General features: G+C 37.4%; 3 protein-coding genes across 5 annotated transcripts in view; 1 reads left to right on the top strand and 2 right to left on the bottom strand.

Moving 5' to 3' along the window:
• SMUG1 (single-strand-selective monofunctional uracil-DNA glycosylase 1) overlaps window positions 1-3609 on the bottom strand; it is a 5504-nt gene extending 1895 nt beyond the window's left edge. The window contains 3 exon segments of the mRNA XM_027838676.1: window positions 1134-1435; window positions 3424-3439; window positions 3442-3609. Coding sequence (XP_027694477.1) covers window positions 1134-1435; window positions 3424-3439; window positions 3442-3609 — 486 coding nt within the window.
• Window positions 3610-36935: 33326 nt separating this feature from the next.
• Window positions 36936-46838, bottom strand: THAP5 (THAP domain containing 5). Its single transcript, XM_027838636.1, has 3 exons — window positions 46665-46838; window positions 39421-39613; window positions 36936-38615 (listed from the first exon to the last, which is right to left on the bottom strand). Exons 1-3 carry the CDS (start codon window positions 46742-46744, stop codon window positions 37683-37685), a joined length of 1206 nt encoding a protein of 401 aa, XP_027694437.1. The 5' UTR covers window positions 46745-46838; the 3' UTR covers window positions 36936-37682.
• Window positions 46839-46967: 129 nt separating this feature from the next.
• DNAJB9 (DnaJ heat shock protein family (Hsp40) member B9) lies at window positions 46968-58029 on the top strand. Of its 3 annotated transcripts, none has more exons than XM_027838638.1 (3): window positions 46968-47453; window positions 49774-50000; window positions 55311-58029. In XM_027838638.1, the coding sequence occupies exons 1-3, from the start codon at window positions 47437-47439 to the stop codon at window positions 55745-55747; spliced, it is 681 nt and encodes a 226-aa protein (XP_027694439.1). In that variant the 5' UTR covers window positions 46968-47436; the 3' UTR covers window positions 55748-58029. The 3 variants fall into 3 exon arrangements, with proteins under 3 accessions (XP_027694439.1, XP_027694440.1, XP_027694438.1); XM_027838639.1 differs by having other exon boundaries at window positions 46972-47387; XM_027838637.1 differs by lacking the exon at window positions 46968-47453 and adding an exon at window positions 47818-47838.
• Window positions 58030-72089: the final 14060 nt, after the last annotated feature.

Here is a 72089-nt window from a genome sequence, read left to right as displayed (position 1 = left end):
GTATAACAACAAGGATCAAGGAGAAGGAGGGAGAGGAATCTGTTATGGCACAGATTAGGGCTTTGTTATGGCACAAAGCCCACATGGTCTGAAGTTTTACTTTTTTGGAAGCAATCTTTTTTTCAAATTGGGATAAGGGAGTAGGGACAAGGAGAAAAAGCAAGACCTTATTTATAAGATTTTTGCAATAAAATGTATTTTGTAATAAAATGTATTTTTTCCAGTAGGGGAAAATGAAGGAAGTTGGGGGTGGCGGGAACCAGGCAGTTCCTGGGACCCTGGCAACCTGTTCCCTAACTCTCCAGGTGGATGGACAATCATTCATCATTAGCTGGGGTCAGGAAAAATGATTAAAACTCTTGCTGTAGAGATCACACCCTCACATGCCTGTAATCCCTTCTAAGGGGGCATTTACTTATCCTAGAAAATGCACAGTCATTTTGACCTCCCAGCATTGACTTCTGTGCTTCTCTTTAGTCCAGAAGAGAGATCCAGAAATGTGAGCCCACCTCAATATCCTCTTCTGCTTCTTACCTCCATCCTTCCCCATTTGGGTACCTTTTTTTCTCTTTGAAAAGAACTGAGCTCTTTCTCAGAGTTCCCCCTCAGAAAGGAGAAGGGATGAAAGGTCTTTCTTCTTTTTCTTTTCTTGACATTAGAGGGGGCAGAAATCAAAGTGTAGGGGTGGAGTTGGAGGGTGATGGACAAAAAGGGTGAAATGGAACCATAGTTAATAGGCTTGGCTATCAACTATCAGTGAAGTAGAGACAGTATCACATGGGTGGGGAACCTGTGGCCGTGAGGCCACATGTGGCCTTTCTAGGTTCTTGGGTGTGGCTTTTCAACTGAGCCCAAGTTTTACAGAACAAATCCTTTTATTAAAGGGATTTGTTTGTGAAGTTTGGATTCAGTCAAAGGGCCACACTTGAGGATCTAAAGGGTCACATGTGGTCTTGAGGCCGCAGGTTCCCTATCCTTAATTTAAGGTGACAAATTTGCAAAGGGAGTGGGGGACCCCATATGTTCACAAATTCTCCATATGGTTCCTACATGGACGTGTTTCCCCCATATAACCCAGGCATCTGGATCACCCATACTTCCCCCCTCCACCCCTACTTCTCAGACCCCCTCACCCCAGTCTGGGCCATGCCGAAGGGCCCTGGGTTCATGCCCAAAAACAGCACTTCCTTGGGACCTTGGCAGTATCTGGTGACATAGCTTCGGTGAAGCTCCAAGGCATATTTCAAGGGATTATAAATAAAGCCCACAGGCTCTGAGAACTGTAGCTTGTCCAGCTCAGCATTCAGTCTTAATTCTTCCTCCAGGAAACCCTGGGCTATTTTGGAAGGAGAGCAGGGACGCTTCTGCAAGGCGGGTAAAGATTCTTCTAGGGGTCCCACCGGGGAGACTAGTAACTTGGCCATGCTGATATCACCTGGGAGAGACAGAAAGAGAGAACTCCAACTCACTTGTGACACTGGACAAAACCCATACAGCAGAGTTTCATGGCCTCCATGTAGAACCGTACCTACTCCATTCCATCTGACTTATTTTCCCCACTAGACCACAATCTGATTTGCCCACTATATCCCATAAAAAGATGACTATAAATTTGCTGCAACAGAAAAGTTCCCCCTCTTGAAGCTTTTATGGAAGCCTCAGTTATGGTATCTTCCTTCCTACTCTATCCCTGGTCAAACCCTTACCTATCAGGCAGGTCCCTCCTAGTTTTAAATTTTAGAAAACTAAGAGTATGTATGTCCTAGAAACAATGATGGGTGCAAGAGTTAAAGGCCAGGACAGTTTGAGTAGTCAATTGAAAAAGGAATAGATATATTGGCCTAAAGATCTGGGAGGATAGATCTTAGGACTGTCTTACCAGTTCCACCATCAATGCCACAACCTCCCTCTTCCCTGAATGACCTTTCTCCCAAAAGCTTCCTTCCTATACTCAAGAACCAGCTTAGCCCTTCAGTTGCAAAGGCCTGTGCCCTGTCTTCTGTGCTCCCTTAACCAACTTTCCCTCCTCACAATTTGGAAAAATTCTTGCACCCACACAATGGTGAAGTACCAGTGTATCCAGGCAGGCCTGTTAGGCACACCCAGCCCCTCTTGCCTCTAAGTCTTCACACAGGCAGATGCCAAAGTGATTTTGTTAAAGCACAGGTCTAACTATATTACCCCCTTCTCAATAAACTCCAGTGGCTCCTAACTGCTTCTAGGATCAACATTTAAAATGCTTCCCAACTTGGCCTCTTCCTACCTTTCCAGTCTTCTTAAAAAAATTATTTTTTAAATTTCTTCTTTTTATTATGAATTTAAATATCAACAAACATTTCAACTACAAAGAACAGAAAAACAGAACTATATGTTAAACTGTAAAATTCTACTATGCAGTTTGGTTTGTTTTTTAAAGTGTACATTAATTTATACTCTTGGCTCTGCTGGTCTATGTCCCCTTCTTTCTGTTCTCTGTGTAGTTGGTTAATGTTTCATTGAAACTTTTTACTTTCTTCTATTTTTTCCCCATTATTATCAGCACCAACCCTCATTCCAAACACAATCCTCTACATCCCTCCCCCCAGTAAAAGACCTCTCTATAACAAACATAGTCAAGCAAAACAATGGATATGTTTGAAAATGTATGCTCATTCTACACCTGTAGTCCCATCACCTCTGCTAAGAGGTAAGAAACATGCTTCATCATCAAGTCTTCTGAGTCATGACTGTCCATCGCACTGATCAGAATTCTCAAGTGGGTCAACAAAGCTTTTTTCTTCATATTATTTATATTAATACAGCCCTTATATGATGTATAATTTCCAGTCTTCTTGCTCTTCTCTCCATGCACCTACAGACCAGCCACACTGGCCTGCTTGCTGTTCCTCATAATCCATCTTTCATTTCCACTTCCACGCTTTTGCGCTGGCTCTCCCTGATGCCTGGAATACTCTCTCCTCACTTTAACCTCCTTGAGGTCTTTTGTATCCTTCCAAACTCAGTTCAAGGGCCACATCCTATATGAAATGTGAGCCCAACGTTAAGTCTTCCCGCGACAGTAGTTTACATTTCTACACTTTAAGGTTTGCAAAGTGCTATTTCCATTTTACAAATGAGGAAACTGAGGCTCAGAAAGGTGAAGCGACCTGCTAGGATTAAAACCGAACTCTCCTAACCTCGGGTCCAGTTCTCTTTCTGGGGAGAACGCCCCTTTTCTTCTCCCTCCCTCCCCCCCCCGCCCCGATCTAAGCTCCATCCCCCCTACTTTAGCTTCCACCCATCCACTTCATCTGCCCAGGGCAAACTCCTAGCTCCTCTCCTTCCCAACAGAGTTCCTCAGTTTTCCCTCGGTTCCTCCTCGGCGTTGCACCAGGGAAGCCCTGTCCTCCCCAACCCCTGAAAAAACAAAGCTTCAGCTCTCACCTGGGACTCCAGCCCTTACTCTCTATGAAAATTCCGGATCCGCGCGAAGGACCCTGGGTGATGTAGTCCGTGCTGCTGCCAGCAAAGGCAGGGCTGGGAAGGAGGAGACTTACAGCTCAACTCAGCACTTCCGCTGGAAACACTGCTTCGAACTTCTGGAAAGCCGGCTCCCCCGCCCCAAGGCATGCTGGGGGTTGTAGTTTACCTGTTTCTTTATGTGTGTTCCTCACCTGTTGCTTCTTTTTCTCTCTTAATCTCCTTTTCCCCCTCTCTTTCTTTTTCTCATCTCCTCTCTTTCTTTTCTCTGTTTCTCTTTTTTCTCCTCTCTTTTCTCTCCTGTTTTCTTTCTCCATTTCCCTTTATTATTTCCTCTCACTTCTTTTTCCTCCTTTTCCCCTTCTCATCCTCATCCTACTCTCCTACCCATCGCCACCTTTTGGGGGGGGGGGGCAATTGGGGTTAAGTGATTTGCCCAGGGTCACACAGCTAGTAAGTGTCAAGTGTTTGGTCTGAGGTCACATTTGAACTCAGGTCCTCCTGACTTCAGGGCCGGTGCTCTAACCACTGCGCCACCTAGCTGCCCCATTCATCGCCACCTCTTAGAATCGCTGGGTTCCGCCAATATTTTGCTCCAACGACACCTTATACATTGGACTTTCTTGATCCTCCCCCTTCCTGCCCATCCTTAAGCTGCCAGGCCCTCCCTCCTGAAACTACCTTGTACAGTAATAAATTTTGTGTAAGTTCTGTATACTTGTACATGTACACGTTGTCTTCCCCTCCCTTTAGGTAGAGTATAAGCTCCATGAGATTAGAGACTTTTATTTTTGTCTTCATATCCTCAGAGACTAACAAAATGCCTGGAGCATAGCAGATGATAAATAAATGTTTGTTAATTGATTGATTGCTCTATTACATTCAAAGCCAGGAGCCCTTTGCTAGGCCCAGGCTCTGGTCTTTCAGACTACAAAACAATCTTCCTCTTCTCTTTTTCTTTATCTGTTTTTGGCTCTCTCTTTTTCTCTGTCTTTCTGTCTCTGTCTCTGTCTCTGTCTTGTTCTGTTTTTCTCTGTCCCTTTGTCTCTCTCCTCCTTTTCTTTTCTTTTATCTCCTCCCTCAACTTCTCTCTTGGGATCCATGAGAATTCTGTTTCACATGTCATGTTGGTGTGTCTCCCTGCCCCAGAGTGGAAGACTGAGGCACAGGTCCAGTAAAAGCCTAGTCCCATAACATATATTTTGAAACCTATAAAGGTCAAGGATCACTCCCTCCTCTGATCAACACTCTTTAAAGGTCATCCTGCCAATATCCCTGCCTCCATATTGTGGTAGGCCCTCCCCTGGAGGTCTTTTATAGTCCCTTCCTCTTTCCTGGATCTCCCTTCTGAGTTTCTTCCTCATTGTCTGTGATCAGACATAACCATGATGGAAAACAAGACACACTTTCTAGGAGGTGGTTGAGACAAAAGACAGCTCTGAGTAACATGAGCTCTAGTAGTCAAGACCTCAGTCCACACCTGTTTTTTCAGTCTGTTTTAGAATTATATAGGCTATACCACAATAGTAATGGAATGAGCAACTGACTCCAGACTGGCCTCCCCCTTCCTTAAAAACAGAAAATTTTATGAGTCATTCCTATTCCTCATTTTTTCCCCTTGTGCATCCTTGGGATGGACACTGAAGTTTGGAGAGGATCTTGAACTCAGTTGACTTTCTCTGTTAGTCACTTTCTCCCTGTGTTTCTGTCTCTGTTTTTCTTGCTTTCTGACCTAAGTTCTATATCCAATGGTTTTGGTTGTGGTTTTTGTTTTTGTTCAAGGAAACTTGACCTTTCTTCTGCTTTTGAAACTGCAAACCAGAGATGTCAGACATGCTGCTGGCAACACTCCTTTGGTGTGGTTGAAACATATTAATATGTTATTGGGAAGGAAATATATAGCAAATAAATTAAAATGGAATAGAACATTGATAATGTCAATATGTAGTTTTCTAAGTCAATATGCAGCCTGCAAGGATCCTTATGTATGGTTTAGTGGTTCCATTTCTATTTGAGAGTGAAGAAGGGGGAAGGAAACTGTGTGTTTCCCCCCAGTCTCTGAACAGTTTGAAAGTATACCTTACTTGTTCCCATCTTCCCCCAAGGACAGAGTAAGAGACAATGAGCATCATCTGGCAATGGTAGGGATTGATAATAGACATACAAAAAGACTTCTTGATACAATGGTAGGAGAACATGAGGTTAGGGGATCTGGTGTAGTGGAAAGAGATTTGAATTTAAATTCTACCTGTGTGACTATAGGTACCTCCTCCCCATAGCCTCTCTGGCAGCAGGAGTAGACTGCACATAAGGAAGACTTTTAAACATAGGGTAAGAAACATGAGATACAGAACACAATTGAAATCTGCCTCCCTGGGTGTTCCACTGTTGTAATCCCTATATATTTATTAATTTCTTCACTGACTAGCTCAATTCTTTCTGGAGGCAGAGAGATAATCTTAAAGGGTGTTTCATCCTGAAGAAAAAAATAATACTTATATTTCAGAACTTACAGGGAGAAAATGCTTTGCCATATTAAAATTAGTTATTATTAGCTGTCTTGAGCATGGGCTAGTTACTTAAGTTTTCTTAGCTTCAGTTTCTTCATCTTTACATTGGGATGATAACACCTGAGAGGCATATATATCATCACACATTTACAGAAGCAGGCTTAGCACATTATGCATGCTCTAAGGATGGACCCTGAGTCTCCTCATTACATTAGGATTTAGAGCTGGAAGGGACCTTGGAGACAGTCTTCTCAGCTCCCTCATTTTGCAAATGAGAAAACAGAGATATAGGTAGGTTAGTGAATTGTTCAAGGTCACACAGGTAGTAAGTGGGAGAGGAAATATTTGAACCCAGGTCCTCTGTTGCTAGAGTTAATACTCTTTCCACTGCTCGGTATTGGACTTGGACTTCATTTTTCCAAACTGTGAAATAAGAGGATCAGACTAGTTGATCTCTGAAGTCTATTTCAGTTCTAGATCCTTTGGTTATATGATCCTGGAAGAAGATTCTTTCAATCAGGACTCACTGAGTTCTCTGTCTCCACTGAAGGAAGGAGCAGCTGTTGGAAGAGAAAGTAACAAAATTAGACTTCCAGGCCCCTGATGGGGTATAAAGGAAAATCAGCTCCATGGCCCCCATTAGAGGAAAAAAATAGTTTTAAAGTTAAAGTGCAGGCAATTATCAAGCACCTCCCTTTGGAAGAAACAGTTCAAGAAAAGCAATGACATTTTTACTTGCAGTCATATCCCTGCAGGGAATACACATTAAATGGTACTCATACTCAGCAATAGGAAAAATCACTAGCAATGTTGAAGGAACAAATGACAACTGCTAGAAAGTGAGAGAAATCTTCAGCAAATTCTGACTTGAAATGCAACAGCAATTCTATTTCTTTTTTCCTTTTTTTAATTTTCTTTATTTTTTAAGGTGAGAACTATCTTTCTCCTTCCTTCCCCAACCCACACTAAAAAAGGCCACCATTTGACGTACACATTTATGTGTGTATTTATATATGTGTGTATGTACGTATGTATGTAAAACCATATTATGTATACTTCTATTTATCAGTTCTTTCTCTGGAGGTGGATGGCATCTTCCTTCATAGATCTTTTGTAGTTGATCTGAATATTTATAATACTCAGAATAGCTTAGTCATTCACAGTTACTCTTCCAGCACTGTTGCTGTTACTGTAGACAGCATTCTCTTGGTTCTGCTCATTTCACTCTCCATTATTTCATGCAAGTCTTCCCATGTTTTTTCTAAAATCAACCTGCTCATCATTTCTTATAGTACAGTGGTATTCCATTACAATCATAGACCATGACCTATTTAGCCATTCTACAATTAATAGGCATCCCTCCATTTTCTGTATGATGTGAGTGAAGGGCTGTTGTATGGAAAATGGATTAGACCTGGTCCCAGAGGAAGAAGCATGGATGGAAGGTGCAAAGAGGCATATTTAGACTTCATGTTAAGAAAAAACTTCCTAGTGATAGGAGCTGTCCAAAATTAGAATGGGCTGCTTTGGACTGTACTGGGTTTTCCAAATCTGGAGGTCTTCAAGGCTAGGGTGAGGTGCAGATGATTCTTGTTCTAGTGTCATTTTGTTCCAGAAGCAGCTGGTGGCACAGTAGATAGAATGTTGAGTTAGGAAAACCTGAATTCAAATCTGGTCTCAGATGCTTACTAGTGGTGTGACCCTGGGTAAGTCATGTAACCTCTGTTTTCCTCAGTTTCCTTAACTATAAAATTGGAATAAGAATAGCACCTAATTTTGAGGATTGTTGTGAGGATTGCATGAAATAATATTTGGAAAAAGCACTTAGTATAGTGGTGGCTAGGTGGGGCAGTGGATAGAATGCCAGGCCTGGAGTCAGGAAGGCCTGAGTTCATATCTGACTTTAGACACTTACTAGCTGGGTGACCCTGGGCAAGTTACTTAACCTTGTTTGCCTCAGTTTCCTTATCTGTACAATGAACTGGAGAAGGAAATGGCAAACCATTCCAGTATCTTTGCCAAAATAACTCCAAATGGGAGTCATAAAGAGATGAACATGACTAAAACAATGAATGAAACTGAGAATAGTGCCTGGCCTATAGTAAGTACTACACAAATGCTTATTCCTTTTTTATCCTCCCTTGTTAGTGACTGGGTGGAAACCTTTCCAACATTCTACACTTCTGTGAATAAATTTTAACTCATTAAACTGCTTTTGAATGTATTGGTGTGTCCTGAATAGATAGGCATAGGTAGACAGGGTATGTGAGCACTTAAGCCAAATTTTCATATGCTGTAGTTTGATGATTCATTCCTGAAAATAGCCAGAAAATTAGGATATTTTAAACCAAATACTGGTAGATGTCACTTTGTCTCACTAAATTTAGGAAAAAATTAAGATGTTTTGAGAGAGAGAGAGAAAGGAGGGGGGGGAACAGTCTGTGTTATAAAATTATAAAAGACAATTGTCCTTGGGTGTGTTTGTTGCTATTGAATAGTGTTCCCTATAGGGGTGGTGGTACTTAGAACATGGAAGAATATCTTTTTAGAAAGCTTTGGAGTAAAGAAAATAAAGTGCTGAATACTGCCTCAGTCAATGTACTAACTGTGTGACACTGCACAATCACTTAATCTCTTTGTGCCTCAGTCTCCTCATCTGTAAAACGAGGACATTGGACTTGATGACCTTAAAGGTCCTGTCCAGCTCTAAATTTATGGTCCTACATTAATGATTTTGTGAATTACAAGGATTCTATAGCAGCAAAAAAAGATGCTATCCTTCTTTAGAACTGTTAGTCCTAAGTATAATGATTTTGCTTTCATTTTGTACAGAGAAGACGAGACAGAAGAATAGAGAATTCTCCTCTAAAAATTGCCCCTTTGCAACTTCTATCCATTGACTTTGTCTACTGGAGTTAAGTGATCCATTACTTTCAAGGATCTTGTATATCCTTATTATGTTAAGGCTAAGAAAAGCTTCTTTTTTTAAAAAAAGTTGTTCAGTGACCTACAAGTGCCTCATTTCATCCTAACACCATGCCCGAATTAAATGAGTATCTACCCTTAACAACAGGCAAGGTGAGAAATATGTGATATGAATGAAAGACTGTTAGCTGATTAAGCTTGTTCTGCTTGGCCTCAGTTTCGTCATTTGCTAATGAAAGGGTTGGGCTAGATAGTCCCTGAAGCCCTGTCAAGCTCTAAGGTTATGATCCTAAAGGACAATAATAGGATGTCTTAGAAAGCAGAAACTTCTTTTTGAGGGTAAGCGGGAAATGAGATTATACAAGTAATTTAGGGTCAGATTGTAGAGTTATTTTAACACCAAGTCACCTTGATTCCCACTTTAATGAGAAAGTCATGAGGTCATAGCTTCATAGCTAAAAGGGACCTCAGAGATCATCTAGAATAATTCTGTCACATTTGAAGATGAAGAAACTGAGCCCAAGGCAATTAAGTGATTTTTCTCAAGGTCATATGGGTCATAAATGACGATGGTTGTATTAGAACTCAGGTTCTCCAATTCCATAACTGACACTCATTCCACTCTCCATTTCCCTTCCTCTATACCTCTAAATATGTTAGTCTGTGAGTGTGATTTGTCATATTTCCTTCAGGACATGACCATTCAGGTCTACATCCAAGAAGAAATACCTCGATTGTGTGATTCTCAGGAAAGCAGGAATCCCTAATAGGAAACATGGCTGTCATTACCTGTCTTTGGAGAATAAAAGGGAACCAGGGAACTGGTAACAATCCATCAGATTATGAGAGAAATCTACTCCACTGAGACCTGGCTTTAGCCTTGACTAACTTAGTGTTCATCTGAATATATAGCTCTGAGGTTTCTCTTATCTGTCTTCCATTACTACTGCACTCGAAGAGAAATTCTTCCCACCTTTCATTCATTTCTTCTGTCTTAAAGAAGAAAATATTCTTCCCCCCCACCCAGAGCTAATCCCTCCACGTATAACTTCCATTTCACCCCCTCTTGAATCTTCAGAGACCCTTCCCCTTTGGCTAACAACATCTTTAATGTCTCCCTCTAATTAAACTATTCTCTTTTGTCATCAAATACTTGTGCAATCCCCCCTCCCCTTTTGGGGACACACTTTCATTCGCCTCTGCTGTCAACTCTAGTTACTGTCCTATTTCTTCTTTTCACAGCAATTTTTTTTCAAATGAGTGATCTATACTAGGGCATATATTTCCTTACTTAAAGGCAGTTAGGTGGCACAACTGGCAGAGCACTGGACATAGAGTCAGGAAGGCCTAAATTTGCCAAATGCCTCAGACACTTGGCAAAAACTACTGACTTTTTCTCTCTCTCCATTCTCCTCTGGCAATGAGTCCTTTATGTTTATAACAGTAATTAATTTTATTTATAGATGCTAATTCTAAATCTATAGAAAAGTGACACAGTATCATGAAAATAACTCTGGATAACAGTCAGGAGGACTCTGAACTCAAGTTCAAATCCTGGCTTCACTAATTTCTAGGTGTGTAAACTCTGTCGAGTCACTCAATATCTCTGAATCTCAGGAAAATTGGGATGATTAAACCTGCCCAACATACCTCACAAAGTGGTTATGAGGATCAAATGAGATGTTATATATAGAGTGAGTGGTTTTTTGAAGAGAAGATCTAGTAGAGGTTTATCTCTCCAAGAAATTAGAGTTCATAAGGAAAATTTACGAGTTGGTTTCAACTTCCTCAGAATTGGTTCAAATTTCATGTAAGTGATTTGAACTCAGAGAATGAACAATTTCAATTCAACTCACTGGATATAAAGCCTAACTTACATTGAAGCTAATGGAAGTTGGTCTACATATATTCCCAACATATTGGTTTCTAGATTTATTTCCAAGTGATTTAGCATCAAATGTCACTTAAATTAATAGCAAAAATGAATCTGAAAGAGGTAACAAAAAGGAAAGGCATGAGGAAACAAATTTGTTGATGCAGCAAAATGACAGCCTCATCCCCTATCCTTCTATGATGGAACAGCAATAGTTTTAAAGAGAAGTTGAATCTATTAAAGCTGACATGAAGATAGGAAGTCTAAATAAATGAATTAGTAAATCAATGAGTTGAAAATATAGGCATTTATAACATAAAATGTTACATATATGTATAAATGTTTTATATATATATATATATGTACACACACACACATACAAACAGAGTTTGAAAAAAAAATACCACACAAATCATCTTGTGCAGGAATAAAATGAGGAGCTGCCTGAAAAGGGAAACATGGTTTGAAAAAGATATGGTTAGAAAATGGGATAGGATCAGCACCACAATAAGCAGGTGTATCTTGAGACTCAAAGAAGTACTGACACATAGAAGATGAAATCAAGGTCATGTAATTGAAGATGAATATGAAGTAGAGGTACAGATGGACAAAGCATTGAGTCTATAATTGACTAAGAGGAGGGGAACCCCCACTCACCCCCTAGATTACATTTGAGAAGCTACACAGCATTTGCTACCACCCCAAACTTCTCTATTTAATAAAATCTCCTCGATTTTAATGTCAATATTCTTCTTGTGGTGCTATATTGCAGCACATTATAGAATATTACATTCTCAAAGAACTGAAAATTACAGGTCACCCGGAGACAATACCAAGAGATGCATGTTAGCTATAAATAGCATATTACAAATGTGAAAATATTGACTTGATTGGAAAAGGAGTTGGGTTAATCATGTAGTGTGAGTGAGGAATGATATAGGAATAGGTTGAATCTTTCATTAATACCCATACGTTATCAAGAGATCTTCCCCCAGCACTTGGAGTCTACCTCCTGAAGAGGATTTATTGGAGGAGAGAGAAAGGGATCAAACAGTATGAGAAGGTTGCAGTATCATCTGTACTATTGAGGAAGTAACCACATCAATCATTCAAGCAACAAACATTTCTTAAGCACCTAGTATGTGCCAAGCACTGTGCTAAGTGCTAATGAGATATCATGGGTTCATTGAAGTACTGCAGAAAGGATTTCTGCATGAGGCAGATAGAAAGTCTTGAAAACCTCAAATATCCTTTCTAACTCTGCTGTGGATATGCACAAAAAAGAGCACACTTTTATGTAAGCCTGAATTTCAAGGATGTAGCATGAAAGTGTCCATTACTAGATGCCAGTTTAAGATTTGGCAAGTGATTCAGTATTATTTTTCCAGAAATAATGCTCATTGTTGAAGAATAACACAATACTTTGATAGGCATATTTTTTTTCCTACTTGCCAAGGTACAATTATATACTAATTTATAGGATTTGCTTAATCCAATTCAACAAAAATTATGGAGCATCTACAGTGCTATAGGGAATGCAAAGATAAACAAGATATATTAGTAGTCAGACCTCAAGGAGCCTGAAATCTAGCAAGGCAAGTTCATTGCTTAGAAAGCTTAATGGAAAATGAACACTACTTGTTAATTTCTGGATGGCTATAAGGTGGGTTGATGTGACTTTCCCATGAGCCTCATTTAACACAAACGACCTAATATGCATTTCTAAAGTTCAGAAACATGAATTAATTTTTAAAGGGAAAATTTAAATTGTCACTATGAGAAACTGACATTCTGAGGAAGGTCAGTGGTTTTGATTTAATCATGCTGTAAAAAAATAACCAACTACTGACCATTCTTTATTAAAATAGAGGATTTGTTACATGGATTATGATTAATGAGATAGGCAGAAAGGTAGCAAAATCTGATGGATTCTGAATGCTAGTCAAAGACCAAATTAAGTAACTAAGAATAGAAAATGTAGATTTGAAAATGGAACTGAAGCATACATTAATTAGTAACCCATTCTTAAGATCCTTTGATTCAAATAAAAGGAACAAGATTTCTATTGATCCTTCCCAGGAAAGCCTAGAGGGAGGTACTGCTTTTTTAGTAGATGAGAGGGACTTGAATTCTTCTGACACATTCCAAGAGATCAATGAAAAAGTGCAAGTTGTTTCCTCTAGGTCTTTTTGGTGTGAGATCACAAAGCTTAATTTGTGTGTGTGTGTGTGTGTGTGTGTGTGTGTGTGTGTGTGTGTGTGTTTCAATAGCAGCAGAGCATGAACCTTTCAGGGATCTATCACAGAAAAGAAGATAGTAGGAACAAAAAAAAATTATTCCTTTACTTTAATTTCATTATGTTCATGACATATTTCACAGAAGAAAGGAGAGACACTCTCCCCCCCCCCCCATTTCCCATTACGCATTCCAGGATGAAGGTTAGACTTTACCTTTCATCTTTGTTTCCAAGAATACGTCATGAAACTTGTAAAATGAAAAAGCTCAAAGTTATGGTTCCAATGGGGCTTTTAGCAACCTCATGACTATGATCCATAGTGGAACAGGATATCTAATGACAGGGTAGAGAGAGGACCTAACCACTGCACAAAAGGATGCAAATACCAGAGTGCCATTTTCTAGTCACTGAGCACTAGACTAGGTTGTCCTGGTTCCTTAGGTTCATGGAGAGCATGGACCTCAACCCCTAAACCATGGAGATGATAATGATAGAAAAAATTTATATAATACTTTGAGATTTACCAAGTACCTTACACGTATATTTCTCATTTGATTCTCAGTAGCCCTGTGAAAGAAGCAGGTGCTATAATTATCTCTGTTTTGTAGATGAGGAAACTGAGGCAGACAGAGGTTAAATGACTTCTCTATGCTCATATAGCTATCAATTGTCTGAGGCAGAATTCAAATTTGGGTCATCTTGCCTCTACAGCTAACACTTCATATACTATCGTATGTATCTGTTTCATAATCGAAAGCTTAGGAAGACTTTTGAAACTTTTCCTGTGACCAACATTGGGATCGTAAGCAGGTGCAGATTGTGAACATATAGCTACTTTTTTGTGTGTCACAGAAGATCTAACTGACACTTATTACACACTTACCTTCTATAATATTCAAACATTTGTCATATGGACTACTAGATGATAAGTTCCACGAGGGAAAGATCATGTCTTTTGTGTTTGTGTATCTCCCATAAAGCCTAGTATAGAGCCTTATATTGAATAGACCTCAGCTGAATAAGTTTTGTTGAATGAATAATTGAATAAAGTTTAACATTACAGAGTTCTTTAATTACCAGTTCCATTTTACTCCTAGCTACTCTCTCTCAAAAATCTTTTCCTTATCCTAACACTATGATTTTTATTTTGTTTTGGGTTTCTCACACAGTAGGAATGATTCACCAATATCAATTTTTAAAAAATCAAATATTTGAACAAATGGGGTATTATGCTCAAAAAAGAACCTGAGCAATAGCCAATGAAACCCATTATTTATGTTACTGTAATTTAACAGAGTATTTCCTGTCACTTTTATCTTGAATCCTCAAATGTATATTCAATTTCCTAAAACTCTTGATACTTTTTTTTTTAAAAGAAATAATCCTTAGTAGCAGGTAGAGACAGTTCCGTATGGTAGTTGATAGTGTTTTCTCTCCCCTAAAATTATATTGTATTTATTTATCTGTTTAAATTGTGTATCCTCTCACCTTCCTCCCTCCCCCATCTCTGTGTCCCAGCCAATCTACACTGCTTGCTGTTCTCTGAATTTTTTTCCCATTGCTGGCCTATGTGCTTTTCTGGTCAATTCAATGACCAACCACCATGCCAGAGAAATAATGATGAAGTATAGAGCCTACCTCCTGGCCGAGAGAAGATCAGAGAGGTGATGAACTTAGGATGCAGAATAAGGCATACATTTTCAGACACAGACAATGTGGGTATTTATTTTGCTTGACTATATATGTGTGTGTGTGTGTGCGTGTGTGTGTGTGTGTGTGTGTGTGTCTGTATATGCATACATATATATTTGTTACAAGGGTTTGATTTTCCTTTTTTTGTTGTTGTTTTTAAATTCAAAGGAAACACAGTGAGGTTAGGGTAGTGGAAGAAAGAAGAAAAGAAGGAAGGAAGGAAGGAAGGAAGGAAGAAAGAAGGAAAGGAAAAGTAGAAGAGAACAGGCCAGAAAGAACCACAGATAAGTGGGACAGATTTGAAAGTTACATATTGAATTTATCAAATATTTTAAAGAAAAAAACTGTACATAACAGAAACGTGCATTTTCTAGTCACAAAATTCTTTTCCTGTTTACTATTTACACATGAAAATGCTTATTTTATTTGATATTTACTAAATTCAAAAGAAAAAAAGAAAAAAAATCTACTGTAATCTCTGTTTTAAAAGCCTCTCCTACCAAGGACAGCTTCCCATATTACAAATATAGACCTCAAAGTACCCTTGAGTATTTAACAAACAGACTGTACGTGAATTGAACTTTTATTATAGACAAAACATTTGCAGGTAATCACTTAGATATGACATTGATATTACAAAATATTGGACCTGTGTGAGATAGTGGAGCTACTATAGAGCTTGATTAGTTTCCTACTTAAAAACACTGCTTTTCCTTCATATCATCTAGTTAGCTCAATTTGAACTAGTAAGAGATATTATGATGAAAGTTCACCAGCATTAGAGGCTTTCATACATTGGTCATATTCTAAAGAACGCTGGTTGGTTTTTCCCCTCTCCAACAAGAGGAATCCCTGGGGTGAGAACTTCCCCCATCAACACACACCTCAGTCATCTATAACTTACTACATAAGTTCCAGTGAGTTGTCTGAGATGCACCAATATCAACTGACTTGATCAGGGATATATGGCTAATAAGGGTGTCAGCCAAGATTTGAACCTTGTTCTTCCTGCTTCCAATTTAAGCCTTCTATCCACTTACCATGACACCTCTATTTATTATAAACACTTTAGCACAGTACCTGGCACCCAGCAGGCACTTAATAAATGTTTATTGATTGATCGATAAACTAATTATAATCACAGGATCATAGAACTTTTTAGTTGGAAGGATCCTTAGAGATTTTCTTTACCAACCCTCTCATTTAACAGGTGAGAAAACTGAGGCTAAGTAGGCTATCTGACTTGCCCAAAGTCACACAGGTAAGTAAGTATCAGAGGTGCAATTTGAACCCAGGTTCTTTGACTCCAAAGCCAACATTCTTTCCATTGTACCATGATAAAGCTGAAATAAATTTTGCTCCTAGTCTTCTATATTTACCATCATTTAACAAAATGAAATGGGAGGGATAACCAATATATCCGGGACAGCCAGAACTTATTACACAGGATCCTGTCTACTTCCTGATTTTTACAAATTGAATTTTCAGTATTCTTTTATAGAGTCATTGAGCAAGCAGTTGCTGAGGACAGAACACTTTATTGGGTGGCATTAAAAAAAAGACTTCTGGCACATATTAGAATTTAGTTGGGAGGACCAAAACTGAGAAATATGAAAGGACAGAATAAGTACAAAGAAGTATCGGGCACACAGAAAATAATATAGGAATACTATAGAAATATAAGAGGAAAGGTGCTAGATATAAAGATCAGAAGGGATCAGAGTTCAATGGGGGTAAATAAGGCAGAGATTTTGGAAGCAGATAATTATATTCTACAATAAGTTAGAAATCAGTTTCTGAAACCTCATTTTATTTAACCATAATAATGTGAATTTAGTTGAAATGTTTTATTTATTTATTTATTTTTTGGTGAGGCAATTGGGGTTAAGTGACTTGTCCAGAGTCACACAGCTAGTAAGTGTTATGTGTCTGAGGCCAAATTTGAATTCAGGTCCTCCTGACTCCAGGGCCGGTGCTCTATCCACTTTGCCACCCAGCTGTCCCCAGTTGAAATGTCTTAGCAGGATTTCACTGAAAATGCTAAAGAATAGAATAAGAATGTATACATCAAAAAAAAAATCTTAAAAGTAGAATGTATATATTTTGGGGGCAGCTAGAGGCACAGTGGATATAGTGCTGGGCCTGGAGCCAGGAAGATTCATCTTTCTGAGTTCAAATCTGACCTCAGATACTTACTAGCTGAGTGACCCTGGGAAAGTCGCTTAACCCTATTTATTTCAATTTCCTCATCTGTAACCAGGAGATAATAATAACATCTAATAATAATAATGGACAACTACATAGTACAGTGGATAGAGTTCCAGGCCTGGAGTTAGGAAGACTCATCTTCTTGAGTTCAAATCTGGACTCAGATCCTTCCTAGTTATTTGACCCTAGGCAAGTCGCTTAACCCTATTTGCCTCAGTTTCCTCATCTGTAAAATGAGCTAGAGAAGGAAATGGCAAACCACTCTAATATCTTTGCCAAGAAAACCCCAAATGGAATCACAAAGAGTCAGACACAATTGAAAAATGACTGATTAACAACAAAACATTCTCATTTTTCTCCAAAGTGAAAGAAATACTTTTGCCTTCATTTTTAGGAAACATATGTGTGTATGTGTAATTAATATATATATATACACACACACACACACATATATATACATGCATACATATACACACACATATATGTGTATTTTTTCTATGTATATTATATATCATATATTTTGCTTCTAGATAATGGACATTGGTCTCATAATCACTGAAGATAATGCTAACACCTGGTGATTATGATATTAAGGTTCTGTTTCCTGTGGTGTTTGTGGTTATTTCTGCAGCAAAAGTGGTTGAGTCAAAACATTTCTATGCAAACCAGTTTAAAGCACTCAGCAGGAACTTTAACCATGAAAAGGTTCATTTTTTGGGGGGGAGGAAGAAATGCTATTAGGACAATAAAGCAGATTAAACAAATGTAAGGGAAGCTCACTTGATTCTATTATATTAACATATAAGACAGTGCTACCTTCCTGTAAAATCTAGTAATAAACGAAAACTAAATTGGTTATAATGACCCATGCTCTAGTCCCACATCTGCTGTGGACTAATTGTGTAATCAAGCAAGTCAAAACCTATTTTTCTGATGTGCAAAAGGAGGCTGGACTAAATGCTCTCAAAGATTCCCTCAGAGTCTTAACATTTGGGATTCTAATACTAATTCAATTCAACTCAACACAAACATTTAGACCTTAAACGCTCAATAACATGCAAAGTTGAAATAGGATGTGTTCACCCACACAAGAGTTTAGGGTTTATTTTTATAATTATAAATATTGAGGGAACACAAATAAGATATTGTTGGTACATCCTCTAAACTGGAGGAGGGGAGGGAAAGAGAATGAAACTAGATTTGCATGTCACCTAGCCTGGCTGATATAATCATAGAAAGTAAAGGGAAGATAACAGAAGTAATTAGGTGTTAATACGTAAACAGAGTACAAAGGTACAAAGATGTGTCTTAACTCTGTTAACCCTTCACTAAATGTGAAGTTTTCTTGATGGAACTAGGAAGGGCAGTTGGCCAATGGCCTGACCGTTCTGGAAGAGGCTGAGGCACACTTAGTTCAAGGAAGGGAGGAGGGCCCACTTTGCCATGGCATTCAGCAAGGTTGAGTGGCAAGACAGACACAGACAGGGGCAAGAAGTGGTTTCAAGGAACATAACCTCTGGAAGCAAAGAAGAGAGCCAACCATAGGTTTAAGAGTGAACTAGCTGTTGAGGAATGTTAAGGGGCCCCTTGAACTTGTCTTTTTTAGTAGCCATATTTTCTACAAACATTGGACCCAGAGTATGCAGGAGGTCCTGAATGTTTCGAGGATAAATCACCACCACCACCTGTCCCCCCTCCCCACTGCCAGCCTGAGCTGATATAATGTGTTGTTTGCATTCCAACCTGGGCTCCCAATGTGTCCTTGGGAATCGAGACAAGCGCCAGTCAGTCGGGTACTAGGGTGAGAAATTGCTTGTGCTGCTGGGACCTTTGTAGATAAGCAGACCATATTATCTTCATAGTCTAGCACAGAGACAGGGAACGTGTGGCCTCCAGGTCACATGTGGCCTTGAGGCTATAGGATCCCCACCCCTGGAGCAGTTCCCAATGGAAAAGAATGTGGCTTTTGCCATCGCCTTGCTATAGAATATATCTATGTGTGTATGTACACATTTATATATAGCTATACTCATAATTAAAGCCTTCTCCGTGTTAGGAATTTCATGGAATTTATTTCTCCTCCTCTATAGAATTTGATTATGCATTCATAGACAGATTCCTATGGGAACAAGCTAGAAAAACCACCCTTGAGGGCCTTTGATCCTTACTTGGGAAGATAATCCAAGGTCATCCTCCAGGAAATGGTAATTTAGAAGCAGAATGTACTGGGAAAACTCAGGCCTATTTTAACTGGCTACTTTGTAATTGTGGGTGTACCTTAGACCTCATATAAAATATTTTATTATTGGAAAGACCATAGTATAATACTGTTCAACTATACTACCACCATCATATTTCTTGGGCCCTAAGGACAGCTTTACAATAAGGATCCAGAGGTGTTAAATGATAGGAGGATAAACTATGGAAGGAGGAGAGAAAGTATGTATCATGGATATAGTCTAGAAGGATGTGGAGCCGAAGTGGGGGCCAGAGATGGAGCCATTACTGCCCAATTCCTTAGCTACCTTTGTTCTCTTGGACCTAGACACCTTTTCTACATGGGGAAGAAGGATTTCTTTTGAGATTTGGTACATTTCCATTCCTGATCCACCATTGTGATAGGACCAGGGTTTCTCTCATTTTCCTATAATAGGGATTAATTTTTCCTAAAAGACACAAAACTGCCTACAAGACCAGACTGCCCCCTGCCTACCTTGATGCAGCTTCTCGGTCACCTAAGGGCATAAAAAGTCCCACCCAAATGGAAACAGGGCATCTCTGATTTGGTAAATGTCTGAGGGCTACTCAAGAGTCACCATACTCTGCTCTGCCGGGCAGACGTGGTTTCACATGGAGAGGGGGTGCGCTGCATTTATGGAACCCAGGATCCCTCTTTGTAGGAGTTTGGGGGAAAGTAAACTCACTTTTGTTCTCTGTGCAATGACTCATGAGCTTCTTATTTTGTCCCAGGACTGAACTTGAACTAACTGGTGGCTGGTGTTGATACTGTCTGCCTAGATAGACCATTAAGTAAGCCCCTCATCATATCTCTTTCCCATTCTCTTCCCCACCCTCTTCCATCCCACTTCCCCACAACATGCCTCTCTCCATAAAGAAAGTTGGTGGCTTACAGATAGAAGTCAGTGATATTATGCTTTCCCATTCTCAAAAGAGAACAAATATTGTTTATAATATTTTTCTCAGATGAAAAGAAAAATACATGCATTTTAATAATGCATTTTTTAAAATTGCATTTCCAACAGCAAAACAGATTTTTGGTAGTAGGAAAAGACATTGTTTTAAGAAAATACGATAACCTGAATGACATCCTTTCTTAGTAGTAGAGATGGGATAGAGTACTTGCATGTCCAAAGTAAGGTCTTGGACAAAATTCTATACTCTGTCTTTGAAAATTATGTCTTTCCTCATTGGCCAGCACTGACGTTGTTATGTATTAGAGGCTTGGAGTCTTCATTGTAACATGAGCCTTGACTTTTCACAAAAAATTTATTTGCCTACCACTATTACCAGCCTATGTGTTTTTTAAGAAGCTTGCCTGGTTTGACACGATGTTATCGGCATGATGATGAGTATCATCAACTCACCCCCAGTGGGGACTGTTACAAGGCTGCCTATTCAGTCATCCTTGGCAATATCACAGTTAATAACTGACATCAAATTACCTTTTAGCTGATTGAATTTGGAGAAATGGGGCATAAAATAACATGCCCATCCCTCACTTGGCTCTCACCAGGACAACATAGCTAACATTTTATATTAGTGCTTCACAGACTGCAAAGCTCTCATTTGATGCTCATGATAATCCCGTGAGGCAAGAGTTGTTATTATTTCTCCTATTTTAAAGATTAGGAAAATGAAACAGAGAGAGGTTCTATGATTTACTCGGGGTCATACAACCAATACGTGCTTAAGCCAGGATTTGAACTCACATCTTCCTGACTCCAAGGACAGCTCTAACTACTGTGCCACTTAGATGCCTGAAAAAGCTGCATCAAACAATGGTCTCTGACAGGTTGTGGACTGAGGTGGCAGCTTCTATTTTGAAAAGGCTTAAAACTATGGAATCCAATAAATTATATAGAATAGATGGAGGAGGTAGTTTTCTGTTTATTAATATGGGAGGACCCCTTTGAATCCAAAATGTCTTTTTCTTTGGACAAAGGAAACCACCTCCACTGACCTACAGAACATGGAGTATAGAAGCTAAAGGATTTCGCAGCTCCTGTTGTAATTAGAACCGAGCAATAAGCTTGGATCCTAGTAAGAAGAGAGCAGCACTAGAACAGGTGACCTGACTTGACCAGTAGTAGGTGGGGCTTCCAAACAGGTCTTCTGAGGTGTCTTTCTTGATATCATTCTTCTTCTTTCTTGTTGACCAAGAAAGGCCTTGCTTTTGGCCTTATTCCCACTGTCCTGACATATTCTCCTACTTGTTTCTGTTCCCCTCATTACCTCCCCAACTGACATGACTTTATATTTATCTTATATATTTTAATATTAATGTGTTCTTTGTTTCCCCTAAAGTGTGTAAGTTCCTCAAGGGCAAGGGTTATTTATGTGGTTTTTTTTTTTTTTTACCTTTTATATCCCAAGAACTTAGTACAGTGTCTGGCACATGAGTAAATCACTTAATCCTATTTGCTTCAGTTTTCTCATCTGTAAAATAAACCAGAGAAGGAAATGGCAAACCACTCTAGTATCTCTGCCAGGAAAATCCTAAAATGAGACACAAAGAGTTGGACACAACTGAACAACAAATCTTTCACCTGCATTACAGAAGAACAGGCTATTTTAAGTTTTAACCAGACTAGGATAGGGGATATGTAAAGAAGGTAGCTACCTAGGAACAATGTGCAGTGAGGCGCAACAAACACCTTAGTATTTTCATATATGCACATATTTTAGTGATAGAAAGTATTGTCCTTCATTGTTTTATCAAGCCTGACATACTCCAAATCTTTTGAAACAAAAAGGCAGAGGTGATGAGGGAGAGTATTTGGTGCATGGGATACAACCATTGAAAATGAACAGAGCTGGGTCATATTTGAGGAACACCAAGTAGACCAGTGTAGCTGAATTTTAGAGTACTTGGAGGAAAGTAAAGTTTAAGAAGGCTGGACAAGTAGGAAGGCGCCAAGTTATGAAGACATTTAAATGTCAAATAGGAATTTATATTCAATCCTGATAGTAATAGAAATTGTTTTCATTTGATGACATAGGGGAGAGAATGAAATGATAGCAAATAGTTTTCTCATACTAATTTTTTTTTTGACTAGGCAATGGGGTTAAGTGACTTGCCCAGGATCATACAGTTAGTAAGTGTTATGTGTCTGAGGCCGGATTTGAACTCAGGTCCTCCTGAATCCAGGGCCAGTGCTCTATCCACTATGCCACCTAGCTGCCCCTTCATACTAATTTTTTGAAGACAAATCTCCCCAAATATCATTGCAATAACGTATAGATCAGGTATACAAAAGTGGTACGAATGTATGCATTTTGGCCCAGAAGAAGTATCCAAAATGGGTGATATTGCCCCCGGGGGGATGCTGGAATAATGAGGGGTAGTAGTCTGGGGTGCAATTGGGGGCATTGAATAAAAATAAGGGGACAGTGAAAGCATAAGGAAAGAAGAGAAGATAAGAAAATTTTGAAAAACCGTTTGTACATGTTTCATCTATTGTGTAACAGAGTTAAAGTCAAAGTAATTACATTATTTTCCAAATACACACAAAATGCAAATAATAACCCATCAGTGGTCAAGTCTGCTGACAGGTCTTAACAAGCAAGTATTAGCCGGAAAGCACTGCACATTGTTGGGAAGTTCAGCACATATCGGCAGGAATATATGCTTATAATGACTTGTTTACGATATGATACTATATAGTTACATGATGCAATATTGTGTCATCAAAATTTCAATGTAGGAAAAAACCCCACAAATTTAGAATAAACTGTTAAATTTAAGATGCATCATTAAAAAATATTTTTAAATGATGCAAATTTCAAAAAAAACCATTAAAGGATTAAAGAAAGTAGATTTCCAGGTGAGGCGCTAAGTAATTTTTCTTTTGAAAAGGGGGTTGTAGGCTAAATAAGTTTGGGAACCTCTGGCCCAAAGAACCACTGTAAAGACAGAGCCAGAGCCAGGAAAAAAAAAATCTTGGTAGAAAAAGCAAAAATTATAACTCATATTAAAGTCTTTATAAAATAAATTTTCTCAAGGTAGCTTTAGGTACCTCAGAATAAATACTTGTGGGATTGAATTATTAGTAAATTATTTCTTTGGGATATATATGTGTATATACATCTATACATACACAACACATATATGTATCTCTATATATCTGTGGCAGCTTAGAATGAAATTCCTTTTGTAGTTCAATAGAAAGAACACTTGGGGTCAGGGGTCTTGGATTCAAATCCCACCTCTGACACTACCTGTCTAACTTTGGGTGGTCACTTAAGCTCCCTGGGCCTCAGTTGCCACATCTAAAAAATGAGGGGTTCGGACTACATGACCTCTGCAGTCCTTTCCAGCTCTTGAGCTATGCTCCCCCAAAACCACAGCATAACAAAATTGAAGCTAATTCCATTCGAAGGAGTAACTCCATTTAAAAGAACCAACAATGACATTGAGCTTTTCATTAGAGGGGAAGCTTACCCATTAAACAATCAAAAGTAGAGTCAAAAGCTGGCAGACTAAGATGACTCAACTTTTTATTTGGATCAACTGCTTCCTGCATGGAAGGGGTTTAATTTAGAAAACTGTCTGGAAGTGGACGTTTGTCCCTTGAGAAAACCTGAGATCCCTGAGGGCAGGGATTCTTTAATTTTTGTCTATTTCTTGTAGCCAGGATAGTGCCTGGTACAAAGCAGAGACTTAATAATGTTTGTTTACACAGGTTCCCCATCCCTGGATTAGTTAATATGCAGAGGCTGAAATATTAGAAAATAGAAAATCTAAAACTAATTCCACATATGGTAATAGGCTGTTAGGCTCCACATTGCAAACTAGATGATTTCTTAAGTTCCTTCTAGTTCTTAAATTCTATGGAAAAAATAGAAACAATTATTCCCAAGATCTATCTACAAAACTAATTTCAGCCCTAATTTATAGGCTTGAAAAATGCTCTGATGAGCACAGGTAGCAGCAGTAATTATTCCTGGTAATGTAGTACCAAGCTTCAAAAAAGTACTGTGAGTGTCCCCAGACACTGGGACACCTGTGATATGAAAAACTAAGGCAATTAGGCCAGGGGCATGGATTTTAGAATCTCTAAGGGGTACAAAAGAGCCTTTAAGCACGTGTATTTTGTAGGTTTGCTGAAAAAAAAAAACGATAGGCAAGGAGTATAGACGATCAGTTTCTTCTTCATTCCTGTTCTTCAGCGCCACCTGCTGTTTTAATTTGGCACTAATTCACTTTAGGAAGGGGAAAATTATGTGCAATGATCATTTGGGAGCTCTCGTTCTGTTTACCCAAGTGAGAGATTAAATCTGGGTATGTCCAGTGTTGCCAATTAATATAATTTTAGTGTTCTGCCTTGTACTTCGCTTGGTGTTCTCATCAGCTGCAATGGGTTTAATTGCCGTCTCTAGACTGATGATTCTCAAATCTCCCTTTCATGCCCCAATCTATTAACTTTTAATCTCATTTTTCTAACTGCCTTTCAGGAATCTCTAACTGGAGGTCTAGTATACATCTTAAACTCAATCTGTCCAAAACAGAACGCATTATGTTTTCCCCTAAACCCTCCCCTACTTTTCCCTTCCTTATTACTACAGAGGGTAGCCTGTCCATTTTGCCTTTGCAATATCTGTTGAATATTCCTTCTTTTCTTCTCTGACATTGCTACCACTCTAGTGTAGGCCTTCATCACCTCATGCCTCCATTACTGCAACAGCCTGCTGGCTGGTCTGTCTGCCTCAAGTCTCTCTCCACTTCAATCTATTCTTCATTCAGCTATTAAAGTGATTTTCCATTTTGCACCTGCTGCTTTGACTGTTTAGCTGGGGACTCCACGGACTTTCCCTGGCCCCACCCCCACCCCACTTCCTCCTTTTGTGTGTTGTCTTCCCCCATTAGATTGTGTGCTTGAGAGCACTGTCGTTTTAAAAATTCATTGTAAGCTCAGCACTTAGCATGGTGCCTAACACATAATAAGTCCTTAATAAATGTTTATTGGGTTAGATTGGATTTTGTTGGATCATGTCACCTTCCCGCTCAATAAACTCCAGTGGTTTCCTGTTGCCTCAAGAAGCAAACACAAAATGCTCTATTTGGCATTCAAAGCCCTTTATGACCTAACCCACTGCTACCTTATTCCCAACCATATATTCTTTGACCCAGTGACACTGGATTACTTGCTGCTCCATGAACAAGACATTCCTTCTCTCTAGCTGGCCCCCATTCCTGGAATTCTCTCCCTCCTTGGCTCTGACTACTGATCTCCTTGGCTTCTTTTAAGTCTCAACTAAAATCTCACTTACAGGAAGCCTTCTGTAACCCTTCTTAATTCCAGTGCTTCACCTCTTTTAATTATTTCCTATTTTTCCTGTATATAGCTCACTTTGTATATGCTGTATTTGTTTGCATCTTGTCTCCTCCATTACATTGTGAGCTCCTTGAGGGTATGGACTATCTTTTGCCTCTTTTTGTGTCCTCAGTGCTTAGCCTGGCACATAGTAGGCTTTTAATTACTGTTTATTGATTGGTTGATTTTTATAAGGGAATGCAAAGAGCTAAAATCAACTGCTACTGATGCACTGAGAAAGTAGAGTGGCTTATCTATCACTGTACAATTTACAGAGATCTTTCTTCTTGGCAATCTTGGACAGTAAAGAGTCTATATATTATCTCCTTTTCAGAGATAAGGAATGGGTTTAGAAAGGTGCACTTAATGACTCCCCCAGGGCCACATGAGATAGTGTGGTTTATCGGAAAGAAGAGTCAGCTACAAGACTTAGGTTCAAGTCTTGGTTCCAATAATGCCTGTATGACTTCAGGCAGACTCCTGTCTAGACCTGGGTTTTTGGAGGTCGTTTCTAGCTTTACATCTATGCCCATCTCTCAAAACCCAGTTGGCAATGCTATTTCCTTCAACCCTTTATTTCACACCAGCTGCACTCTGTCGATTCAATTTCACCATCATTCCCCCCTCCCAAAAAAAAAAGTTCACCTTTGGTACTTATCATTTGACACTTCATCAGGTACCTGCAGAGTTGTTGCAGAGCTGCTGCAAAGGCCTGGAACCAGGCATGATCAGGATCAGACTTTCGGACTTCTAAAGATAACCTATCAAAAGCCAAGGTATTACCAGGGACAGAGTCCAAGGTTCCTTTGGGGAGGACGTGGATATATCCACTTGAGTGGAAAGGCTGGGAAGTGTGAATACTCTAGGAAAGAATGAGAGGCAGCTGAGTGGTGCAGTGGGTAGAGCTCTGGACAAGAATCAGGAAGAATGGAGTTCAAATATAACCCTATACACAATTAGCTATGTGACTCAGGGCAAGTCACTTAATCTCTGTCTCAATTTCCTTATCTGTAAGAGCACATACCCTCTGGGGTCATTGTGAGGATAAAATAGATATTATCTGTAAAGTGCTTTGCAAAGCAGGATGTAAATGTAAACTATTATTACTCTCAGGTCTCCTCCTAGTCAAAATCTACGGTCTTATGATTATGGCAAAACCAGTACTCAAACTCAGGTCATCTGACTAAATGTTTTCCCCAATTTTACTGAGTTGCCTCTTTTCCAGGCAGCTTACCTTATCCAGTTAAAAAAAAAAAATCATCCTAGCCCTTGACTTAAGACTTTATATACAGGCATATCTCGCTTTATTGTACTTCACTTCATTGCACTTTGCAGATATTGCATTTTTTTTACAATTTGAAGGTTTGTGGGAACCCTGCATCAGGCAAGTCTATCAGTTCCGTTTTGCCAACAGCATGTGCTCACATCATGTTTCTGTGTCACATTTTGGTAATTCTCACAATACTTCAAACTTTTTCATTATTATTATATCTGTTATGGTAATCTGCTGAGATCAGTGCTTTTTGATGTTACTAATGTAATTGTTTTGGGGCACCACAAACCGTGCCTATATAATAAGATGGTAAACTTCATAAATGTTGTGTGTGTTCTGACTGCTCCACTGACTGGTCATTCATTCCCCATCCCTCTCCCTCTTCCTCAGTCTCCCTGTTTCCTGAGACAGGACAATAATGAAATTAGGTCAGTTAATAACCCTACAATGGCCTTTAAATGTTTAAGTGAAAGGGAGAATCAATCTATGTGGCAAACATCTTATTTTAAGAAATTGTCACAACCCACTTCAGTAACCACCACCCTGATCAGTCAGCAGCCATCAATACTGAGGCAAGACCCTCCACCAGTAAAAAGATTATGACTTGCTAAAGGCTCAGAAGATGGCTGGCATTTTTAAGCAATAAAGCATTTTTAATTAAGATATATATTGCTTTTTTTTAGATATAATACTATTGTACACTTAATAGACTATAGTATAGTGTAAATATAACTTTTATATACACTGGGAAACAAAAAAGTTCATGCGACTTGCTTTATTGCAATATTTGCTTTATTGTGGTGTTCTGGAACTAGACCTGCAATATCTCTGAAGTGTGTATGTATGTATGTATGTACATATACACATGCCATATATCTATATACATACATGTATATATGTACATATATGTGACACGATATCTACATTGACAAAATAGTTCCTCTTACAGCTTCCTTGAAATTATCTACAGAAGCTTTGAAAACATGACCCCAAATTTAGATCCTCTTCCCAGATTAAAGCATTATGATTGCTTTCATGATGATCCACTATAATCTGATAAGATCATTTGCATGGATAAAAGGATATTTCATTATCTGTGGCTGATTACTTCAGATCAGCAAACATTTAAAACATGGTTTTAAAAAATTATTTGTACCTTTCTCTTCTTTCCTACCCAGTGAGCCATCCCTTATTACAGAATAAAAAGTGGGGGCAAAACCAGTCCGGCTTAACTAACCAACACAGTGACCAAGTCTGACAGTATATACGATGTTCTATTCCCATAGTTCCCCACCTCTGCAAAAAAGGGAGGGAGTTCAACAAACACGTATGAAGTCCTTCTATGTGCAAGGCACTGGGGAAATAAAGACCAAAAAAAAAAAAACCAAAACCAACCCACAAAAAAACTCCCCCAAAACCCAACTCCCTGTTCTAATAGAACTTAGATTCTACTTCCTTTTTCGGTCTGTCCTTTAGGGGCAGAGATTTGATGAACAGTTGATTTCATGGAGAATTCAAACTACTTTGTTCTTCAGTAACCAACTAATTCAGAGTTGAGTCAAGGACAGCAAGCCATCTCAGCTTTGCTGCTTACTCTCTGTGTGACCCTGGGTCTCAGTTTCCTACTCTGTAAAATGAAAGGGTTGAATTAGATGACTCCTAACTATATAACCTATGACAACCTGTGTTAAAGTCCACCACATCTATGTGCTAATAAGTTCAGCCCCACAGTCAATAAAGTTGTTTGACCATTCACACAAAACATAGTTAAGGTCTTTTAAAATAAGTAGTGACCAATTAATGTTCTTCAATATCTAATTTAATAAGCGTATACACATACATGGGTATGGTGAGACAGGCCTGTAATCCCTGTACCTGGGGAGGCTCAGACTGGCAGATCTTCTGAGCTTTGAAAGTTCTGAACTTCAGTGGGCTAAGCTGACTGGGTTTAAGCACTAAATCTGGCATTAAAAGGGTAAGCTCCCAGGATCAAAGGCCATTAGATTGTCTAAGGAGGGGTGAACCAGCACAAGTTGGAAACAAAGCAGGTCAAAGCTCCCAAGCCAAATAGAGGGCCTGTGAATAGCCCCTATATGTCCAGCCTGGGAAAGAAAGGGAGACCCAGCTTTTTAAAAAAAAAAAAAAAAAAAAAAAAGAAGAAGAAAATTTTAAAGCAGAGTTTTGAGCCATTTTTTCATCAGGGACCCCATAGCAGTCTGGTGAAGTCTATGGACTCCTTGTTAGAATAATGGTTTTAAATTCATAAAATCTATAGGATTACAAAGGAAACCAAAGGTTAGTGAAAATAAATATGTAATTTTTTCTCTATGCAAATTCATAGACCCCCAGAAATCCATCTATGGATCGCATGTTAAGAATCCATTTTGAAACACTTAACTAGAGTCAGGAAAACTTTTATGTTCTAATCTGTCAGTTTCCATTTCTGAAAGTTTTTTCCCCCTTACTACTTTTAATCCTCTCATCTGTTCAAGTTCTCAAATGGAACTATAATTTCAATGATTCAGTAGTTCCCTCCTATAATGCAGATGACAACCCATCCATGCCTGGTGGCCTTGTCCATGTTCACCCAAAAGTTCAGGACATGAGGTACATCCAATATGCTAGAGGGCTTTCTAATTTTCTCTCACATCTAAATTGTGAGAGTACGTCTGGCTATCTATATGTCATTCCTTGCTCTTTCCAGGTAACCATCTCTATCTTCTTTTCTTTTCTTTTTTTTTTTTTTTTGCTTAGGCAGTTGGGGTTAAGTGACTTGCCCAAGGTCACACAGCTAGTAAGTGTCAAGTGTTTGGTCTGAGGCCGGATTTGAACTCAGTTCTTCCTGACTTCAGGGCCGGTGCTCTATTCACTGTGCCACCTAGCTGCCCCCCCCATCTTCTTTTCCTTGATGACATCCTTTACTCTTGTTTAAGTACTATTTAAATTTCAATTTACAAAGTACTTTTCCTTATAACAACCCTGTGCAATAAACAATACAAATATTTTAAACCCCATTTACTGAAGACTCAGGAAGTGAACTGACTGGCCGCAGGTCATAGTGTGTCTTGGTGGGGATTTAAACTCAGGTCTTTCCTAATTCCATGTCTAATGCTCTTTTCGCTCGCTTACATTATCCTTCCAACTGGGGTGGGAAATAAGGAATAAGGAGCTGAGAAGGGTAAAACAGGTAGTCCAGGATAGTGAAAATTAGTACGATATGCCACTAGTTATCCAAAATCTTAAGTATTATTTTAGAAACTCCTGGAGGGCAGAGCCAAGATGGCAGAGGAAATGTGGGGACTCATTTGCCTTCTCCCTAAAAACCCTACAACTTTAAATAATGCAAATAATGCTTCAAAACTAATTATGGAGCAGCAGAACCCACAAAAGAATGGGGTGAAACAATTCTCCAGCACAAAGCAACTTATGAGGTCGGCAGAAGTCTGTTGCACCAGGTAAGAGTGGAACACAGTCCAGTGCAGGACCTGAACCAGCAAGTAGGCCTTGGGGGCAACTGAATCAGTGGCATGTTTCTGGACCTCTCAGCCCAAAGATAGTAAGGGGGTCAGACAGCTTAAGAGAAAACAGGGGTGCCTTTGATGGCATTGGTGGGCAGAACTTTGGTGCATTGCCCATACCTGCATCTGGATCACAGTCCCAGGATCTTAGTCTGGATCTTACTCCCAGGGAGAGGAAGAGCACTACTACATCAGAGCTTGCGGTCACAGGGAGCTGAGACTCTGGTCACAGTTGCAAGGTGGAAAAATGATTGTGGTCACTCACTGACTAGAGCACAGGCCAGGAGAGTAGTAAATACACCTTTCACCAGATCATACCATATTCAAAAAACCAAAAACTTACAGATTCCCAGAATTACCTCTGAAAATGGCTGCACAAAAAATCTGAAGTCTGGGGCAGTGCCCCCTCCCCTCTGGAAGCACAGCCTCATTTTAGCATAGAGTTAAAAGTCAAGAAATAGGATGGAAAAATGAGCAAACAGCAGAAAAAGATCCTGACTATAGAAAGTTACTGTGGTGACAGGGAAAATCAAAACACAAATTCAGAAAACAAAGTCAAAACTCCTACATCCAAAGTCTCAAAGAAAAATATGAAGTGGTCTTAGGCCATGGAAAGACTCAAAAAGGATTTTAAAAATAAAGAGAGGCAGATGAAAAATTGGGAAGATAAATGATAGTGATACAATAAAATCATGAAAAAAGAGTCAACATCTTGATAAGGGAGGCACAAAATATACTGAAGAAAATAATACCTTAAAAACAGAATAGGCCAAATGGTAAAAGAGGCATAAAAATCTAATGAAGAGAAGAATGTTTTGAAAAGCAGGATTGGCCAAATGGAAAAAGATATACAAAAATTCGCCGAAGAGAACTCCTTAAAAAATAGAATTGGCCAAATGGAAAATGAGGTATAGAAGCTTACTGAAGAAAATAATTCCTTAAAAATTAGAATTCGGCAAGTGGAAGCTAATGACTATGTGACATCAAGAAACAGTAAAACAAAATCAAAAGAATGAAAAAAAAAGAAGAAAATGTGAACTATCTCACTGCAAAAAGAACTGATCTAGAAAATAGATTCAGGAGAGATCACTTAAGAATTACTGGAATACATGACAACCATGATCAAAAAAAGAGCCTAGACACTATTTTTCAAGAAATTATCAAGAAAACTGTGCTTATATTCTAGAACCAGAGGGTAAAAAAGAAATTGAAAGAATCTACCAATCACCTCCTGAAAGAGATCCCAAAATTAAAACTCCCAGGAATATTATAGCCAAATGCCAGAGGTCAAGGAGGAAATATTGCAAGCAGCCAAAAAGGAACAATTCAAATACTGTGGAGCCACAGTAAGGATAACACAAAATCTAGCAGTTTCTATGTTAAAAGGAACAGAAAATTTAGAATATGATGTTCTAGAGGGCAAAAGAGCTATTGTTGTATGTCCTTCACTCTCGAAGAGGACCATGTATCAGGGAGGTGATGCCAAAACATGCAAGTGAATTGGATTTAAGTGAGGGAGGGCTGTACAAAATCACTAGCCTCACTTTCTCCTCCAGAATCATTTGCATCCAGTGGCAAGATAAAGATCAGAACAACTGGAGATGGCCCTGGATGCAGTGGGAGACCTTGGCCTTTTTTGGTTAAGTTCTTTAACAGGTCTCAGTTTGACTGAGGCAACACCCATTCAGTGATTCAGGCTGAAGAACCAGGATTACAACCAAGAATCACCTACCCAGCAAAACTGAATATAATCCTTCAGGGGGAAAAATGAATAGTCAATGAAATAGAGAACTTTCAAGCATTCCTGATAAAAAGACCAGAGCTGAACAGAAAAGTTGACTTTCAAATATGACTCAAGAGGAGCATAAAAACATAAACAGGAAAGAGAAATCATAAGGGATTCAATAAGGTTATACTGCTTACATTCCCACATATAAAAATGATACTTGTAACTCCTAAAAACTTTCTCATCAGGGCAGTTAAAAGGTGTACACGTAGACAGAGGGCACAGGTATGAGCTGAATGTCTAAAAAATAAAATTAAGGGGTGAGAAAGAGGAATGCACTGGGAGAAGGGGAAAGGGAGAAGTAGAATGGGGTAAATTATCTGACATAAAAGAAGACCCAATGAGATTTTACAGTGGAGGGAAAGATGGAGGAGTTGGGAGGGAGTGTGAACCTTACCATTACTGGAATTGATTCAAAGAGTGAATAACTTACACACTCAGTTGGGTACAGAAATCTATCTTATCATACAGGAAAGAAGGAGGGAAAAGAAATAAGAAAAGGGGAGGGGTGGCACTGATAGAAGGGAGAGTGAATTGGGGGAGTAAAAGTCAGAAGCAAAACACTTTTGAGAATGAACAGGGTGAGAGTAGGATAAACATGGGGAGGAAAACACATAGTATTTGTAACCGGAAAAATTTTTTTACAGCAAGTTTCTCTGATAAAGACCTCATTTCTCAAATAAATAGAGAACTGAGCCAAATTTATAGAAATAAGAGCCATTCCTCAATTGAAAAATGGTCAAATGATATTAACAAGCAGTTTTCAGATGAAGTAATCAAAGCTATAGTAATATAAAAATGCTAAGTTACTACTGATTAAGAAATGCAAATTAAAACAACTCTGAGCTCCTATCCTACACCCGTCAGATTAGCTAACATTACAGAAAAGGAAAATGACAAATTTTGGAGAGGAGGTGGGAAAATTGAAACACTAACGCACTGTTGGTAAAGTTGTATACTGATTCACCCATTCTGTAGAGCAACTTGGAACTATGCCCAAAGGGCTATAAAACCATGCATACCTTTGACCCAGCAATACTACTACTAGGTCTATATCCTTGAGATTAAAAAAAAAAAAAGGGAAAAGGACTTATATGTACAAGAATATTTATAACGGCTCTTTTTGTGGTGGCAAAGAATTGGAAATTGAGGGAATGTCCATCAATCAGGGAATGGCTGAACAAGCTGCTATATATGATTGTGGTGGAATACTATTGTGCTATAAGAAATGATGAGCAAGATGCTCTCAGAAAAATCTGGACTTAAATGAATGGATGCAAAGTGGAATGAGCAGAACCAGAACATTTTATACAGTAACAGCAATATTGTATGATGATCGACTGTGAATGACTTGGCTATTCTTGGCAATACAATGATTCAAGATAATTCTGAAGGACTTATGATGAAAAATGCTATCCATCTCCAGAGAAAGAACTGATGGGAGTCTGAATGCAGATTGAAGCATACTTTTTCTTTACTTTAATTTTTTTTGTGTGTGTTTTCTTTCACATGACTAATATGGAAATGTTTCCCATGAATGTTTATGTACAGCCTATTATCAGATTGTTGCCTTCTCAATGTGGAGGGCAGAGAAGGGGAGAGGAGGCAGGGATGGGAGGGAAGGCAGGACAGAATTTAGAACTCAAAAAATTTTAAAGGCCAAATGTTGGAAATTGTTTTCACATGTAACTGGGGGAAAATTAAAATATTAAATAGAAAAAAAAAAGAGAATCCTGAGAATGAATATGGGACAACAGAATATATCTTACATCCTCTGGGCATGTGACAAGCTTCCTATCTTTGCTGAAAGGTGAATGCCTGTAAGGCCAATTGAGAAGAGTTAGTAAAATGCCCACAGAAATGCAAAATAGGTTATATGACTTTTTTTTTTAAAGGCAATTGGGGTTAAGTGACCTGTCCAGGGTTACACAGTTAGTGTCAAGTGCTTGGTCTAAGGTTTTGAACTCAGTTCCTCCTGACTTCAGGGCTGGTGCCTGCATCACCTAGCTGCCCCTGAGACTTTTTCAAAAAGGTAAACATATGACATGTAGAAACACACCTGAAATAGGTATAAAAATACTTTGAGCTAGGGGAAGTATGAGTGGTAACCATCCTCATTTTCTTTTAGTGCAGGCATCACATGATTGGAAATGAGACATCTGGAAGGAATGAGGAAAAACAGAACAATCTATTCAGATGAAGGAAAGAAAAAAAGGATTAGAAAAAAATTTGGGGTTAGCCAGGAAACAAAAAAATGTTACAAAGTACATTATTGGCTCTGAAAGCTAGACGAATCAGAGTATAAAATTAGGGAGCTGGTTTGGTTCAGATTGTTCTAGGATAATGACTCAGGAATATGCAGTAAAGTTTTCTTTTAGTCTGTCTAGCTTAGTTTAGTATGCCAGGAAGGTAATCAGTGCCTTAGGAAAGACACTATTAAGTAAAAACTAGTGGGCAAATGATTAGAATTTTGTTCTCTTGATCACCTGAGATGTGTGGAAAGGATGTAGGAGGAAAGAGAACTCCAACATTTCAATAATAGGTCCATTTTATGTTTAAAATTCCAAAACTCTGAGATAACAGATAATTGTGTCTCATGCATACTTTGTTGTGCAATAATTACAACTGGTAACTTATAGAGGGGATCACAATAAAAAAAAAACCAAAAAACCAAAAAACCAAAACCAGAAAACATTTTTTTGGGGAAGATAAAGAATGTTCTTTTTCACTCTACAAAGTTCTACCTATTATAGATTTAGAAATCCAAAATGCATTAAAATTTTCAGAATTGCTTTACAAAATTTATTTTTCTATCAAAAATGTATTAGAGCTATTACATTTGTATTTTCTAATATTTAACATTTCAACTAAAAGACAATCCTTTGTAAAAATCCATATTTTAAATTCAATAAGAAACATATTCTATAAGTTTTACATGAGTTACAAACCTTTGATCTGTGAACCTAACATACATATGGCAGGTTGTATACTGTCTCCCTTCTCTCCCAGCCATCATGGCCAACAAGGCTGTCAAAAGCCAGCAGAGGCACTCGGTAGTAATCATGGGAGATCGTCTGATTTCCCTTCCCCCAACTCAGGAAGACCTCAGTTATAAACATGTTATATTTCTTCCCATCTGGCTTTTGCCATGAACAATTTGACCTCAGGCAAATTTTATTCCACATATAGATCCTTTTCACTCTTGTGCCTTATCTCTTTTCTATTTACCTCTGGAAAAATGTCTTTATCTCCCTTTGAAAGCTAAGAATGATCCCAATTGTAGCTGATGAGTATAAGAGAAAAATTAATCATCATGATCATTGCCACCAACCTATACAACTCTTGTAATACATTCTATAGACTCTATCCACTTTCCTCTCGTTTCCTGCTTAAATTTGTTTATTCTTCAAGTATGAGCACTCCAGATAAATAAAAATTAGTTTATCATTCTTTTTTTGTTTTAATGACTAGAATTTTTATTTTTTTCTTTAGTACAAATGTGCAATCTTGTATTTCTGTTTAAATAACATTTTATCAGTGAGCCTGGGAACCTAACCATTCCTTGTAACACTATTTCTTTTGAAAATGGCTTCTAATAATATCCAAACAACCAACTTATAAATCAGCTTTTGGAACACAGCCTGCTAGCAAGATGAGGATTTCCTGTACTACTAAGACAAACACACAAAAGGGAAAACAAAAGCCAAGGACAATACCTAACAGTCCCAAGTTCTTTTTAGGTAATATTTCTATCTAACCAAACTTATTTCTGAAAACAAAAACAACAACAAAAAAACCCCAAAATAATCTATCCCTTTGCATAGACAATTAATTATAGTCTACCTTGACTAAAATTGAGAACTGCTAACCTTGTAACATTACTTGGTTATGATTGTGGGAAAAAAATCATGCTCTCATTTTCATCCAACATAGCAAGATGTTTCAGATTCCACTAAGTTTTAAATGAAAGGGAACAACATTAATACACCACCTTTTAAAAAAATTCTTTTTTAGTTACTGACAGTCTCAAAAGACATCATATTTTAAAGTTCAGGTTAGCTTTCTCTAATTACTCCACACAATTCCAGGTCACCTTCATTTGCTGTCAATTGGTAAATATTTAAGACAATGTAAAATTTTAACACCAGCCTAAGAAAAAGATAACTAAGAAATTTTCTGTTGGAAAATACTCATAGAATTTATGGGGCTAGAGAGGACAAAAGTAATTATTTGCCTTCCAAAATAAAATATACTATACTTCCTACTGTTATGCATAGTCCTTCATTAACATTTACCAATCAAGTTGACTATTAATTTCAGAGTCTATTAGTGATTTTTCAAGCTTTTAGTTATTTCCTTCAAGTCATTACATTCTTACTTCAGTTTTTTCTAATTTTCTCATGCTATCTAAAAGCAATTTTTATTTGTATGATTCTTTTCTTTCAATTTTGTTTCCCAATGTATTTTATCAATTTCCTTAATATTTCTTGATTACAAGCTAAACACAAGAAATTAGAATGCAGATGAGTGGGAATGATGTTCATTATTATACTGATGTTCCCAGAAACAAAAACATTTTTTGGAATACCCAACACACAAGCAATTTTTAATAAGCCAATAATACTCATTAAGAATGAATACTGTGGAATGAGTATTATGAAAATTGTGTTTTTAAATTTTTTCCATTTATTAATTTATTCTTTGTATTTATCAAAAAAAAGGATACAGCTGGTATTCTTTTATAAAGCTCCTACAAGACTATTATAATGGCCAACCACACAAGGTATAACTCAAGAAGTAATCCTTAAGGTTTAAGAGAATCTTGTCCTAAGAACACAATTGGGCACTGAGTAAAGGTAGTGCCTAGTTTACAATGCAGTTCAAATGAAAACAAAAACAATCCTGGGGCACACTTTATTATAGAAATGAATTGCAGTTGAAAGGTCAAACCACACAGGAATTCTTATAGAACTGAATATTTAGGCTATCCAGACAACATAAGCAATAACTATAATCAAGACACATTATAAAACATCTTTGAAATAGATCTCTGTTTATAATGCTGTTAAGTAGGGAAAGGTCTCACAGAAACAGAATTTTAGAGCTGACAAGATCTCCTGATCTAATTCCCTTATTTTACAGATGAAAAAACCTGAAACATAGGTGTGAGTTTCTCAACTTTACACAGCTAGCCAATAGAAAGCTGTATGACATCACAGGTTTACTCACTCCCATCTTCTCACTTCACAGAATAGGAGCCCAATCTTTAGGATTCAGCCGTATTTTACAATAAATTCATTATTATATAGGTACCATAAGATGTTGCCCCTCCACTATGTTAATATCAATATGAAGTATTAGAATAAAATGATAGAATTTGTCACAAGTGCTTTCTTGGGCTAAAATACAAATATTTAAATTTTTTTTTTTTCAGTTTCGCTCATTCTGCTTCTTAGCTAATCACTTTAAAGGGCAATATCCTAATTCTGGATTTTGTGAAAACAAGAGGTCTTCTATGACATTGTATTTTCATAAATGTCATTAAGAATATGAGATTCATGCTGGAAAATAGATCACTTTGTAAATAACCCAGAGATAATCAAAGAGTTTGTAATAATCTTATAAAATCATGGCTTCTAAAAAGTTTTTATTCTATCATAGTAACTTCAAATGTTGTGAAACAGTTTTCTACAATCTTGAGTTTTTCTTCAGATAGCAAGTTTTCTTGTTTTAGCTGTCCTATAAGAGTTTCCAGAGATTTGAGTCTTCCTAGAGTTTGTTGCTCTTGTAGTTCAAGAAGAGTTATCTTTGAATGTAGTTTAGTAACTTTTTGCCAAAGAAGTTCCCTGTTAATATCTTGCCTGCAATAAGAATGCTCAGTTTGTAGTATTTCAATTCCATAGTCTGTGTCATCGTATAAGGAATCTTCAATATCTACATCTTCTACGTCAATGCTCTCTTGTTCTGTTGGCATGAATGAACTGGTTGATGGCTTAGAGCTTTCAGCAGGCACTAGAATGGTAATAACTGATTCTTCGTCTGTGTTCAGCTCTTCAATTGTCTGAGTAATTGTACTTAGTAAGACAGTATTTTCCTGTGTTGTCACAGAAATATCTGTGATATCTGGATTAGAGAGATGGTCTATAGCTGTTTCAACTACATTACTGGGTTCCACAGAGAGTTGCACATGCTCTGGTTTAGAGACATTCAAAGTAGCTGCTGTAGTATTTAAGAGGTTTTCAAGAGATGTATGAAAGCTACTAACTTCTATATCCTGGACAACTGCTGTTTCTAAAACAGGTTTTGGCTTTCCAATATGTTGTGGAATTGAAGAGTTTATAGTTAATGTGCCATTATGGGGATTTTCCATACTAGAAACTGGTGGCTTATCCTTTTGGAGTGGTTCACTCAAAGAAGATGAATAAAGTAAATTTGTACTTTCATCAAATTTTTCTGCGCTTACTATATTTTTCTTTGGTTCCATTTGTGCAGATAATTCTTCTGACTTTACCATTAGGCATATTTCTTTCTCATCTTCTGCTTTTTTTTTCTGAGGCTTATTTTTTGCATGGTCTTTTTCCTAGAAAACAGTATTTTCAAACTCAGCAAGTTCATTTTTCAAAGCTTATTGAACTAAACAATAAACATTGCTTGTTTTATGAAAAATAACATTAAAAAGTATATTGTCAAAGTAAAATTTATCAACACTTAAAAATATTCTACTAAATATCTAGTGACTTAGTAAATATTTGAAAAGTTCAAGATATTTTAAAAATTTTTCATGTATGGAAAAGAACAGACAAATATAGTAAACTACTTAAATCTAGAATTGCAAGTTAAATATTACTTTAAAATCCTTTGATTGTCTTTGGAATAAACTAACTTAGGCAAACATCAGGAATCATCAGGCAAGTAGTTAATAATGGAATCCCATTTATTTTTAGTTTTATCCTAAAGGTTAAATCTCCTTAAATTATTTGAGCTGTTGAATTTCTGCATGAATTTAAAAAAAAAATTTCTTGTTATCATAAAGGAAAAAAAGATGCTTCCTATATATGTACAGGCTTTAGAAACCTCATCCTTTTTTGAGCAGGATATTACCAAGAAATATACTTTTCTTAATGCCAAGCTTCATGCCATAGTTTAAATGAAGAGTATTATAATTAAATGAAAAACAACAACAACAAATACATTATCCCTGCATTTCTTAAGTGAGGTAATTATTTTGTAAAAATTTTTCTTTTTCTTTTACGAATTTTGTCTCCACACTTAATCACAAGATATGTAGGATTACCTATAAGGTAAGTAAACAATAATCTTACTCTTCCTCCTCTGACAACCTCAGTCACCTTTTTAATTCCCCCCAAAGAAAGAGAAAATATTACCTGACTGTCCTCAGGTAAAGAAAAAATAGTTGGTACAGCAGTATGTTTTAAATATCGAATGCCCCATCTGATGTCAAGAGAGTCAGGAGTAAAATGGTCACTGCACAGGAACTGGTATTTACTGGGAACCCATGTATCACGTTTCATATTCCGCAACCATTTTTCAAGTCTCTCTTTGTCATGGAGAGGAAACCTGGAATTGAAAAGAAAAAGCACAGATTCTAAACTCAGACGATCCACGTTCAAATCCTACTTACACTGTGTATGTGACCTTGGGCAAGTCACTTAATTTTCTTGGGCCTCAGATACCTCATCTACAAAATGAGGGAGCTACTATGATCCTTTTATTACCAACAGGAAAAACTACATTTCACCAGTTTTGCCACATTCTATGCACTCACAAAAAAAACCCATAGGTGGAAAATGTTAGGATTCACTGTGAAAAACCATCTATCTTTTTTTGAATTTCATTATAACTTCAGATTTCAATTAACCTTTTGAAAATGCTTGCCAAAGCCACTGTTATATATAAATACATATACATATGCATATACATATATACATGCATAAATATGAACACATATATGCATATACATGCACAAACATGTGTATATATGAATATATATAAAGGCAGGTGCAAATACATCTCTCTCTCTCTCACACACACACACACACACACACACACACACACAAGTTCTAAAGGAGATTAGTTTGACACAGGTAAAGATTTATTTTAGAAAAGTAAACATATGGCACCAGGTTTTGATACTTTTTGGTATAAAAGCAAAGTAAATTATTTAGAAAATGCTTTTTAAAAGACAGCTCCTGAACATTTGGTACTTGTTACTAGCATGCTTTTATCATGTACAGTATGTTTCATCAGCTGAATTTAGCTTGTGATAAATTGTGAAAGGAAACATAGTACTAACACTTGTAAAGTTTTAACAACTGTTAAATATATTTTTCATCACAACATCCTAAATTCTTATTATTGTGATAACGTTCATAAAATATAGAGTCCCTAAGACAAACGTTATAGAGATGTCTATGAATATTCACAAAATGATCTTCTGCTGCCACACCTTTAAGATGGCATAATCTTGCAAGGTAGCCCTGATTGCTACTGCTAAGAAGGACTGATAATCTGAAAGAACCTCTCCCTTTGGGATATCACTATCTATATAGCTTTCCTCACCTAGTACTCTCATTCTACTTTTTCCTGGCTTCCTACCTCCAGTTGAACAAGCTATTTGACTTTTCATTCCCAGTGTAGCTCAAACTCTCAGAATTCCCATCCTTTCTCCACTCAACAAAATCTCTGGGATACCCTCTTCCCTACGTGCAGGCCTATCAAGCGTCAGGCTCACAGTAATGAGAGCTCTTGACACTAGAACCTAAGCCCCTCCTTATATAACATTATTTCCATGGCAAAAATCTGTTATCAGTTATTTTAAAAGTGAATAAGGATTTTGTGAAGACCCTTTTTGTAAACTTAATATAACTTTAGCTAGTAAGTATAAAGACTTCCTGTAGAATGCATATACTTATATAAATATTTATTGAATGAATGAGTGAATGAATTTATTGAATGAATGAATGAATTTATTGAATGAATGAATTTCTCTAAAGCCCTAGGTTGGATCAACTTACTTATCTTATTAAACTGGACCGTTTGCCTCAGATAACTCCTAAAAAAAGCAACAAATGTATCCTTAATGAATCACTATGCCAAATAAGAGACTATTAGAGGCAAAAAAAGTATCTTTACTACTAAGTTTTAAGAGTAATGTACAGACGTATTTAATGTGCATACAAGCATATAAAATTAGATGAGAGTTGCATTTATTTTTTTACTGGCACCAAAGTTTAGGAACTGGATTTGCTGTTGCTAATCTCATAGCCATATTTTGGCTATCTTAACTTGAGACAACTATTACTACTTGTAAATTTGCCTAGATGCAGATTTTGCACTGAAAATAGGGAAAACATGCACTAAACAATCTATTCCTAAACCAATTCCTATCTTTATTCTCTGCTTTGAAACAGCTACTGTGATGCCATTAGAAAAGGGTTAAATTAAAGAAACCAACTGTTTGTCACTGTTTGGATGGATGGGGGAAGAGTATGTGGTCAGAATTCATGTCCATCTCTATACAACTGCCTTTCTTCTATCTCTTTCCTTATGGTAAATAGACTCATCCTCTTGGCTTCCTGATTCTGTCAAGGGCACCATTATTTACCAAGTTATGAATGCTTGAAATTTTTCCCTCTCCCATACCTGTTATAGTTGCAAAGAGCTCTTTATTCCAACTCTGAAATTTCTTATATATCTTCCTTTCTATTTCCACTGCCACCAGAGATGGACATAAGACTTCACTGCCTACTATCATCTTACTACAGTATCTTCCTTACTGGTCTCTTGCCAATATACCCATCATACTGATGCCAAATAGATTTGATCATGTTTCTTCTGGCCTCAAAATGCTGTGCTGGTTAATTACTATCTGAATACCATATAATCCAAATTCTTTATGCATTGTGCAGTGGAAAGAGCACTGGATTCAGAGGACCAGAATTCAAATCATACCTTTCCCATTTACTGTACCTATAAGATCTTGGGTAAATCACTTAACCACTCTGGACCTCAGTATTAATTTGTAAATTGAGGGTATTGGCCTAGGTGTCTTTTCCCACCTCTATGTCTTTGCCTATACCTTTCCTCGTGCTTGGAATATATTTCCTACCACCTTGCTGGAAATCTTTGTCGGAAATCTTACCTAATTTTCAAGATCCTGTTCAAACTTTACCTCTTCCAAGAAACCTTTGATTACATGACTATTTTTGAACTCACACCCGGCAGAAATGACATATCTTTTCTTGGACCATGCTTTGAACCAATCCCATATGCTTATATTCTATTGTATTATAGCTGTTTATGTATGAGGTGGCTCCTCTTTTGAGACTGTTTCATGATGGCACAGGCCATCTCTTATTTAATGTTTGCATTTCTTCCCTACTCTCTAAACCTAGCTGCCTAGCACAGTGCTCAGGACATAACAGATGATTAATAGAATTAAGATGGAGCTGTGGAACTGTTGGGTCCCTCAAAGCAACTCCAGTCTTGCCCGCACTTACTTAGTTGGGCCTAGAGTTTCTTTGAAACGTGTGCTTAAATCCAATAACTGAAACTTTTAATCCCAAAAGAAAAGCAAACTTTCACCTACTTGCAACTCTTCTTCCTGGGTTACCAAAGGCCTTGCTGGTAATATATGGTTCACATGTAAGAGTTTGAATGAACCTTAGTCTTATTTAGTCCAACTCCCTCACTTTACAAATTAAGCAAATAAGAGTAAGTGGCTTGCTAATACTACTTTGCTGTTCCTTCCTCTGCACCATAGTCCCTTTGACCATTTAGGGCACTACTAAAGGATGGAAAAAATTGGGGATCCCTAGATTGTTTTTATCGTTGAAAAAAAATGTTAATGTTCTTGAACAAACCAGGAGTGAGAATCTCCTGGATTACTAAACATAGCCATTTGTTTCTAGGACTCTATGAGGAAAGCATGTCATGACTAGTGGAGATGAGTGACAGTCACATGCCTAGAACTGAGAAGGCTGACTTAGGTTTAATAGTTCAGTGAAAATATACCTTTGAGATTTTACTCCATGATTCCAACGTTTACTAACCAATGTATTGATTAGGTTTCCAGATATCATGATACCCTGAATGAGCTTGCCTTGACCAATGCACATTTTTTGTGACTGACATAATTCACACATTAAATTAATAAACTGACATCCTGATAACAAATTTGTCTTCTGTTGAGTTTAGAGCAATGCAATCCAGTTTTCCTATGGTCTGATTACCCTGGATGGTTACTCAATGCTTGCTGAATTAAATAAACTGAATATTGAGGTTCTGGGGTTTTAAAGCTCAAGTTTAGAAAGAACTAGGGCTTACACCCCTTCTTTACTATACAACTACTGCAATGAATTCATGCAATTTACACAGTATGTTTATAGTTATCAAGGCATGTACTATGATAGGAGCTACAGTGACCCATCCTGGATTATATGTAAAACGCTATACTAAAGAAAAACATCTTGAAATACATGATTCAGTTGTGTCTGATTCTTGACCCCATTTGTGCTTTTCTTGGCAAAGATACTAGAGTAGTTTGCCATTTCCTTCTCCAGCTCATTTTACAAATGAGGAACCTGAAGCAAACAGGGTTAAGTGAATTGTCCAGGTTCACACAGCTAATAAGATTGGATCTGACCTCAGGAAGACCCCCCCACTCTATCCACTGTGCCACCTGGATGCATCATCTTGAAATATACCAGATATAAGTAACCTAACATCTACATAATATATTCCCAACTACAGTTTCCTAATCAGTGATTCCTAATCTTTTAGGACAACTGATAGCTTATTTCCATGTGATTCAGTGGCTTCCTTGTTCCTAAAAATTATATATAACTACATTTAACTTTAAAATAAAATGCACTTAAATGATTTCCTTTGGAATGTTTTAGGTTTGAGGGGAGTATGGGAAGAACTTTTTAAGTACTCTTGAGATAACAGGGGCTGGGCTACTCTAGAATCTGTCTGGCTAACAGCAACAATTATTATACATTATACATATTGTAAAGTTTATACTATAACAATAAACAAAAAGATGCACCTGTCTTGCAAGCACCTAAATGATTTGCAAATATTGATATTTATGTATAAAACATATATATAAAGAAAGAAGTAGGATTGATCCTTAATTTACCAACACTTAAAACCTAAAATGGCTGTGATGGTGATATGATTAGGAATCAAAGTGTCTACATTCACTGACATTTATATATTGCTTTAGGATTTGCAAATCACTGGACATCAATTATATCTCATTTGATGCTTGCAATAACAGTATGTGATAAATTCTACAATTGTTTTTTCCCACTTTACAAATAAGGAAGCTGAAGATCTGAGAGGTTGACTTGACAAAGACACAAAGCTAGAAAATGCTTGAGGCAGGAACTGAACCCTATTACTTCTGACTCCAAGGCCAATGCTCCATTCACTATACCATGTACTGATCTGACCATGTCACCCCCCTACTAAATTAACTCCAGTGCTCCCTATCACCTCCAGGATCACATCAAATATAAAATCCTTTGGCATTCATAATCTGACCCTCCCATCTATCTTTCCAATCTTCTTTCACCTTATACTCTTCCACCAGCATCCCCATCTTCCAAGTGCTCCACAGACGCTGGCCTCCTTGCTTTTCAAGACATTCCATCTGCAGATTCCAGGCATTTTCACTAACTTTCTTCTCTGCCTGCAATTTTCTCCTTCCTCATCTCTGCTTCCTTCAAGTCCTAGCTAAAATCCCACTTTCTACAGGAAGCTTTTCCAGATTCCCCTTAATTCCAGTGCCTTCCTTCTGTTTATTATTTCAACTTTATCCTGTAGTAAGCTTATTTGCACATAGTTGTTTGCATGTTGTCTCCCCCATTAGACAGTGAGTTCCCAGAGAGCAGGGACTCCTTTTACCTTTCATTTTATCCCCAGTGCTTAGTACAGTGCCAGGCATACAGTAGGTGCTTAATAAATGTTTACTGACTGACTGGCAGACTAAATTGTGTCTTTCATCCTATAATTTTATTTCATTCTATCCCCTGAATACAAAGGAAATAGCAAAGTCTACAAGCACTGGAGAGTGAAAAGGAAAGTGAGGTAAACAGTCAATTAAAAACTTCACTAAAGAATAAATCATGTATCTTTTCAATGTTCTAATTTTTTCTCACAGTACATGTTGTCCTCTGAATTGGGGCCATATGCTATCAATAGCATGGACATTTTAAATGATGCACATTAGAGTTTGATAGCACATTTAAGATTAATGGTAAAATAATTTATATTTTGTGGTATACATAATTCTTTAAAGCAGTACTGGATTAAATAAGGGTATGATAGTGAGATCAAAGTTAAAGACAAGAGTTCAGAATTACAACAGATGTGATGACACCATTTCCCTATGTTTCAATGCAAAGAAAGTATCGAGGGTTCTTCATCTGCAGTGTAATTGGCAATCTTGAGCTTGATCCTATGCTTCTACATTTCTAGAAAAAAGGCTTGAGGAAAAAAAGTAAACAACAAATAACACCTTTACATTTCTTTCTCTTATGCCTCTTAATGATTTTCCTGGGCCCAAAAATTACATGTAAAAACGTAGACATTATCTGTATGGGAAAAGTCTTTGGAAATTTTAAGGTTATAAGACCTGTCAGAATATTAGTATGAACTGATCTGCTTAGCAGGTGTCCTCAGTTCAATTTGGATCACTAAAGTCCACACTGTTGATATTTAACATTAATATTAATACTGCTACTAGTTTCTATTATATTCAACAATTAAGCTTATTAAAACAAAGAAAGGCAACTAGTTACAGTATCTAGAAGTCAATTTGCTCTGTGGCTTCACTTAGCTCCCAAAGCATAATTTGTTTACATCAAATGTAGTCCTAGGAGCCCTACCAAGTGTAACACGATGTACACTCCGAGTAATGATGAAGACCACAACACTTTATATTATTTGATACAAGTCAAAAGTTTTTAGTTTGAAAATATTCCACCAGTCTCATCATGGAACAGAATGGGAAAAGCAATGGACTGGGAGCCTTAAGTCGTTTAGTCTAGTCCATGCCATAGACTCCCACGGCTGGTAGCCTTTACATGGCTTCTATCCCGTGCCTCAGTTTCCTCATCTACATTAGGGAACCTCCTACAGTTCCTGCCCGGCTTGCTTCACAGCTATTATATTCTGTCAAAGCGCTTAAGAAATGGCAATGCGCTTAGACATATTTGACTGGAGACCTTCTTACTCGCGGGGTGGGGGTGGGTTATCCTAGGCTCAGGAAGGCCAGTCTGAGGGCAAAGAAGGGGAAGAGCGTTCTTCAGGCGAGGGTGGGGAAGGGGGCAGCTTGAACGTGACACTCCCCAAAGCCTCCTACAGCCTGGTTGCAGCAGCCCCACGAGGCTGCCGTCAGTCGCTCCTTCGGCTGGGGACCAAAGCGCAATAAAGCTACCGGCTTTCATCAGGTACCAAAGGAGAAGGCGAGAAGGGGGGAGAGAGAGAAGAGCGCGCGCGCGAGGGACCGAACGCCACGCGGGTCAGCCCCAGGCGCCGGCGCCCTCCCCCAGGACGGCGGAGGAGACTGGAAGGCGCTTCTTTCAGGGGGACAACTTACGGGTAGAAACTCAGTTTCCGGTCTTTATTGTTTCGTCCTCGGCGATTCTTACAGCTAAACGCGGCGCAATAACGGGGCATTGCTCCCGTCGAGCCGCGCAGGGGCTAAAAGGGAAGAGGAGCACAAGAGACGCAAGACAACCGCGCCGCCGGCAGCGACGGGCAGGCCGAGGCCGAGCGCCGAACCGTGAGGGTGACCGGGCCCGCCTCAGGGCTGCGAGACCATCCCTGTCACGAACAAGGGGCCTACTGCGCCTGCTCGGAGGCTGATGGGAGTGGGAGGGGAAGGAGGGAGGCCCAAGAGCTGTCACCGCCGCCGCACACCCATTTCCGCCTTCCGTCGGACCTGAGATCCCGCCTCCGCCTCGCCCTCTCCCGTGCCAGGCCGGAAGTGACTCTGAGAGAAAAGAGGTAACAACAGTCTTCCACGTGCGCTAACGGCGCCGGGAGTCAGGTGGGGCGGTCCCAGCCAATGGAAAAGCGTTTCGTGTAGGACTCTGCCTGGTGCGGGCTTGGCGTTGGCTCGGGTTGCTGGGGAGCGGCGGCTCTGGGACCTGGAGTTGGAGCTGGAGCGAGGCTGACGTGCGGCGGCGGTGCTGCGCGTCTGGTAGGACGGGGTGAAAGGCGGGTAGTCTGGCGCCGAGGAGGGGACCCCCGCGGTCTGGAGGACGAGGGCCCCCGCTGCTTCGTCTTTGCTTCCTGAGGGGAGACGGAGCGGCTGAAGGTGAGGGTGAGGAAGGCAGCGGCCGTGGCAGCGGCGGAGGGATAAGGGAATGAACTTGCACTTGAGGTAAAGGGGAGGGGGCGAAGATAAGGAGCCCTGCCCGGGGTTGGCGGAGGCGCGGGAGTTGGGGTGGTGGGCGGTGGTCAGGAGCTGAGTTACCTGACGGGCCAGTGCGTCGTCAGCTGAGCTTCCCCGGCACTGGCTGAAGGCGGGGTGGGAGGGGGGGTTGGGGGGGGAGGCTAGGGGAGCTCGAGTAGAGAGGCTGGGCGGAGTGCAAGTGTCTGAATTTTGTCGGACCCGATGCTGCCTTGCCTTGTTTTTGACTGGGACCTTATTTTTGACATCACCTCTGGAAAGGGCCCCAGCCCGGGATCCGTCGCTCGGCTCTGATGCAGCGATGTTGGCTCAGTGTCTACATTGCGAGGTTAAAGGACTCGTCTGTCTACAACTGGTAGGAGGCCCCTTGCCGGTCCGCAGGTCCCTCCCAGACCGCAGAGACCATTAAAACTGCGAACGGGGAGTCTAGTCTGACACCCTTTTGTTTTGGACGCAGTGAAGCGCATTCCTTGCCTGCCGGAACGGCCTGGCATCCAGGGCTTTTCTGGCATTTTAAGCCCTCACAGTGGCTCATAAACAATCTACAATCCAGTTGGAACAAGTTACTACGTTTGTATTCCTTTTAATACAAGAACGTGTACTTTAAACCTGAGTACTCGTGACTATGAGTAATTGGGGGATTTTTCCACCAGGTAGTTAAGTTGGCAATTTCAATAATCTGTAGTGTTTTTCGTCATCATCTCTGTGGTTATATCACCTTAGGGTATTTATTAAGCTCAGAGGTGCAATGCAGTGCCCAGGAGACATGGTTTTTATCTGTGAATTTTTCAGTTTAAAAGTTTTAATGTATATACATACGTATGTTATATATGTATATGTACACATACATACGTATATGTATACATACATATATATGTGAATGAATTCTTTGCAAACTTTTTTAAGTAGGAATATTTTTAAAGCTTTCTTTTATGAATATGTTGACATCTAAATCACCAAATAAGATTTTGTTTCAGCTAGCCCTAAATGAACAAAACTTACAGATTTTGCTGAAGATGCCATTCATGTGTGATATTTGAAATTGAAGTTAAAACAAAAGTGGCTGTCTAGCCTGTTTATTTTTATATTAAAATCAACTCGTTGCAAGAGTAGCTGACTGATCTGTACTTAATGTAGCTTAGATACTTGAACAGTTTTGTAAAGTGTAAAATTTTTGTTCTGTAATCAGTATGATGAATTAAAGAATTACCCATTTGCAGGCAGGGGCATTTTAATCATCGTTTTATTTCCTCTTGGGCTTAGAACTGTTGTTCTACAAATAGTAAGTGATTAACAAATGATAACTGAATTGAAAGTTGAAACTAGTGAATTCCCAGGGAGGAAGAGTTCCATAAGGGTTATGGGAAATTCTAGCTCCTGATGGAGGAGAGACATTTCTATGACCTGAGAATGAATACCATTTTTATAAAAGCTTCAAATATTGGTCTTTATTTAGTATTAATTAAGGAAAATTAGCCATTGAGTATTTACTGAGTGCCTTTATTATGCAGAGTACTATCCTGATGCTCTTGGAAGTTATGTGAAAAAAAAATGCTCCATCCAAGAACTTAGAAATTTGAGGCTAGACATATGCAATTGAAATAATGCATGTATATTGCTTTTGAGGTTTGCATATCACTTGGCCACATTTGATCCTCACGTGGCCTTGTAAAGTAAGGCTAGATGGAATTGTTAATTCCATTTAATTAATAGTGATGGAATTGATAGTTCCACAAAGATGGAATATTCTGATATTAAGTATGAGGAAATTGAGACACTGAGAAGTGAGTAATTGATGTATTCGTAGTTACATGACTAGAAAATGCTAGAGACAGATTTTGAGTCCTTATGTTTCCACAATAACATAGCTAAGAAACTTTATAGCACTTATAAAACAACATGTGACAGTTGTCATAGGTGCAATAAGTAACATTTTTAAAAATATAGGTCTTTTTAAAAAATACATGCTATCGGTATACTTTTTATGGTGAAAGTGCCTTGAATGCTATATTTATGAAAAAATTCACAAAATAATAGATTTAGAGCTGGAGTGAATCTTAGAGGTCCACAGAATCCATTCTTTACATTTTACATATGAGGAAACAGGCATAGAGAGGTAAAGTGACTTGCCCATGGTAACACAATTAGCAAATATGTGAGTCAGGATTTGAACCCACATCTTTCTAATTCCAAATTCAGTTTGTTATCCTTCGTGCCAGGCTGCCTCTCAATTTTAAGAGCACTTGTGATAACCAATAATTACCTAATGTAATTATTTTCTTCTTTCCAGGGTCATGAAAATGGCTACTCCACAGGCAGTTTTCACCTTTGCAATCTGCATTTTAATGATTACAGAATTAATTTTAGCTACAGAAAATTACTACGATGTCTTAGGAGTTCCAAAATCTGCATCAGAACGCCAAATCAAGAAGGCTTTTCACAAGTTGGCCATGAAATACCATCCTGACAAAAATAAGAGCCCTGATGCTGAAACCAAATTTAGAGAGATTGCAGAAGGTAATGAATACATGGAAATAGCTTCTATTGATTGATTGATGGGTTTTCTCAAGTTTGTGGGATTTATAGGTATTCAGAGAGAATATTTGAAAGACAGATATTCTCTGTAGGACTTGAGTATTGTCATAGAAAGTGTCTGGTAATAATTCACATTATTTTATATAGTCTTTTAAGATTTAGAAAACATTTCGATCACGTAAGATAGGTAGTAGCAGAAATATTATTGTCCTTATTTTACAGATGAGGAAACTGAATCTCACAGAGGTTAAGTGAATTGCTGAGAGTCACACATCTAAATAAGAAATTGTGGATATCCATTCTACTGTATTAATTCCTACTCGAGGATATTTAAAAATATCTTTATGGGAATTTTCTTTTTTTTTCCTATTTACTTTGGTAGTGATAAATATTAAAATAGTTACAAAGTAGGCTGTACAAAGAAAATAAAATGTATGTCTTTGTTCCCTAAGTTCATGTTTTGACTGTTTTGGAAAAGAAAACTAAAAAATTGTCAGCAATGAAAACACCTGATTATCTGAAAATAAAAAGTTTACTTTTAGAATTCATATACTGAACAGTATTTTGGATTTTTCAAAGTATGGAGTTAGGAGTTTCCTGATTGTTACCTTTTCAGTAGTGTAGATAGCTGGCCTCATAATTAGTAAGTTTCTATGAATATTTACTTTTTGGTTTGTATGTGTAGCTAGGTCCTGGTTAATGTGAATAATGAATCCCATGAAGTGGTTGCATTTTTTTGAATCAGGACTATTCAAAGCTATAATTATATAAAATATAGTCATTGTTTACAGTACAATGGAAATATACAGTGTGCCTTTGAGTAATTACCCCTCCTCAGGGGATTTATTATTCATACAAATCAGAACCTAGCTGTATGTAAAATACAACTTGTATTAAATAGCATAGAAGGAGATTATTCAGTCATACATTAAAAATACACTTTACCTAATGCAATGAAATACTTCCTGAGTAGCATATGTCACTAGAAGAGGTGGATAGGCACAGTGAATGGAGTAGAGCTTGGAGTCAAGAAGGCCTTCAGATACTAGCTGTGTAACCCTGGGTAAGTCACTTCTGTTTGCCTCAGTTTCGTCATCCATAAAATGGAGGGGATAAATAGCACCTACCTCCCAAAGTTGTTGTGAGGATTAAATGAGATAATAATTGTAAAATGCTCAGCATAGGGCCTCACACATAGTAAATGCTATATAAATGTTAGCTATTGCTGCTATTGTTATATGGTTTACAGGAAACTAGATTCTTTCTTTGAAAGTTTAGGGAATGTTGTATATAATCACATTTTTAAAATGAAACTCAACTTCTTTTTCAAAAGAACCAAAATGAAGTACCTGTGGATACTCCTGCTGATATAGAACTCAATCCTTTATCCCCTTTTTTGAATTGAATGTGATCAAAAAGCATTTACTACCTCTTGGTCAGTGTTCTAGTGACTCTTCAAACTTGGCTAGTACAAACTTCAGTTGACATCCTGTGCCTGGGTCTACAATCTAAACCTTTTAAGATTTGTGTAGGACTTGTCTGACCCTAAACTCTATTGGCATAGCCTTAGAAAATCTAGGATCCTTTCTGTGCTATGATGAAACCGTAAAGTAAGAGTTTAATGAAAAAGCATAGTGTGAGGGAATATATTAGAATGTAGATGGCATGCTATGGGAAAATCTGATATATAAAAACATCAATAAAACATAAATTAGGAATGGTCATTCACTGTCCACAGACATTTTATATTAAGTGCCTGTGTATGTGGCACTTTTGTTATTGTTCGGTTATTTTCAGTTGTGTCCAACTTGACCCCATTTGGGATTTTCTTGGCAAAGATACTGGAGTTGTTTGCCATTTCCTTTTTCAGCTCATTTTACAGATGAGGAACCGAGGCAAACAGGGTCAAATGACTTGCCCGGAGCCACACAATTAGTAAGTATTTGAGGCCGTATTTGAACTCAGGAAGATGAGTTTGCCTGGCTTCAGGCCTGGCACTTTATCCACTGTACTACCTAGCCACCCTATGTGGCACTTTACTGTTACCAAATAGTAAGTGATAGATTCCCATTAAATTAAGAACTCCTTGATACATTTGAAATGATTCAGTACTCAAAAAATTGTTTTTTAAATGCTGTGTTTTAAGAACATATGTAAACCTATGTTTTGGGTTCATGTATGAATAGGACCTAAAGTAACATAGTTTGTGAATGCACATTCTGTAATTTCTGTATATTCTGTATGTGCAATCTCATTTCCTTCAGTGAAAATAGTGTCTTTAAGATATTAAACATTTTGTGACTAAGTCTAAAATGAAGTTTCCTGTTATCCATGCTTGTAAATGGTCCATCACTTCCATTTCTTTTCATTCTCTTTAAAAGCTTAGATTATAAGTCTAATTATAATTTGATTATAAATCTAATTATAAATCCTGACACAAACCTGGAGAATGGATTTAGTGGATTTAGAGGCAGCCAGTGATGCAGTACATAGAGTGCTGGCCTTGGAGAAAGGAAGACTTGAGTTCAAATCCAGCCTCAGACACGTATTATCTATGTGATCCTGGGCAAGTAACTTAACCTCTGTTTGCCTCACTTTCCTCACCTGTGAAATGGGGTGATGATAGCATCTACCTCACAGCATTATTGTAAAGATCAAATGATGTAATATTTGTTTTTTTAAAAAAGTGCTCAGCACAGTGCCTGGCACATAGTATATAAATGCTTATTCCCTTTCCTCTTTTGTTTTCTATAACTTTTTTTTTTCCCCCAATTATAATTTTTGATCCTCCATTGCTAATGGATTCTTCACTTTCTACTATGTTCTAGGTTCTATCCTAAGTTCTGGGGTTTTAAAAGAAAGGCAAAAAAAGTCCATGGTCTTAGAGAACTTATATTTGAATGAATGAGACATATAAATGATTAAGTTAGTATAATATATATGCAGAGTAGATGGAAGGTAGTCTGAAAGAGGGAGGCTTTAGTATCTGACCTCCTATGAAAAGGTGGGATTTGAGCTGTCTTGAAGGAAGTCAGGGAAGCTAAGAGGTGGAGGTGAAGAGGCAAATCATTCCAGGCCTGAAGGATAGCCTGTGCAAACATGGAACTACAAGTAGGCTAGCATTGAGAGATCATAGAATGCATGGAAGGAAGGTGTAAGATGACTAGAACGGTAGGGAGGATTCAGGTCATGAAGAGCTTTAAATGCCAAATAGAGGAGCTTGTATTGAATCCTGGAACTAATTGAGAGACTTACTGAGTAGGTGAATGATATGGTCACACCTGTGCTTTTGGAAAAAAAAATCCCCTTGGCCTCTGAGTGGAGAATGTATTGGAGTGGGGAGAGACATGAGGCAGTGAGAACAAAAAGTGAGCTATTGCAGTAATCCAAGCAAGAGACCGTGAGGTCCTGAACTAGATTTGCTTTGTGAATAAAGAAGAGGAAGTGTATACCAGAGATATTGTGAAGGTAGAAATGTCAGGATTTGTTAACAGATTGGATATGGGGGCTGAGAAAGAGTGAGGAGTCTAGGATGACACTGAGGTTGTGAACTTGGGTGATTGGGAGGATAGTGGTATTTTCTACAGTAAAAGAAATGTTTAGAAGAAGGAGACTTTGGGGGGGAGAAAGATGAATTGTTTTGGATATGTTGATTTGAGCTGCTTAGGGAAATGTAGTTTGAGATGTCCTAAATGCATTTGGTGATGTGTGACTAACTTAGGAGAGAGTAGGGAAGGATATATAGATCTGGGACCAGGAGCCTAACAGTGGTAATTGAAATCTTGGAAGCTGCTGAAATCACCAAGTGTAGTAGTTTGGAAACAAAAGTCCAGAAGGCTCAGTACACGCTCACCAACAATGGGGATTCCCCATGGATAAAGATCCAGTAAAGGGACTAAGAAGAACCATAAAGAGGAGTGTTATGAAAAACTAGAGAAAAGAGAGTATCAGGAGTGGAAGGTGATTAATGGTGTCACATCCAAAAAGTTCAAGATGGATGAGATTTGAGAAAAGCCCATTAGACTTTGCAGTTAAGAAATCATTGGTAACTTTGAGGAGACATTTTCAGTTGAAAAATGAGGTTGGAAGCCAGATTGAAGAGGATTTAGAGATTGCAGAGGAGTAGAAGTAGAGGCACCAAATGTGGATGGCTTTTTCAAGAAGTTTAGCTGAGAAGGGGAAGAGATATGGAATAGCTAATGGGATCAAATGAAAATTTTTTAATAGGAGAAGACACGAGTGTGTTTGTGGACAGTAGGTAAGGCTACAGTAGGTAGGGAGAGACTGAAGAAAAGAAAAAGCAGGGATGAGAGTGACAGTAATCTTTTGGAGAGTTCAGGAGAATATGGCATCAAGGGTGTTTAGGCTACCTTTTTTTGTAAGAGAAGGGAGTGAGGAAATAGTGGAGGAAGATGGTTGAATGATGCAAAATGAAGTCCTCTTCAGTGACAAGAGTATGGGGAAATGAAAGTTTGAGGAGAGATGAGAATGTTTAGAACAATCACTGTGTATACTTTGGTGTAATGATTCCTACTTAAAAAGATTTTCTCTACTTAAATAGAACTGTTAAGCATAAGTGTTACTTAGACTTCATAAATTCTACTTTGGTGCTGAGTCATCATTTCACCACTGTTGCTGACTTAGTAACATGGTAAAGTGAACAAAAGAGCACTAGTCTTGAAACATCTTTAAGCTCTGTAAGCCTTAGTTTCCTTGTGTGTAAAGTGAATGTGCTAATATTTACACTGCATGCTTCACGATATCGGTTGTAAGAAAAGCAAGTTGTGAATCATGATCTGTGATATAAATATCTGCTATTCGCTTTCTAGAAAGATTCTAGAATTCTCCTTTTTTTGTGTAAGGGACCTCTCTAAAATTTTTGACCTTATGGTTCTTTTACGTTTTAAAGACACATTTGGTTATATGTCTAGTCATCTATTATGGTGATTATTATCTATATAAATGAAAGGAAACAGTGATGTTAATAATTCAAAATAGCAAATTCATACAGTCTTCAACTTCTGGATATATACATACATAAAATATATATTTACATACATACACATATGTGTGGGTATACATATGTATGTATGTGTATGTATATGTGTGTATGTATCTTAAATGACACATAAATTTGAGCTCTTGAATCACTACCACCCAAAACATATGTTTTATAAAATATCCATAATGTCTTTAGAGTCATTGAGGTTAAAGATTTACCTTAAAGGTTTTATTGTATAAAATTTCCTATTTCTTTGCCTTCAACTTAAAAAATGTTTTTATCCCTTTCAGCTTATGAAACACTTTCTGATGCCAATAGGCGAAAAGAGTATGATTCACTTGGACATAGTACCTTTACTAGTAGTGGTGGAAATACCTTCCAGCAGTCATTCAACTTCAACTTTGATGATCTTTTTAAAGACTTTGATTTTTTTGGTCCTGACAAAAACAGTCACACCAAAAAACATTTTGAAACTCACTTTCGAACACGCCAGGATGGTTCCAGCAGGCAAAGGCATCATTTTCAGGAATTCTCTTTTGGAGGTGGACTATTTGATGACATGTTTGAAGATATGGAAAAAATGTTTTCATTCAATAGTTTTGACAATGCAAACCGACACACAGTGCAAACAGAAAAGAGATTCCATGGATCTGGCAAGCATTGTAGGACTGTCACTCAACGTAGAGGAAATATGGTTACTACATACACTGACTGTTCAGGACAGTAATTCCATCCCACCCTTATAAAGCCAGCTGATCGTTTCTTATGGATACAAATAGAAACAAACATTTCTGTGAACTATTTTGACAAAGGCATGAATTCACATTTTAAAATGCTTAATAAATATCATAAAGGAGGTATATATAAAAGTCTTGACAACTTCACCAGGCAACTAGAAGAAAATGAGCTAATTAAAATTTCCTCAATTAGGACATGAAAGAAAAATCTTAAAAATTTAACTTATTAAAATAAATTTCATTTACCTGCCCACAAATTCTTTCATTTGGTTAGATTTGTTAAAACCAAGAAAGGATTCATTAGTTTAATGACTAAACTTTGGATATTTACCTGACTTAAATTGTATGTTAGAACTTAATAGACTCTTAGAGTGAGATCTTTAGTAACTTAAATTTGCATGACCTGTACTAATTTTCTTGATAAATATACCTAAAATGTGGAATTTTGTTGTGGAGAGAACTACTTTAGTAAAATTGTCCAACTTCATTAGGCTTACCAGAGATAACATTTCACTCATGAAATTTAGGAATTTTGCAATTCTATTTTTCTATTGAATTTATTTCAAAGGAGAAAAGAGTCATGGGATAGTTTAGTAGTGCTTTCCATGAAAACACTTTTAAACGTGGAATATGTATTAGTGAAAGGAATAGCCTTGTTCACATATATTTAGACTGACTATTTTGACAGATATAAAAGACGATAGGTTGCCAAGAGATTGTTTCATGTTTGCTGAGCTACTCTGTATTTGTAATGGAACTCTTACCTGCTTTTCAGTGCCATTCATATTTCTTGAGTTTTTGACCATCTACTTATTTTTATGGATGTCCTCATTATGTCAAGTACTTTTCCTTTTTCCTTTCATCCATCATTTGGTAATTAACTAATACCTCAATCTTTAAAAACAGCCAATGTGTGTACCTGTATCATAATGTGCAATATTTTTAAGTAGTGAAAAATGTATTTTTGGGTTTTTTTGCACAGACTTAGTTTCTTTGTGTAACTTCATTGTGTAGTTTTGTGAAACATTCTTTACTTTTCTATATCATACTTTGTATGAGTATTAATCATATCTATATATATGTTGACAAAGCTAGCACCTATCATAACACAGTTATATGTGAGTGAAACAAATACAATATTTACAACTTGAATGTTCTGTTTATTCTTGGTTACTAGTGTGAAGTTTATTTTAATGTAGTGAAAGCTACAAAATCGTTTGTCCAAAATTCAAGGCAAATGAGCTTCAGCAGTTATCAGTATTTTACTTTTGGGGAACTAATCAAATATTTTTAAATGCCTGAAAATAGGCTTTAGCTGATTTAATTTATAGATTACTTTGTTTTGAGACTAGGATTATTGAAAATGGCAATTTCCTTATTACATGTAGCATAATTTGCTCTGTTTATTTTCCTTGCTACTGTCCCTAGCCATTCAGTTTTGAGAATATAGCTAAATATTAAATATTACCAGTACTTCTGTATAAGTGTGCAGTTTTGAAACTATAGTAAAATTTCAACTGGCATGCCTAGGGAATTGAGTGTGCTGGTTATTTGACTCAAACCCCTTTTCAGTAAATGGTTTTTAGAGATGAGAGAGGCAGTAGGAATAATGCAGTTCACAAAGGCTAAAGAACTATGTAAGGGCACACATCTAATTGCTGGAAGTCAAATCAGTACTGGAAGCTAGGTCTTCTTAATCTCTCTAGTACTCTCTATTCTATCACAGTTTATTTGAACTTGTATTGATGAAAGGCTTTCTAAATTGTGTTAGTATACTTTCCTGCCCTTAGGAGTACTAATGTGGGATGTGATTTTATTTTTCATTTAGGATGTTGTAATGCCTAAATGTAATCGTGAATATCAACTTGTATTGTTTTATAGTACTGTAGAATTTAGAAGAGGTTGGGCAGAATGTCTTCTGAATAGACTAGACCATGTACTCAAAGTTTCTTTTGTTAATCCTGAATATGTCCTTGTTTTCTTACCATATTGCTTTTTCTTTTAAAAGCTAGTTCTGTTCCCTTTCTTGTGGTTTCACGTATCTGCCTGCCAAATATCTGGTCACCAGAAGGTTTTATTTAATTGTTGTTTTACTTTGCTTGTTTGGGCTAAGTGCCACAAGATTTTTCCCCAATTGACAATTTTTGTTTTTTTGGGGAAGAGTGGAGAGTCTGCAATGTTGTACTTTATAGCCATTCTTAATAACTTATGTAATATGAGGAAGGTGAAGTATGCACTCAGTTCTGCAGTTAAATAAACAAATTGAAGGATATTGTGTCTTTTTATTGTGTGAGTAAGATACTGGATATTAGTCTACTTTGGACTAAGGCCATGCCCACATTATTCCAAACCAGTAGTTGAGAATGGGGGAAAAATTGACTGTACAGCCATGGGACTGCTTTAAAGAACTTACTGTTCAGTATCAGCTATGTTGAGGACAACAAGAACAAGGAAAAATGATAGAATTTTTACTTGATATTAATGGAACAATTAAACTCTGATATTTTCCTTATTTCTCCTTATGTTGATTTCCAGCAACCACTCATCCTCTGAGTCAAAGGTTGAGGTATGAGGCATCTTCATCCAGAAGAAAGTGGAAGACCCCTGAGAACAGGGGAGCAAGATAGCGAACTGAACATTGAGAAAGGAATGGCAGTTGCAGAGAAATGTGAACTGTGGCAACACAAAAAAATAGATAAAGAAACATGCATTGGCAAAGAAAAGGCAAAGCTAGCTTTGTGGATGATGTAGTTAGAAAATCAAAAGAAATGAAGACAATAGGTTAGGCAGAGTGTCAGGGTGCAAGATAAATTCACAAATATTAGCATATCTATATGTTACAAAAACTAGGAAGAGGAAGAGAAATATTTAGAGAGTGTTAAGTATGGGGGGGGGGGGTTTAACCTACCAAGACAGAGGAAGCACTTCAGTAAATACAACTGCAATTAAATTTTCATAGAAATAAAGTTATAAAATAAGGCTTAAATAATGGGAGAGATATGCAATGATTATGACTCCAATATTTTAAAAATGATGCTACTATTAAATTCATGTACAGATAGAGTTTACATGAATCAAATCAGCCCTAACATTGTGTTACTGACACATCTACATCCTCTGTTCCTACTCACGGAGCTGGACAGTGTTACCCAATGATTCGTAGTGGGTTCACTACAGATTTATGTTATCCACTCTCAATAGACCAAACTGCAGCAAAATAATCATTTTACCCCTCCCAAATTTATTTTCCATCCTATCAATCACAAAGGCTGTTCCAAACCTCTTCCCTTTTTTTTTATTTTTAAGGCAATTGGGGTTAAGTGACTTGCCCAGAGTCACACAACTAGTAAGTGTCAAGTGTTTGATCTAAGGTCAGATTTGAACTCAGGTCCTCCTGATTTCAGGGCTGGTGCTCTATCCACTGTGCCACCTAACTGCCCCTCTTCTCTTCTTAAGATGAAACTCACACTGCTCTTATTTTACCTAGAAAATCTAGGCTGTTAGGCTGTTACTACTTGGGAGCTCACTCTTTTCTACTCACTTTTGTCTCACAATTCTTCTTCTCACATACCCTTGACATCATCCCTCAATATTTCTTCCTTTAATACTAGAAGGGCCAAGCATGTCCACTGAAGGATCCTGCTTATCAGTTGATGCAATTAAAAATACTATAATTTCTCCTATCCAAATTTATTTTAATAATATGCAACTATAATAATTCAGCTTTGAAATACTTTTCATCCTTTGGCTTTATGGATTTAAAAAATTGCAGTGTCAGTTGATATAGCATGAGCCTTTGAGGCATTGTTAAATGTTTTAATCTAGTTTCTGATGAGGAGGTGGATCTTCTCATTATAGCTAACCCCCTTTATGTACCCTTGCTGACATTCCTTTTCGTCAGTAGATTGCCTCAACTATTACCACCCCTTCCTCCATCTTCAGTCTTTTCCTAACTACTGATTCCTTTTCTGCTGCTGGAGTTTCCCCCATCCTTAAAAAATTCACAATAGATCCTACCATTAGCTTTGTTGGTCTCTGGTTCCTATGCCCCTTTGAAAACCAGCCTGCTCTCCTGGTAGTTCTTGATTCACATATTGCTGAAGCCTGGCTTGCAGAATCTTAAGCGTAACATTGCTGGCATGTGACATGAGCACAATTATTTGGTAATTCAAACATTTCTTAGTATTGCCTTTCTTTAGAATTGGGACATAAACTGGTCTTTTCCAATCCAGTGGCCATTGTTGTGTTTTCCAGATTTGGTGATGTATTGAATGCAGCACTTTAAGAACATCATCTTTTAGGGTTTTAAATAGCTCAGCTGAAGGTTCCATCACCTCCATTAGCCTTATTGTTAGCAATGTTTCCTAAGGCCCAGTTGATTTTATTCTCCAGGATGTCTGGTTCTAGATCAGTAAAATGGGTAAGAACCAGTGATTGGGATATGAGTGAAGGGAAGAGAAGAGGAATGGTGGAATGGAAATACGTAATTTCAACTGAGGATCACTAGCATTAATCGCAATCTTCTTCCACCACTCTCTTCCTTGTAAAAAAGAGGACAGAGAGACAAAGAAAAGAAAACTAGAAGAGGTTACAATAGATAGAAATTAGCAACAGTAATCATGAACATGAATGGGGTGAACCTACCCGTAAGACTGAAGAGGATATAAAATGGATTAAAAAAAGAACCAAATATTATACTGTTTACCAGAAAAACAACTGAAACAGATTTAAATTAAAAGATTAGCATAGAATTTATTATGCTTCAGGTAAATTCAAAATATGCGGAGGTACTATATCCAAAAATTCAACTGGGTGTAATTTACTTAAAGGCACTACTCCTATGTTACTACTACTAGAGATCAAAGAAAGAGGGAAAGGACTCATGGACATATAACTATCAATAACTGCACTTTTTATTATAATAAAAGAAGAAACAGAGTGAGTGCCCATCATTTGGGAAATGTCTAAATAAGTTATGGTATATGAATGTAATGGAATACTATTGTACTGTAAGAGATGGTGAAAGGGATAACCTCAAAGAAACCTGGAAGGATTTGTATGAACTGATGTGGAATCAAGTAAGCAGAACTAATAGAAACAATTATACAGAATTACAGAGTGATCACAACATTTTAAAGAAAAACAATTGTGAAAAATTTAAGAACAGTGATCAACACAATGACCAATTATGATTGCAGAAGATATCCCAACTTGGCACAGAGGTGATGGACTAAAGGTGCAGAATAAGACTTATATTTTCACTTATAGCCATTCGTGAATTTATTTTTTAAAATTCAATTTTATTTGATTTTCAGTTCTGTATCCTCTCCCTTCTCTTCTACTCATTGAAAAAGTGACAGAAAAAATGCAAATATGTATAGTCATGCAAAGCAAATTCCTGCATTAGAAATATCCAAAAAAACAAGAAAAGAAAATATGTTTCATTTTGCACTCTGAGCCCATTAGCTCTCTATTGGGAGAGGGACAGCATGTTTCATCCTAAGTCCTTTGGAACAGTAGTTGACCATTGTGTTAATCAGAGTTAAAAAGTCTTTCAAAGTTGATTATCTTTACGTTGCTGTTATTGTCCAAATTGTTCTTCTGATTCTGTTCCCTTCACTTTGTGTCACACTTTGCATACAAATCTATCCAGGTTTTTCTAAAACCATCTCCATCATTTCATACAGCCCAACAGTATTCCTTCCCTTTCATATATCATAACTTGTTCAGCCATTCCCCAATAGATGAGTATCTTCTTAGTTCCCAGTCCTTTGCTACCACAAAAAGAACTGCTATAATTATTTTTGTATATATGGGCCCTTTTTCTCTTTCTTTGATCTCTTACCAGTAGTAGTGTTTCAGGGTCAAGGGGTATGCATAGTTTAATAGCTTTTATGGCATAGTTCTAAATTGCTTTCCAGAATGTTTGGACTAGTTCGCAGCACCACCAACAATGTATTAGTGTGCCTGTTTTCCCATGGCTCCTCTAGCATTTATCATTTTCCTTCTTTGTCATCAAATTTGTTTTTACATGACTGTGCTTATTTATTACAACAGAGGGTTTTTTTGGGGGGGGGAGAGATTTGGTGCTCCAGTCAAAGGTGTGATAGTGTTGGAAAGAAAGAAAAGAAAATCACTGAATCATTAAAAACAATAAATGTAAGAGAGCAGAAGGAAGTTCTGAAGTAGACACAAACAGGCAGGGGATTGTTTACCAGGTTAAATCTGAATTACCAAATAAAAAAAAAAAGCTGTATGTGGTATAAAAACATTGTGTGTATCAGAGAAGTTCACAGCTTCATATATCAGTATAGTCTTTATTGTTTTGCCTTTTATGTTGAAGCGTTTATGTTTGCTAATGTATTAGGTTAAAAAAATAAAAAATTTAAAAAGGAAGTTCACTAAAGAAACCTGAAAGTTCTAGTGACTACAAATTCAATATGTGTGTGTATGTATATGTATATGGGAAATAATTCATTTTACTGAATCTATGAAAATACATCTTTGAGAGCAACATAAGATGAGGGATTATATTTATGGGTCTCAGTTTTAATGGATTCAAAATTCTGGTTATAATTATTGTGAACATGCTAGGAAACGTATATCTGATTCTGCCTTGTAAAGAGAAGTAGAAAGGTAACAGCTTTCTTTTTTTTTAAGCAATGTAATTAAATTTGTTACCCAAAGTGCATTTGAATGATAACTTTTCCTCTTGTGTAAATTATATTGATCAAATGGAGAAACCATATAGAACATATAAAGGAATACTAGATTTGGAATCAGAGAATGAGTTCCCTTCCAACTTGAAATCCATAATCCTATGAAACAATTTAGATTTTAAAAGAAAAGGGCAGAAGAAAGAAGAGTAGATAATTAAGAATAAATATAAAAGGAGGTTATAGCCATTTTGGAATGTGAGAAACATTATAGCACTGTAACCTAGAATGAACTAAGGACCACAAAAAGTGCTTTAAAAAACTAACAGCTGTATTAGGTGCTGGAAATAGGTCAAAGAAAAGATGCATGGGGTAGATAGAACAATGATCATGAACGATAGAAAGAAGTTAGGGCCCTTCAAATCTTACTTTGCTTCTTTTAGCTCTAAAAAATAATTATCTTCTCAAAATAATGTATAAAACAAAAATGTTCAGTAGAGGACTGAAATTCAAGATAAACAAGGGGATGATAAGAGAGTACTAAGCTGGCTGTCAATGAATTCCAGTCAACAGGCCTTGACAACGTTTACCATCAGTGTATGAATGACTTAATGTGATGTGATCACTGAAAAACTGCCAAGGAATTTTTAAAAAGTCTTTGAGGTTATTCTACTCTGCAGATTTGTGTTTCAAATAGGAATTTAAAATAGGTATGTCCACGTGTCTTTCCCAGGTTTGTCTGAAAGCATACTGCTTGTTGTTACTTATAGTACAATGGTATTTTATCACAGCTTGTTTGGATGTTCCCCAATTGATTGGCATCCCCTCAATTTCCAATTCTTTGCACCACTAAAAGAGCTGCTATGAATATTTTTGTACATATAGATCCTTTTCCTTTTTTTTTTTTAAATCTCTTTGGGATACAGAACTCCTATACTTCTGGGACTGACTTTCTCTTCAGATATGATATGATACCTCTCCTTTGTTTGAGCTCTTTGAAATCTGCTATCCTAAAATCTAGGGTATGTGCCACACTGCACCTAGCTTTCCATTCCTCAACTTTGAACTCCATGGGGTATGATTACATTCTGTCAAGGTTCCTTTGGCAAGCAGTTCTCTCTTGTTGAGCAGGTTGAGAAGAATGCTATAAATGTGAGCTATTTTTGTTAGAGTCTAAATTCATAGAAATATAGTACTTTTGGCCAATCATCTTTTCCTACCTACCTTTAAAACAGAGGTTGTATAGTTGTCGCTTCCACATCACAGGGGTTAGGGGTGTGGTGCCCTTGTGATCTGGAAAATTTGTGTAAATTTTTTTCTTTTTCTTTTATGGGGTGTTTACACAGTACCTTATTATAAAATTTGGGTTAAGTATTTGGTCATAGGCTCTGTGTCATCTGCTGGCCTTTGCATGTCATCTACAGCTTCTGCAAAATTGAAAAATTCCCATTTAATTTCTAATGCCTACCCACAATGTAGCCATGGGGAAAGTAGCGATATGGAAGGGATAACGGTATAACCTGTCCTTTCAGATATAGATTTCATTGCTTTCATTATACATTTTCTCTAAATTGAACCATTATTACACATTAGTAGTAATATTTGAGAATATGCTCAAATTATTGCTAAAAACCAGGGTCATTCAAATTCAGAAGTTTATTATACAAGTTCTACTTTTGTTGGCTACTAGCCAACTTTTTAGACACAATTCAAGTATTTTGGGTTTACTCCATACATCTCTATTATCGTAGAATATGATTTCTAGTAAAATAATTTCCTTCAAATGTTGTACATAGTGAATTTAGAGGTGACCCCTTTTCTGGGAATGATGCTTAATTACCTAGGTCTATTGATTACAGCACATAAAGTAGTTCTTTGTCAGATATCTGTCTTCCTATGGGAATGTGCTCACTTAAGCCATATTACCAGTGAATTTTCATGATTCAATTCTTTAACAATGAGTGCTTTTTTTTAGATATACAGAAAAAAAAATCCAGGGGAATACACTCTCAAACACATCATATACGCAACAGAGCTAAGTACGCAACAGTATTTAATGTAGCCATGTAGAAGGTTTACTTGGAGGAACTGAAGAAAGCACATTTGCACTTCTACATACTCCTAAAATACCTAAATCATAGTTTCTATAAAGATATGCTGAGTGGGTAAGAAAATTTTGTGGCATAAGAAAATGTAATTCACTTCTGGCCTTATCTCCTTCATTATGTTATAACCATATTACTATGCCCATTTTTGTCCTAGTAAAAGCAGAACAAATAGGCTTTCACAAGTTTTCAAAATATGTAAACTATAACCACATCAGGAAATTATTAAAGACTTTCTGCTGTAATACCCTGGGGTAACTATATTCTTTGTCAGGCAAGTAGCACCTCAACCAGATGGAACCTGTACCTAGGCACTCAAAAACTGCATGTACAATTCTTTCAGACCAGTGGTTATTATCCAACTTACAATCTCCATTAACTACGAGCCTTATAATTACTTTTTGCACTGCAGAATGTAGTTCATTATACTCTTATAGCACATAAATTAGGGCCCTTGAAGGAGCCGTAGAAGATGATTTGAATCGCACTGCTTCAGGAAAAAGAAAAAAAAAAGCTTCAGAATTCACTTTGAAAAAAAGACTTCATATACACTAACCATAGTTGGTGATTGCTATATAGTGGAGTATGGAATCTGTTGTACAGTAGAATTTTTGTTATTGGAAAGATTTTCCATTGAGGTCCTACTTGGTACCTGAATAATGAAAAGAATCTATGGCTTCATTTTTCTAGGGCTATCTCACGTTATGCAATTCTAGTACATGTAAGCTATATCTAGTTCTGGTTATCATTGGCTTCTGAAACTCTCCAGCAAGTTTGCTGAAGAAGCATAGTTATTTACAACTTCCTCATCCTTAGTAGGCCCTCCTGGTTAATTTTTAGAAATCACCCTTTTGCTACTGATCCACGCTCCCTGATCCTTATCTGGGAGCTGTCATGGTAGACCCTTTGTCTGAAAACACTACATGAACCCTGGCTCCTGGTGGGTCTGGGCTTCAACAGGAGAACACATCCACCTGCTTATCTAGCTCACCACATAAGATGTTGCCCCATGGGACAGTTAGGGAAAGGGAGGCCACATCACCTCTGTCCTTGATGCATCTGCTCCCTATCCTGTGCTTGTCTATGATTATCAATGAACCATTCTAACCTATCAGTGCCATCCACTTAAATCCCTCCTTAAATTTGCACAACAGAAGGGGCAGCTAGGTGGTGTAGTGGATAGAGCACCAGCCCTGGAGTTAGGAAGACCTGAGTTCAAATCTGGTCTCAGACACATAACACTCACTAGCTTGTGTGACTCTGGGCAGGTCACTTAACCCCAAATGCCTCACAAAAAAAAATTGTACAGTGTCTCCTTGTGTCTTGGTGATTCTGGTTTTTGAAAGCTATTCAAAACAGAGCATAAACTCTGCAGGTTATATCATGTTTGAAAGATTTACAATACAGAATCAGCAACAGGCTATTTTTATCCAAAGATCAGCTAAGTTGGAAGAGGATCATCACCAGGTTGGCCAATTAGTGATTAGCCAATCAAGCAATCCGTAAGCATCTATTAAGCACCTATTTGCCAGAAACTGTGCTGGGGATACAAATGCAGAATAAAACAGTACCTATTCTCAAGGAGCTTATATTCTAAGGTGCACAACTCAAAAAGCACTGCATGGAAAGGATTGCCACATCAGAATTGGAAGCACACTCATAGATTATCATCTAATTCATGCCTGACCAAAAATTCTCTCTGTAAGTCTAAGTGGTCATTCAGCTTCCAGTTTAGACCACCCAGTGAAAATGAACTTACTACATTCTTAGGTGAGTTCATTTCACAATGAAAACCAGGACAGTATTTGTCCATCTTTAGTCTAGAAGCTTCTGTTTGCCATGATTCCTTAATCTTCATCAACAGTAATCTCATCCACAAATCTTTTAAACATCCTGGAATATACTTTTGTGTGTGGTGACTTAAGAACAACTATATGCTCTTTCTTACTCTTTCTCCTTACTTATCTTGGGTTATTTTTTGCTCCAATATCTTTTTTTAACTTATTAATTTATTTTGATTTATCAATCACTTCCATAAGCTTTTGAGTTTTAGATTTTTCTCCCCCTTCCTTTCCACCTCCCTCCCCAAGACGGTGTGCAATCTGATATAGGCTATACATGTACATTCCTATTAAACATTTTCACATTAGTGATGTTGTAAGTAAGAATTAGAACCAATAGGAGGAACCACCAGAAAGAGGAAACAAAACACAACAGAAGAAAAAAAAGAGCAAATAGTATGCTTTGATCTGCATTCAAACTCTATAGTTCTTTCTTTGGATGTGGATAGCATTTTCCATCATGAAGCCCTTGGAGATGCTTGCATTGCTGAGAAGGGTTAAGTCTATCAATATTAGCCATCTCACAATGTGGCTGTTACTGTGTACAACGTTCTCCTGGTTCTGCTCACTTCACTCAGTGTCAGATCATACCAGTCTTTCCAGGTTTTTCTGAAGTCTGCCTGTTCATGTCTTATAGCACAATAGTATTCCATTGCATTCATATACCACAACTTGTTCAGCCATTCCCCAATGGATGGACATCCTCTCAATTTCCAATACTTTGCCACCACAAAAAGAGCTGCTATAAATATTTTTGTATGTTTGGGTCCTTTTCTCATTTGTGTGATCTCTCTGGGATACAGCCCTAGAAATGCTATTGCTGTGTCAAAGGGTCTGCACATTTTTATAGCCCTTTGGGCATGGCTCGAAATTGCTCTCCAAAATGATTGGATCAGTTCACAACTCCACCAACAATGCATTAGTGTTCCAATTTTCCCACATCTTCTCCAACATTTATCATTTTCCTGTTTTGTCATTGATAGGTGTGATGTGGTACCTCATAGTTGTTTTGATTTGCATTTCTCTAATCAATGGCGATTTAGAGCATTTTTTCATGTGACCATAGATGGCTTAATTTCTTCATCTGAGAACTACCTGTTCATATCCTTTGACCATTTATCAATTGGGGAATGACTTGCATTCTTATAAATTTGACTTTATTCTCTACATATTTTAGAAATGAGGCCTTTATCAGAGACACTGGTTGTAAAAATTCTTTCCCAATTTTCTCCTTTCCTTCTAATTTTGGTCGCATTGGCTTTGTGCAAAAACTTTTCAATTTAATGTAATCAAAGTTGTCCATTTTGCATTTTGTAATGTTCTCTATCTCCTGTTTGGTTGTGAATTCTTCTGTTCTCCATAAATCTGATAGGCAAACCATTCCTTGCTCTCCCAGTTTGCTTACCATATCAGCCTTTATATTTACATCATGAACCCATTTTGACTTTATTTTGGTATATGGTGTAAGATTTTGGTCTATGTCTAGTTTCTGCCCTACTCTTTTCCAGTTTTCCCAGCAGTTTTTTGTCAAAGAGTGAGTTCTTATCCCAGAAACTGGAATCTTTGGGTTTATCAAATAATAGATTATTATAGTCATTGACTACTGTATCTTGTATACTTAACCCATTCCACTGATCCACCCCTCTCTTTCTTAGCCAGTATCAAGTAGTTTTGATGATTGCTGCTTTATAATACAATTTAAGATCTGGAATGGCTAGGCCACCTTCCCCTGCATTTCTTTTCATTAGTTTCCTTGATATTCTCGACCTTTTATTATTCCAAATGAATCTTGTTATTATTTTTTCTAATTCTTATCTTGGGTTTTAGTACAATGTTAATCCTTTCTGTTTATCATCTCTAACCTAAAGATCATGAGAAAATAGAAGTGAATAGAAACTGAGTAGTTCTGTCTTCTCTTTGTTGTCCATGATAATTTTCTGATTTCTACCATAGTTTTATCCTGCCTTAATATTCTTGTCCTACTATAGCGGAAAAAAGTCCCCTTTATCATCTTTAGGCCTTCTAGGCTCAGATAGAAGGGAGTGTAAATAAGCATGCTACCAAAGCATTTCATCTCATTGTGTTAATTCACTTTTTGAATTGAAAATAGAAGAAAATGGGACAAGGCTCCTTAAGCAGTAGCAACTTAAATATTACATACCTAAGCATTTATTTTAGAATAAAACATTTTGTCTAATCTCAGCATATATATCTGTACTTCACAAATTTCAAGCAATATGGCCTTCTCACTTGGGTTCTAAAGTGGTGTGCAAGTATTGACTTTCAGATTGGAAATGATACCATGTAAAACCATGCCTGTGAATAATTGGACAATAGCACCTTTTGCTTTCTCTCCAGTTAATGGAAATTTTGTATTTTAACAAAATCTTCTTACTGAAGTAACCAATACAACCTTAGTTTTTTTAGTTTATTGGGTATTGGTTTAGTTTAGTTTATTAGGTATCAGTAAGCAGTATCAACATTTTTAAAATCAATATAGATAGATATTTATTCATTTCAGTAATTTTGTCACATCTCAATTGTTGAAGTGAAACTGTTTTATTCATAAAAAGCTATTCATTACTAGAGTACTTGTATAATCTAACATTTCCACCCCCCCCAGAATTATAGGCCAGATATTATCATGAAACTCATATCAATATTATACTATTCAAATTTTTCAAAAGCTTTATGTTAAAGAACTATTGTGTCATGTTATACCTCCATATATACATACATGCATATATGTATGTATATACATATCTTCCAGTCTTAGACATATAGCATCCCAGTTAGCCATAGAATTCCAGCAACTTTATTATTATTATTTTTTTGCTAGGCAATGCGGTTAGGTGACTTGCCCAGGGTCACACAGCTACTAAGTGTTATGTGTCTGAGGCTGGATTTGAACTCAGGTCCTCCTGACTCCAGGGCTGGTGCTCTATCTACTGTGCCACCTAGCTGCCCCTCTAGCAACTTTAAATCCCTTAACTACAGCTACAAATCTGGAAATACTTTAAAAAAAGTTTTTTGAATGGCTAAAATAATGCATATATTTTACTCTTTAGTAAAGTACTTTGTTTGTAACCTAAAAGCATTTAACATGTATTTCTCACAAACCCAGTTAACTGGTTTCCTAGACCACAGTGAACTAGAAATAGTAAATTAGACATGGGGTCGGGGCAGAATATTGCTAGAGAAAGATACACTGTCAGCAGCAAGAAATGACAATTAGTAGAATAAACAAAAGCAAAGAACTGGTAAAATACAGCGGTCCTATATATACACCTTAATGGTTACATAGGTCACTATTGCATCAGAGACCAATAATTGCTATTTGTAATTACCCTAAGTAATAAAAAAGTTTAATCATTTTTTTATGCTCAATATGAGAAGGTATCAGAATATATAATATTTTCTTTCATTTAAATTATTTATTTTAATATTAAAATTTTTGAATTCCAAATTCTCTTTCTCCCTATCAACCCCTCATACACCAACTGAAAAGGCAGGCAATATGATATTATATCATATCAAATCATGCAAAATGTATTTCCATATTAGCCATATTTCAAAAAAAGCAAGAAAAATAAAGAAAGAAAATTCTACTTCAGTTTTTACTGAGAATTTATCTCTCTGTGGAGGTGGATAGCATTTTTTCATTATGAGTCCTTTGAACTTGTCTTGGATCATTGTATTGATCACAGTGGCCAAGTCTTTCATAATTAACCATCATTACAGCATTGGCGTCACTATGCACAATGATTTCTTGGTTCTTCTCATTTCATTTTGCATCAGTTCATATAGGTCTTGTCATGTTTTTTTCTGAAACGACCCCCTCATCATTTCTTATAGCACAAAAGTACTCCATCGCAATCTTATGCCACAACTTGTTCAGCCATTCCCCAATTGATGAGCATCCCTTCAATTTCTGATTCTTTGCTAACACCAAAGAACTGCTATAAATATTTTCATACCTCTAGGTCCTTTTCCTTTTTTTTTTTAATCTCTTTGGGATACAGACCTAATAGTGGTGTTGATGCTGAGTCAAAGAGTTGTTTGTTATTGTTGTTGAGTTGTTTCAGTCATTTCTGGCTCTTTGTGACCACATTTAGGGGTTTCTTGGCAAGGATACTGGAGTGGTTTGCCATTTCCTTCTCCCATTCATTTTACAGATGAGGAAGCTGAGGCAAACAGGATTAAATGACTTGCCCAGGGTCACACAGCTAGTCTGAGGCCAGATTCAAATTCAGGTTTTCTTTGAGTCCACATCTGGAACTTTATCCAATGTGCTACCTAGCTTCCTGGGAGGGAGGTCAAAGGGTATGCACAATTTTATAGCCCTGTGGGTATGTTTCCAAATTGTTCTCCAGAATGGTCAGGCCAGTTCACTACTTTACCAGCAGTTCATTAGTGTGCCTGTTTTCCCCTCATCCCCTTTAGAATTTCTTATTTCTGATGGCTGTGAGGTGGTACCTCAGAGTTGCTTAAATTTGCATTTCTTTAATGAGTCATCATGAGTCTTTTGGAGTTCTCTTAGATCCTTGCATTGGTAAGAAGAGCCAAATTGGGGCAGCTAGGTGGCACAGTGGATAGAGCACCGGCCCTGAAGTCAGGAGGAGCTGAGTTCAAATCCGGCCTCAGACCAAACACTTGACACTTACTAGCTGTGTGGTCCTGGGCAAGTCACTTAACCCAAATTGCCTTAAAAAAAATTGAAAAAAAAAAAAAAGAGCCAAGTCTATGAAAGTTAGTTATTGCACATTGTGGTCGTTACTGTGTACAAAGTTCTTCTTGTTTTGCTAATTTCATCCCAATATCACTTCATGTAAGTCTTTCCAGGTTTTTTTCTGACGTCTGCCTGCTCATCACTTTTTATAGCATAATAGTATTCCATTATATCCATATACTCCAACTTGTTCAGTCATTCCCCAACTGATGGACATCCTCTCAATTTCTAATTCTTGGCCACCACAAAAAGAGCTGCCATAAATTTTTTGCATATGTGGGTCCTTTTCTCATTTGTATGATCTCCTTGGGATACAGCCCTAGAAGTGGTATTGCTGGGTTAAAGGGTATGCATATTTTTATAGTCCTGTGGGCATAATTCCAAATTGCTCTCCAAAATGGTTGGATCAGTTTACAACTCCACCAACAATGCATTAGTGTTCCAATTTTCCCACATCTTCTCCAACATTTATCATTTTCCTGTTTTGTCATGTTGGCCAATCTGATAGGTGTGATGTGGTACCTCAGAGTTGTTTTGATTTGTATTTCTCTAATCAATAATGATTTAGAGCATTTTTTTTCATATGACTATAGATAGCTTTAATTTCTTTATCTGAAAACTGCCTGTTTATATCCTTTGACCATTTATCAATTGTGGAATTACTTGTGTTCTTAGAAGTTTAACTCAGCTCTCTATATATTTTAGAAATGAGGCCTTTATCCGAGACACTGGCTGTAAAAATTGTTTCCTAGATTTCTGCTTCTCATCTAGTCTTGGTTGCATCGGCTTTATTTGTGCAAAAACTTTTCAATTTAATGTAATCAAAGTCATCCATCTTGCATTTCATAATGTTCTCTCTCTCCTTTTTGATCATGAATTCTTCCCTTCTCCATAGATCTGACAGGTAAACTATTCCTTGCTTTCCTAGTTTGCTTACAGTATCAGCCTTTATGTCTAAATCATGTACCCATTTTGACTTTATCTTGTTGTAGGGTATAAGA

This window comes from Vombatus ursinus, unplaced genomic scaffold, assembly GCF_900497805.2.
Source record: "Vombatus ursinus unplaced genomic scaffold, bare-nosed wombat genome assembly UNPS02014830.1, whole genome shotgun sequence".
NCBI classification, from domain to species: domain Eukaryota; kingdom Metazoa; phylum Chordata; class Mammalia; order Diprotodontia; family Vombatidae; genus Vombatus; species Vombatus ursinus.
The sequence above is the reverse complement of the archived record's forward strand: the minus strand, read 5'-3'. Positions and strand labels throughout refer to the sequence as shown.

Bases quoted from the DNA above. Each gene is read 5' to 3' on its own strand.
- THAP5 (XM_027838636.1), bottom strand. From the start codon at position 46,744: ATGCCCCGTTATTGCGCCGCGTTTAGCTGTAAGAATCGCCGAGGACGA. The intron at 39,614-46,664 runs GTAAGTTGTCCC...TTTCAATTCCAG, and splicing joins CGGAAACTGAGTTTCTACCC to GTTTCCTCTCCATGACAAAG. The intron at 38,616-39,420 runs GTAATATTTTCT...ACTGTTTTCTAG, and splicing joins CTTTACCTGAGGACAGTCAG to GAAAAAGACCATGCAAAAAA.
- DNAJB9 (XM_027838638.1), top strand. The intron at 50,001-55,310 runs GTAATGAATACA...TATCCCTTTCAG, and splicing joins ATTTAGAGAGATTGCAGAAG to CTTATGAAACACTTTCTGAT.